Here is a 70,121-nt window from a genome sequence, read left to right as displayed (position 1 = left end):
GCAAAATGCCTGACAAATCTAAACTTTGCCCCTTTGAAGAGTGCATTCAACACCAAATCCAACTGGTCAACCCTGAGGATGACACATCCCACACATGACCACCAGGCAGGGAACCGTCTTCAGCGGTAGACAAGATGACCTAACTGATTTTCGTCTCATCTTTCCAACATTTCTGTCAGACTTTTTTTTCCCCTGAATGTCATCAGGCCTCTGGTGAAGATGAGGGGAATGATGATGGGGAAATAAACTCGCTAACAGCAAACGGCTTGCTTAATCTTCTCCACAAAGCTTACATGTTGCCACACAGACATCTAGTTGCAATTGTGCAACTGGCCAGGAAGCGGCGAGATGAGAAAAACGGGTTGCATTTTACCAAGGTAGCGTTTCTCAATCTTGGCAACTTGAAGACCGATGGACTTCAACTCCCAGAATTCCCCAGCCAGCATAGCTGGCTGGAGAATTCTGGGAGTTGAAGTCCACCGGTCCCTCAAGTTGCTAAGATTGATAAAACTGTATTAACGTATCATTAAGGCCGAGGTTAGCCAGTTAGGAGAGTAATACAAGTAGTCCTTTATTTGACAATTGAAAAGAAGGGAGATATGACCAGACCTCATACTTATGACCATCCTCATGGTCACATGATTGCAATTGGGGCACCTGGTAACAGACATGTAATTCATGACAGTTGCAGCATCCCGGAGTCACAAGATTGGCATTTGTGACCTTCCCCTCTACTTTCTGATCTGACGAGGTCAATGAGGAGAGGGAGCTTCGCTTTACAACTGCATGATTTGCTTAATGACCACAGCAGCACAAAATTGAACATAGTCACGGGATGAACAACGATTGGATCGTTTACTGACCAGGTTTCAGTCCCAATTGCGGTTGTAAGTTGAGGACTACGTGTAATGACTTCAACTTTGTACGCTACTGTCCAGCTGGATTCATGCAACATGTTGAGTTATTCTCTTCCTTGTCGCCTTCGAGAAGAACATAGGGCATAGACTAACGGAAGGATCCTTGGAGGTCATCTAGTCCAACCCCCTGCTTGAGCAGGAGACCCTATGCCATTCTGGACAAATGGCTGTCCAATCTCTTCTTGAAAACCTCCATTGATGGAGCACCCACAACTTCTGGTGGCAGGTTGTTCCACTGGTTAATTATCCTCACAGTCAGGAAATTTTTCCTTAGTTCCAGGTTGCTTCTCTCCTTGATTAGCTTCCGTCCGTTGCTTCTTGTCCTGCCTTCAGGGGCTTTGGAGAACAGGTTGACCCCATTTTCTTGTGGCAGCCCCTTAGATGTTGGAAGTTTGCTATCAGGTCACCTGTAATCCATCTCTTCATTTTACTAAAGGTAAAGGTTCCCCCGCACATGCGTGCTAGTCGTTTCTGACTCTAGGGGCCGGTGCTCATCTCCGTTTCAAAGCCGAAGAGCCAGCGCTTGTCCGAGGACGTCTCCGTGGTCATGTGGCCGGCATGACTAGACGCCAAAGGCGCACGGAACGCTGTTACCTTCCCACCGGAGTGGTCCCTATTTTTCTACTTGCATTTTTACGTGCTTTCGAACTGCTAGGTTGGCAGAAGCTGGGACGAGGAACAGGCGCTCACTTATGCGGCACTCGGGATTCGACCCGCCAAACTGCCGACCTTCTGATCGACAAACTCAGCGTCCTAACCCACACATATCTAATTCCCTCAGTTTAGCCTCCAGACCCCTTATCATATTTGTAGCTCTTCTCTGAACTCTTTCTAGGACCTCAGCCTCATTTTTGTGACAGGAATGGACCAAAGGGTGACCTCACCAGCGCAGTATAAAGCGATATCAGCACCACCTAGCCGTCTCTTTCCTCAGCCCGTGCTGAAGTAAAAGCCGAATGGGGAAAGCAATATACTTCTTAATTCCTTTGTGGATTTGTTAAATTTGTATGCTGCCTGTCTCTCTGTCCAAAGCGCATTAATCTAGAGAAGGGTTGTACGACAGAAAAAACATAAATAAATTCCATAATCTCTCCACAGCGAGAACGTCAGAGGCCTAGTTTGGCCCATCAAACCTACGTGTCCCCCTCGGTTCCCAACTACGCAACAGGTTATCTTTCCCTTCTCTCCTTCTGCTCACAAATCCAAGGCTCAGACCACATCAGCGCTGATCCAGAAGCTCTTTGGGGGAATCTCTGAGAAAACCCTGAGATACAAGCTGGCTGCTGCTACATTTCCAGTGGTCTCCTCATGAGGTGGAGTTGGGTGGCAGTCATGTTCGGATTCTGCCTTAGTCATTTTAGGTGGTGTAACTGCCCAAAACAACAGAAAAGGGAGAGGAAGTATTTGCGATCACTGTAGCATCCCCCACACTCCTTGGGTAACGGGTCTTCCTTCCTTCCCGTCCTCTGATTGACAAAAGCAGAAGGGCCAGTGACTTTATCAGATCAACATCAAGGAGTGCTAAACCACAAAGATCTCAGAAGGAGGAGGAGAAGTTCCTATTCCTTGTCCTGTGGACCTTACCTGGAGGACTCAGAATCCATGGAGCCTTTCCGAAGCCCTCGGGGATCTCAAGCAGCGTTTTTTCTCGCAGGTCAGTCCAAAAGAGTAAACATGGTTTATGACTTCTACAACCTCTTGGAGGCAAGCTGGCATTGCCTATTTTTAATTATTCTTTTTGTGTGTGGGGGGGTTTGCCTAAGGCCAGTCCATTGATTGAAGACAGTGCATCAGAATGATTTGGTATATCTTTGCACATGGCTAAATGGGGGGGTGGGGGGAAATATGGGAACGGTTTCTTAGAATCCTTGGATGGCAAATATTTAACGTTCTGAAAAAAGTTAGAGAAGGACAGACTCTCTTTTTAAATAAGTACCTCTCTGTTTTGCACACATATCCATCACTACTATCAGGATAATTTACATTATACAAGATGTAGGGGGGAAAAAGAGGAAGGAAACAGTGAGAAAAACAATTCAGACAAGAAGACAAAAGAAAGAGAAATCTAATGAGATCTGGTCTACAACACTACCGTCGCTTCTCGCCTCATTCTTTTCACTTCTTTCTTCCGTGTATATTGTCTTAGACTTCAATAGTGGCAAATATTTGTGGCTCCAGTGTAGGATGAGGGTGAAAGTTTGTTCTCCGAGCTTGTGAGTGGGTTTCCAAACTTCTCATTACCATCTTCAGCAGAGTTTAGGGGATGTCAGCGTTCTTCTGTTGTCTTAGTTGCACAATGCGCAAGGTACATATTTATACACTTAATCTACAAAATTTGGGTGCTCTTGCTCCTTTTACGTGCCAAGCCACAACCTCCCCTAGGCCGTGAAGTGTGATCTCTATGCCTATGCCAAGTATTAGTACAACTTTAGAAGGCCTTAGTAAGACCACACTTAGAATACTGCATTCAGATTTGGTCACCATATTATAAGAAAGATGCTGAGACTCTGGAAAGAGCGCAGAGAAGAGCAACAGAGAGGATTAGGGGGCTGGTGGCTAAAACATAGGAAGAATGGGAAATGGGTTTGTCTAGTGAAAAGAAGGACCAGGGGAGACATGATAGCAGTCTTTCAATATTTGAGGGGCTGCCACAAAGAAGAGGGGGATTCCACTTATTTTCCAAAGCATAAGAAAGCAGGACAAGAAGCAACGGATGGAAACTAATCAAGGAGAGAAGCAACCTGGAACTAAGGAGAAACTCCCTAACAGGGAGGACAATTAACCAGTGGAACAGCTTGCCTCTAGAAGTTGTGGCTGCTCCATCACTGGAGGCTTTTAAGAAGAGAATGGATAGCCACTTTTCTGAAGCATGGGATTGGACTAGAACAGAGATCCCCAATCCCTGGTCCATGGACCGGTACCGGGCCACAGCATGCCAGCAACCGGTCCACACAAACAAGCAAAGCTCCATCTGCCAGGATGCAAGCAGCACACGAAACCAATCCTTCTCCAGTCCATAGAAACACCTCTCTCCACGGAACTGGTCCCTGGTGCCCAAAAGGTTGGGGACCTCTGGACTAAAAGACCTCCAAGGTCCCTTGCAACTCTGTTATTCTGTTAGGCTCATCACCGTGAACTTTAAAATGCTGACCCTCTGCCCCTTTTTATGACTTTCCATCCAGGCTTTCCCATACTGTGTTTTAGAGAATGAAATAGAGGTTTTCAGAGACAGAAAGAGAGGTGGTTTTGGTTATTGGATTTTGTGTGTATGTGTGTGTGTGTGCCTTCAAGTCAGCGTTGGGTTCTGGTGACTATCTGGGGAACTGCCTACAGTTTTCTTAGCGCAGTTTTACAGAAGTGGTTTGCCACTGCCTTCTTCCTGAAGGTCGAGAGAAAGTGACTGGGCCAAGGCCACTTACTGGCTTTGTGTCTAAGCTGGGACTAGAACTCACCGTCTCCCAGCTTCTGCTCTGATACTTTGACCCCTACACCAAACTGCCTCTCCTTTTATCAAGAGGAGGAAATGGAGTAGAATTTGTTGCATACCCTGCTCATGATAGCACTGATCGGTTTTTCACATCCTCAATCAAGTCGATGCAAGTTAACTAGGATCACTAATCTGTAAGCTACATTGCAAGCCAACATCGTCTTCCCACATACCACCAACTAGGAGGTACATACAGTGAACATTCGAGATATCTACTACTACCTTGTTATGTACTATAAGAGAGGGGGAGAAATTTATTTATTTGATTTTTTTATCCTGCCTTTATTGTTTCATAAGTAACTCAAGGGGGTCAACATACCTAATTACTTCTTCCTCCTCCTATTTCTCCCACCATAAACCTGAGAGGTGGGTTGGGCTGAGAGAAAGGAACTGGCTGAAGGACACCCAGTTGGCTTTCATGCCTAAGGTGGGACTAGAACTCACGGTCTCCTGGTGATTGGCCCAAAGTCACCCAGCCAACCTAAGGTGGGACTAGAACTCACGGTCTCCTGGTGATTGGCCCAAAGACACCCAGCTGGTTTTCATGCCTAAGGCAGGACTAGAACTCACGGTCTCCTGGTGATTGGCCCAAAGTCACCCAGCCAACCTAAGGTGAGACTAGAACTCACCGTCTCCTGGTGATTGGCCCAAAGTAAACCAGCCGCTTTCATGCCTAAGGTGGGACTAGAACTCACTGTCTCCTGGCTTCTAGCTTAGTGCCTTGCTTTACCACTAGACAAACTGAAATGACAGACATATTTTTTGTTCGGGGAGTGGCTGGTTTATAGATAGAATAGAATAGAGCTGGGAGGGACCTTGGAGGTCTTCTAGTCCAGCCCCCTGCTTGAGCAGGAGAACCTATACCATTTCAGAGAAGTGACTGTCTAGTCTCTTCTTAAAAACCTCCAGTGATGGGGGCACCCATGATTTCTGGAGGCAAGCTGTTACACTGGTTAATTGTCCTCCACTCAGCTGAGATTCTAACTTGTTCTCTTGACTCAAGCAATGAAATGCAATCATGTGTCAAAATATGTCAAAACTCCAAGATTGAAGGGGAAGTCCAGTTGAATGGGCTGGACTGAACATAGAGAGCATCCATATATGGAGTCCCCTTCTCAGACACCATCCTTTGCGCAACGTTTTGACGGAGAACTACAGGGCGGGGCACGGTGTGCTAAGCATGAGCTGCAGACAAGATGCCACAAGGATGAAATAACTTTATTTTATTTTTTTCATCTCTTTGCAGGTTGCATCCTAAGCTGCTTCTTGCAGTTGGTGCCAGCTGAGGGAAATTTAACTGTGGTTTCTGTACCTGAATACCCTATTCAGGATCAAAGAGTCCTCCTGAATGTACAGAATGTCCGGGAGGGATTTGAACAATGCGAGTGGACACAACCCACTGGGAGAAAAATTATTTTTACCCCTGAAACAAAATTCACCTCACCTAATGCTTCCCAAATCGTACAGGTGTATCAGAATTGTTCCTTGAGCATCAAAAACCTGAGGTCGTTGGATAAAGGAAAGTACACGGTCAAAATGACCTTCCCTTCTACAAAGCAGCAAGATACAAACAGTCAAGAGTTCTATGTGGGCTCCGCTTTTGTGACTTTGTGTGGTAAGTTTTAAAAAGCCATCTTGCAGCCTGTGTTCACCCGGCAATGCCTCATCTGCAGTCTAAGCATTTAGAGGTTTACAAAATATATTATAAGATAACAGGCTTGCTAAGCTATGAGAGAACAACTCAAATGTAGAGTAGATTTTGTTGCTAGATGTTTAACAGACCTGGTTAAGCGTGCTTGCAAACACAGGGTTCAATGTGTTATTTAACAGGACACCTAAGAGGCAGGAATCTAGCAACAGGTAGTCCTCAAATTGCAACAATTTGTTTAATGACCGTTCAAAGTTACAACGGCAGTGAAAAAAAGGGACTTATGACCATTTTTCAGTCTTAGGACCATTGCAGCATCTCCATGGCCACATGATCAAAATTCAGACACTGGGCAACTGGCATGTAGTTCTGACGGTTGCAGCATCCCCGGGTCACATGATCCTCTTTTGCAATCTTCTGACAAGCAAAGTCGATGGGGAAGCCAGATTCACTTAACAACCAAGTTACTAGCTTAAGAACTGCAGTGATTCACTTCACAACTGTGGCAAGGAAGGTCGTAAAACTCACGTAACAAATGTCTCACTTAGCCACGGGCTCCACCAGGCTCAGCTATGGTTATAAGTCAAGGGCTGCCTGTAACAACCATCATAGGATAGGAAGTGGGGAAATCAAGATCTGTTGGGTGCACAGATGAGTCCTTGGGCTGTTTGGAAAGATGGTTGCCAGTTTATGAGTGCGTGCACAACGCAATTGTAGTGTCTTCCTTTGAAGAAATTGCAGGAATTCCCAGTGTTGCAAACAATAGCAATAGCCCTTAGCCTTATATACCACTTCACAGTGCTTTACAGCACTCTCTAAGCGGTTTAGAGAGTCAGCACGTTGCCCCCAACAATCTGGGTCCTCATTTTTACCGACCTCGGAAGGATGGAAGGCCAAGTCAACCTTGAGCCAGTCAAGATTGAACTCCAGGCTATGGGCAGAGTTTTCCTGCAATACTGTATTGGAAGGAAGGAAGGAAGGAAGGAAGGAAGGAAGGAAGGAAGGAAGGAAGGAAGGAAGGAAGGAAGGAAGGAAGGAAGGAAGGAAGGAAGGAAGGAAGGAAGGAAGGGCAATAGGTTGACTCAGCCTTCCATCCTTCCGAGGTAGGTAAAATGAGGACCCAGATTGTTGGGGGCAATAAGCTGACTTTGTAAAAATGCCGCTTGGGGGAGCCCGAAAGCCCTAATAAGCAGGCATATACATAGAATGAAGGCTATTGCTAAGCACATTGATTTGTGCTTCTTAGATTGTAAGCCGCCCTGAGTCTTCGGAGAAGGGCAGGATATAAATGGGATTTTTTTTTTAAAAAAAAGCACTTAGGCTTATATACTGCTTCACAGTGCTTTACAGCCCTCTCTAAGCGGTTTACAGAGTCAGCATATTTGCCCCCCCCCAAAACCTGGGTCCTCATTCGATCCACCTTGGAAGGATGGAAGGCTGAGTCCAACCTTGAGCTGGCCAGAATTGAACTGTTGGCTGTGGGCAGAGTTAACTTGCAATACTGCGTTCTAACCACTGTGCCGCCAGGTAAAAGTTAGAAACAAAAGCCTGTGTTTCTTTTTTTTCCCCTTTACTTTTCTTTTCTTTTCTTTTTTGCTCCTTCATGAGTTAATGCGTTGTTGTTCTGATCAACTTGGTTTGCAGATGAAAAGCAAATTCGTGTCAGGATCCAACCACCAAAGTTTTCTCCTGGCCAGAATGCCACCTTGATTACAGAGGGCATCCAAAACCAGGATGCCTACTGCCAGTGGAAACAAATAACCCAATCAGGAGAGAAAGATATCCCACCTATTAGGCAAGACTCCAAGAAACCCCAGACCCAACAACAGACGATGATAGAAGATGGTTGTTCCTTGCATCTGATCCAGTTAATCCCAGCTTATTCTGCCAACTTTTCCGTTTACGTTGACATTCCTTCAGACCAACACTCCGGCAAAGAGAAAGGAACCGGAGAGCAAACGACGTGCTATAAAAGCCAGATTCAGTTTCAAGTGGGATCTACTGATGGTGTGTATTGCTTTTTTCTGGTTGCTGAACCGAAGTGGAGATTTGAGTCCCAGGACAGTCACTGTGTGGTGTTAGAGATTTAGTTCTGAATGAAGCTTGGGGGCTGTTTCAGCCCCCCCAACTCAATGCTGCAGGAGTCAAAAGTAAATCTCTAACAAAATGGACGTACCAAGAGATGAGAATATTTGTAGCTCAGGGTTGAACTGTGGAGTCCCTGAACTCAGACAGGACCAAGATGGATGTCCAGGGCAGCAGTACAAAAAGTATACTCCCCACCAGTGTTGATGATGAAATAGGTAATGAAATGTCTGCAAGAAGACAAGCAAGCTCAGAGAGTACCAGGGCCCCACCGTTGGACTAGAAGACCTCCAACATCCCTATAATTCTGTGCTTCTGTATTTATCTATTGTTAGCCACCATCTCTCTCTCTCTCTCTCTCTCTCTCCCTTACTCTCCCAATCTCTCCCTTCGGCTGGTCCTCCTCCTCCTCCTCCTCCTCTTCTTCTTCTTCTTCTCTTTCTCCTCTTCCTCCTCCTCCGCCTCCTCCTTCTCCTCCTCCTCTTCTTCTTCTTCTCTTCCTCCTCTTCCTCCTCCTTCTCCTCCTCCTCCTCCTCCTTCCTCCTCCTCCTCCTCCTCCTCCTCCTTCCTCCTCCTTCTCCTCCTCCTCCTCCTTCCTCCTCCTCCTCTTCCTCACCACAAACCCCACTACTCTTTACCACTGTTGATGTTACCTAGTTGGGTAATGAAATGTCTGCAAGAAAAAGCTCAAAGAGTACCAAGGGCCTCACAGTCCTCCTCCTCCTCCTCCTCCTCCTCCTCCTCCTCCTCCTCCTCCTCCTCCTCCTGCAGGAAAACAACCAAACATCTGCTGGAAAACAACCAAACTCAGAGAGTATCAAGGCCTCCATGTTTCAACCCGGAGCTTAAAATATTCTCTTCCATCGGTGGTATGTTCCTCGCTTGAAGTTGGGCTGCCAACTCGGTTCTGTCCTGTGTCTCCTTAAAAACCTCCCATGATGGAGCACCCATCAGCAGGCAGAACTGGTTTGCAGAAATCCATCTGTGTTTCTTAGATAAAATTAGGTTGGTCAATATCCAAGTTCAATGACAGATGCAGACAAAATGCAGTTTTGCCGACAAACTAACCTAAAACGGATTCGTCTTTTCAGGATCAACTTCCGTGAAATATAGTGCTGGAATCACTTTGCTTGGATCCCTCACTTGGACCAGTAGTCTCTCCCTCTTGTCCCTGCTCTTTGGTAAGTAGGTCCACTCCTTGAGGTGGGGTGGGGGTGAGATGGGGTGAGGTGAAAGGCAGGAAACACGAATTCAATCAATCAGAATGGAGCTGGAAGGTGTTCTAGTCCTTCCTCCCTTCGTCCCTCCCTCCCTTCTCTTTTTGCTTTCCCTCATTCATTCTTTTTTCCTTTCTCTCCTTCCATCCTTCCTTCCTTCCTCCCTCCCCTTCCCCTCCTCCGCCCCTTCTTCCTTCCTTCCTTCCTTTTTCCCTCTCTCCTTCCTTCCTCCCTTCCCCTTTTCTCCTCCCTCCTTTCCTTCCTTCCTTTTTTGCTTTCCCTCATCCCTTCTTTTTTCCTTTCTCTCCTTCCTTCCTTCTTTCCCTTTTTCTTCTCCCTTCTTCCCTTTGTTTCCTCCCCCCTCCCTCCCTCCCTTCTTTCTAGGAAGTATCAGAGGAGGAATTTGAGTTTGTTCAAATTCTTTTGCTTTCTTTTAGAACAACAGTAAGAAATAGTCATTTTCAGCTTTTTCCGAGGCTAAAATGACCTGAAAAAAACTCGAAACGGAAGATGGGGGGGGGGACATGGACCGGTGAAATAGGAATTGCACTTTCTTATTCTTTTTCCATAGGCATGCTCTCACCATTTTCCCCCGAATACTGAATTTGGAAGAGTTCCTTCCTTTGTGAAAAGTAAGTGTGTGGGGTCTTGAAAGGGTTAGAATTGAGTTGATTTTACCCAGAAAGCAAAATTTGAGGAGTGTCTCTCGAACCGAGACAGAGATGAAAAACAACTTCATGTCCTTCAGAAGAAGTTCACATTCTAAGAATTTCTTCTCCGAGGGTGGAGTAGAGGTTAAGATATTGGATTAAGACCAGAGAGATCCAGCTTTCTCCCACAACTACGGAAGTTCGTTAGATGATTCTGGATTGTTCTCTCTTGGGGATAATAGGGTACAGTTCTGGGGGTCTCCAACTGAGCTAAGCCATTGACTTCCTTTTCTTGAAAGAGATCATCCTCTTAAAGTTATAATCATATTTCACAGGTAGCATCCAGATTGGTGAGGTGTCATCTCACCATCATCTCAAAAGTTGCCACGATTGAATGACGCTCCTTTACAAACATGCAGTTGTAAACGGGAGGATTGGTTGCAAAGTTACTTTTTCATTGCTCCTGTGATTGTGAACATTTGCTAAACAAGGCAGTCACTAAGTGAGGACTAACTACCTATGTTTCTAAGGTTACTAGGAGTTTGTGAGCTCAAGTCTTAATAAGCAGCTGATCAGATCCTGGAATAGCCGTCAAGTGGCAAATGTTTTTTTTCCTTTCCAACGTGCAAAAATGAAAAACTTTTGGAGCAAATAGCAACCTCTCAAAATCGTAAAGAAACAAGCCAGCGACACTTTAACAGAAGCTTCCTTTGCAGGCAACCACAGAAAATTATCTTTACATTCTGATGACTGCAAATCCATTTCCTTTTTTTCAGGCCAAAGAATTGTTGAAAAGTTACAACTGGGCTATTCTGATCTGCTGTTCATTAACGATCAATTATTGGCACTGGTGTTTAAAAAATAATAATAACACAGAGCTTTTGTTTTGGGGATAAGTATGTGGGACTTAATTTTGCACGAGTTAATTTGCCTTCCTATTTTTCGTGATGAAAAATAACCCCCGTTCTTATTAATTACAATACTCATTTTAATTGCAAACTCTTTTCAAATTTTTATCTTAATTTACCCATAATAAAATAGTCTTATTTCTTTTGTTCGGCTCAGGCTGAGATCGCTGTGCAATATTGTCTAATTAATATTTTGCTTTCTCCTCTAAATCTTTCTGCAGATATTTGCAGAGAAGGGACACACAAGTTATCCTGTGTCTGCGTGCGTAACACGGAACAGCTCTGTGCTTGGATATTAACCTTCATCTGATGCTGATTTATTTCAAAGCTCAACTTTTATCAGAATTGTATATTAACTTACTTTGTTTCTTTTTACATTCATAACTTTAAAGCTTGAGAATGTTGCAAGCCAACAAACCACTGAATGAATCTGGTGGTCGCTAGGAGACAGAAATGACTTGATGGCACATAATCAGAATATCGTAGAATTTTGCATTGGGGCTTTTTAGGAAGTCGATGCATCTTATCCAATTTGGAACACAACAGAAACATCTTTGGATGCCCTTTATGCATTCTAACATGGCTCAAAATAAAATGTGGTTTTTCACTTCAATTAAGCAATTGCCTATGAAGACTTTTTTTGGGTCTTTTAATGAACATTTCTTTATTGGACTGCATATGTTTTATTATAGGGGAGGGTACTTGAGAGGTTATTAAACTACAATCCCAGCAGCCTTTGCAACACAACTTACAACTGCTGGAAATTCAACTCCCCAACACCTCCTTGTTTTAACCCTTTTGCAAGCAGTCCTCGACTTACAACCGTTCATTTAGTGACCGTTCGAAGTTACAACAGCCCTGAAAAAAGGGACTTAGGACCATTTTTCACACTTAACGGCCATTGCAGCATCCCCATGGTCACGTGATCAAAATTCAGATGCTTGGCAAGCAACTCGTGTTTATGACGGTTGCAGCGTCCCTGGGATCACCTGATCCCTTTTTGCGACCTTCTGACGAGCAAAGTCAACGGGGAAGCCGGATTCACTTAACAACCATGTTATTAGCTTAACAACTGCAGTGGTTCACTGAACAGCTGTGGCCAGCAAGGTTGTAAAATGGAGCAACGCTCACTGAACAAATGTCTCACTTAGCGACAGAAGTTTTGAGCTCGACTGAGGTCGTAAGTCAAGGACTACCAGTGTTAGTCTTTTTCACAACATTTCTGACCCTGTCCGGAGAACGAGAAAGGGAGTAGCGTAAACACCCAACACGTGTTTTTTTTTCCCTTTCCAGTCAGCAGTCAGTTGATAATTTAAGATAATTTCTTAATAAGAGCCTTAGCACACATTGCAAGCGTTGGCTCACAAAACTGCCAGTCGCTTCACCAACTCTGGTGGTTAATAACCACGCCGCGCTTTGTGGTCACAAGAACATTTTGCAAGCTTTTCGCAAATGCCACAGCAGCAGTGCAAGAAAGGAATAGTTGGGTTTCAAGGCTGCAAGCCAACTATCCCGGTGCCTGAAAAAAGAGGTAGATGTTTAGTGAAAAAGAAGTGATGACTTTACGTCAATGCATGAATGTAATGGACAAGATAAAATTGAGACATATAATAATTTGGTGTAAACTGAATTAGAGCAATATTTTTTTCCCTTATCTCATGACTTTCAATCATTGCCATTGCCTTCTTCCTAAAGGCCGAGAGAAAGTGACTCGGCCAAGGCCACTCACTGGCTTTTGTGTCTAAGCTGGGACTAGAACTCACCGTCTCCCAGCTTCTGCTCTGATACTTTGACCCCTACACCAAACTGCCTCTCCTTTTATCAAGAGGAGGAAATGGAGTAGAATTTGTTGCATTCCCTGCTCATGATAGCACTGATCGGTTTTTCACATCCTCAGTCAAGTCAATGCAAGTTAACTAGGATCACTAATCTGTAAGCTACATTGCAAGCCAACATCGTCTTCCCACATACCACCAACTAGGAGGTACATACAGTGAACATTCGAGATATCTACTACTACCTTGTTATGTACTATAAGAGAGGGGGAGAAATTCATTTATTTGATTTTTTTATCCTGCCTTTATTGTTTCATAAGTAACTCAAGGGGGTCAACATACCTAATTACTTCTTCCTCCTCCTATTTCTCCCACCATAAACCTGAGAGGTGGGTTGGGCTGAGAGAAAGGAATTGGCTGAAGGACACCCAGTTGGCTTTGAGGCCTAAGGTGGGACTAGAACTCACGGTCTCCTGGTGATTGTCCCAAAGACACCCAGCTGGTTTTCATGCCTAAGGCAGGACTAGAACTCATCATCTCCTGGTGATTGGCCCAAAGTCACCCAGCCAACCTAAGGTGGGACTAGAACTCACAGTCTCCTGGCGATTGACCCAAAGTCACCCAGCCAACCTAAGGTGGTACTAGAACTCACGGTCTCCTGGCGATTGACCCAAAGTCACCCAGCCAACCTAAGGTGGTACTAGAACTCACGGTCTCCTGGTGATTGACAACCATTTGTCTGAAATGGTATAGAGTTTCCTGCTCCAGCAGGAGGCTGGACTAGAAGACCTCCAAGGTCCCTTCCACATATGTTATTTTATTTTTCTGCTGCCATGGTTTCTTTTTTGTGCTGGTCCTCAGCTGTGCCTTTAAGAACAGGTGACCTAGTTTCTTGATGGAGACAAAATAGTTTCCTCCCTTTTTCCAGGTTGAGAAAAAAAAACCTGCACCTACATAATTTCTGCCTGTTGACAACCTGTTCTTTAAAGGCACACATACATTCCATGCGTCTGAGAACGGGCAAGGCGCAGCATGCCTTTTAATTATGCGGCCCACACTGGACGAGTTCCAGTTTTGTGGACAAGCCCAGGAGAGCAAAGGGAGAGGAAGGGTTGCTTTGGGGAAGTTTTCTGACTGCAACCCACTAAAAAAAAATGCAGAAGCAAACGCTCTGGAGTGTGCAAACCGAATGTAGGGAAAGGTTCAATTTCAAATCAAGATTAAGAAGTCAGAATATGGCAGTTCGACCTGAAGGGAGGAAGAGTTAACAGAATAACAGAGTTGGAAGGGACCTTGGAGGTCTTCTAGTCCAACCCCCTGCTCGGGCAGAAAACCCTATACCAGGGGGTAGGCAACCTTGGCTCTTTTATGACTCGTGGACTTCAACTCCCAGAATTCCTGAGCCAGCCAATCTATTCTTAGAAACCTCCAATGTTGGAGCACCCACAACTTCTGGAGGGAAGTTGTTCCACTGATTAATTGTTCTCACTGTCGGGAAATGTCTCCTTGTCTCCTTGATTGATTTCCATCCGTTGCTTCTTGTCCTGCCTTCTGGTGCTTTAGCAAATAGATGGACCCCCTCTTCTTTGGGGCAGCCCCTCAAATACTGGAACACAGCTATCATGTCACCCCTAGTCCTCTTTTCCCATGCTTGAGTCATTCAATCAGCCAGCCAGCCATGTCCTCTTCTAAAGAACACCCTTTAATTCTCCCTCCCTCCCTCTCTCCTTCCCTTTTTATTTTCACATCAATCATTCCACCTTCAAAGAAGCCAGGCAGATGTGACTGCAGTGTATGGTCAAGAGGCAAGATGGAGACAACCAGGGTGCACCGTGAGGTATTCTCTCAAGTGAAATGCGAGGATCTCATCTTTTACCTAACTCGCAAACATCTTAGTTCTGCCCTGTGACCTTTTTACAGTGTGTTTTATTTTTTGACCCGGCTTGGAAATTTCCTAGCCTGGTCAGAATCTCTCTTATCCTTTCATCTTCTTTAGAAGGACGCTACAGGCAGTCAAGACAGGTGGCCCATTCTTACAAAAGAGTGGGCCTTTATTTCAAACCACACTCCCCCAAAAGTATAGAATGAAAATAAACCAGTTTCAAACGTGATAGGATTGTTAACAAGATGGTGTGTAGAGAAACAAGGAGAACATCAGACGGGAGATGTCTGCAGACGTACGATGGGATTAAATAGGAGATGGAAACCCAAAGTTGCTGAAGTCTTCAAGGGGATGTCCTCAACCACTTTCTGGCTGTCTTGCAGAAGCCAATCTTCTAGCCCCGTGGTGGCGAACCTATGGCACGGGTGCCACAGGTGGCACGCAGAGCCCTCTCTGTGGGCACGCGTGCCATCGCCCCATTCCTAGGCCTTCAGCTGGGTTTTATAAAACCTTTTCGCTTTAGGCCTCTGCCGCCATGTACCCCCCAAAAAAGGTTCAATTAATCAACTTCTCGCGGGGGGAAAAAAAAGTTCTCACAAAGTTGGAATTGATTGATTGAACTTTTTAGCCCCACCCAGTCTGCAGTTACCACTGCAGCCACGCCCACCCAATGGGCCACACCCACCCAATGGGCCACGCCCATCTGGCACCCGATGATACATAAGTGGGTTTTGGGTTGCAGTTTGGGCACTCGGTCTCTAAAAGGTTCACCACCACTGTTCTAGGCTGACCATCTGGTCTCAAAGCTGAGGTCAGCTGGTCATCTGGGCAAGATCCACATGCAGAGAGAGACACATCTAGAGAGAACATGGCTTTTTTTCTCTCTCTCTCTCTGCATGTGAATTATTTGGGGTCCTCAGAATTTTTAGAAGAATCGCATGGTCAAGTCCGTATTGAGTGACAGCCCTGGCTGTCCATTTCTTCTTCCATCCCTCTAGATCTTCTAAATCGTGGCCCACCTTTTGGGTGAACAATGATGGCCGACTGGCTGCCCAATTCTGTTTGACTCCATCCTATCAAGAGGCAGCCTTGGGTTCAATAAAATCCGGATGTAACAATAGGTTAAAGTTAGTTGCTGTATTCGCAGTCCAGCAGAGAAAGACTCTTGGATCCCATAAAGGTAGAAATATTTGGATTACAGTACTTTGTTTTCATGCTCGGACGGGTCATTATCCGAGGTGATCCCAGAATCAGGAAGCTCTCAACTATAGCATCACCTCTTGATTTCAGAATAAACCGACTCGTGTCGGTAGAGCAAATCCTAAAAAAGAGAGAGAACTACATCAATTAATAAAGTTGCACGCCGTCGGCATTGACAGAAATCACCACCAGTCAATTGCAAAGGGAAGCTTGGTTTGGAATAGCTGACATCCCGGGATGCTAACTTTTAACACCACCAAACATCCACATCGGCCTATCGCAGGTCCTTGGGAAGGCCCTGAGAGGTGGGTGAAAATGCCCAATCCAGTCTGAACATCTGACTGACTGCGCGACTAACCACACACACACACACACACACACACACACCACTGTCCAGTTTGAATACATAGCAGAAAGAGGAAGCTTAAGAGTTCACAAGTTTAATACTGTATGGAACAAAACACTGGTTGAATGTCCTGCTTCGGATACCACGAAGCCTCTTCCGAGAAGGTAATAAGGGAACACAATCAAACAACCACATCTGCCTATCCCAGATCCTTGGGAAGGACTCGGCAGGTAGACAAAAATCCAGTCTAAACATCTGGCTGACTATGCAACCATCAATACAGGTAAGACCTCAACTTACGATCAAAACTGAGCCCAAAATTTCTGTTGTTAAGCGAGACATTTCTTAAGAGAGTTTTGCCTCACTTTATGACCATTCTTACCTCAGCCGTTAAGTGAATCACTACAACTGATAAGTTAGTAACAGGGTTGTAAAGCGAATCTGGCCTCCCCATTAACTACGCTTGTCAGAAGATCACAAAAGGGGATCACATGACCCCCGGGACACTGCAACCGTCGTAAGTGTGAGTCAGTTGCCAAGCATCCGAATTTTGATCCCGTGGGCCTGAGGATGCTGTAACGGTGGTAAGTGTGAAAAACGGTCATAACCTAAGATGCTTTCTGCGGTGCCGTTGTAACTTTGAACGGTCATTAAATGAGCTGTCGTAAGTCGAGGACGACCTGTGATTTATCAGGATCTGTTGGAAGACTGGCTGAAAGATTTCTTACAAGATCTCAACCTTCGGCTCCTTTTCATGAGCCTTGGTGGAGCAGTGGGCTAATGCCTCCTTAAGTAACACCAGCTGCCTGCAATTAGTGCAGGTTCGCATCCCACCAGGCTCAAGGTTGACTCAGCCTTCCATCCTTTCGAGGTAGGTAAAATGAGGACCCAGATTGTTGGGAGCAATTAAGCTGACTTTGTAATAATGCCACTTGGGGTGTGTGTGAAAGCCCTAACAAGCAGGCATATACATAGAATGAAGGCTACTGCTAAGCTTGTAAGCCGCCCTGAGTCTTCGGAGAAGGGCGGGATATAAATGGAATTAAAATAAAAAAAAATAATAAAAAAATGTCAGTCTTGTGCTTCTTATAAATCAAGCCACATGAAACTTGTGCTCAGAATAATCAGCTGACTTGGAACTTACTGTATAGTTTGAGTCCAACGTGGGGCAGGTCCCTGGAAGAGGCTGAAAAGGAGAGATAAATATATAACCATGGGGGTGGGGGTGGGGGAAATCCCTGGAAAACCTGGAAAACCAAGAGTCCCTTTTAAAAAATAAACAAATAAACCCTTCGCTTTCCAGGCTTTGCACTTTGCATTTTAAAAAGAGATGTTCAAGAGTCATTAAGCCAAGCAGGGCAAAACAAAAAAAAAAGGAAAACAAAAAAAATCAACAATGGAATGCAATGGAAGCCCTGCCCATTTTTATGCAAATTGCCTAGGCACATTTTAAACAGGGGCGGAGCTTTGATGTCTCCCCCACCACCACCACCACCACCACCCCAGTTTGGTTTTTACAGGGGGAGGTTTTGCAAAGGCTGGCCTTTCTCAGTTAACCTCCTCTTGTTTCATGCGCTTTTTTTTTTTACAGTTTTATAGTGTTCTTTTTTTAAAAAAAAATTGATTTGTTTTATATGTATTTATTGGAGCTGTTTGTATGCCACCTAGATGGGCAGCTATACAAATATGAGATAGAAAAAGATAGAGATGAGGCATGGATGGATGGATGGATGGATAGATAGATAGATAGATAGATAGATAGATAGATAGATAGATAGATAGATAGATAGATAGATAGATAGATAGATACAGTGCTTTTTTGTAAAAGAAAAAGGTGCCGGAACTCCGTTCTGAGCGTTCTATGACAAAAAAAGCCCAGATAGATAGATAGATAGATAGATAGACAGACAGACAGACAGACAGACAGACAGACAGACAGACAGACAGACAGACAGATAGATAGATAGATAGATAGATAGACAGACAGACAGACAGACAGACAGACAGATAAGAGAGACAGACAGACAGACAGACAGACAGATAAGAGAGACAGACAGACAGACAGACAGACAGACAGATAAGAGAGACAGACAGACAGATAGATAGATAGACAGACAGACAGACAGACAGACAGATAAGAGAGACAAACAGACAAGAGAGACAGACAGACAGACAGAAAACAATCCTACTCCCACATAGAAAGAATGGGAAAGCAGAGGTAAATCCTAACCCATCCATGCCTACAGAACAGAGTTTCTCAACCCCGGCAACTTTAAGACTTGTGGACTTCAACTCCCAAGTCTAAAAGCTGCCCAGTGTGGAGACCTCTGCTCTAGAAAAGCAGAAGGTCTGGGTTGAACTGCAAATCAGAAGCTGCTCTTTGCCTGTGAGACATCTGTTCTTCCAACGGTGGTGGTGGTGGTGGTGGTGGTGGTGGTGGTAAGGGGTGGGGGGGAAATGGGACCTCAGTCTGTGAAATCTTATTTTGCAGGAAACATAGATGCCTCTTCTGAAGTCAAGACTCAAGAATCTGGCCCACGTTGGGCTCGGCCCGTCTGCTAAGCCCTCAACCTCCGTCCCTGCTCAATCTTGGAAGAAACCAAGGAGAAGACAGGTGGAAACTCACCGGAAGAGGGCCAGAGAGCGGGAATGGATCCCTTGGTGTTCCTTCCGGGGACTCAAACACCTCATAAATGGGTTCCTTGTCATCTGGAGAACAAAAGAGAAGGGTATCCGGTCATCACTAACCCACCTGGGGAGTTGTAATGGAATGGGGGAATGGCCTTAGGAAAGCAAGACCGTAGGATGCTACACACAGCCCTTCTTATTTATTGTTTTATTATTTTAATGGTACGGGCCGTCCTCAGCTTGCAACAACTCGCTTAGCGACCATTCAAAGTTACAACGCCACTGGAAAAAAAGGGACTCGTGACCATTTTTCACACTTAACGACCGTTGCAGCCCGGTCGAAATTCAGACGCTTGGGAACCGACTCACGCTTATGACGGTCGCAGTGTCCCGGAGGTCATGTGATCCCCTTTTGTGACCTTCTGACAAGCAAAGTCAACGGGGAAGCTGGATTCATTTAACGACCGTATGACTAAGTTGACAACTGCAGCAAGAAAGGTCATAAAAGGGAGGCAAAATTCACTCGACAAATGCCTCACTTAGCAACAAATATTTGGGGCTCAGCTCTGCTCGTAAGGCAACAACTACCCGTACTAGTTTGAAGGTTTGTAAGATTCCCGGAGTAGTCTCTGATGAGATGGGTGACACATAAATTGGAGGAATGAATGAATGAATGAATGAATGAATGAATGAATGAATGAATGAATGAATGAATGAATGCAGGTGGATTGACAAGTGCCAAATACCCCAAATACGATCACGTGAATGCAGGGGATGGGGCACCCATCAGAACTTTGAATCTGGGACAGAGTAGAACAGAACAGAACAGAACAGGGAATAGAATAGAATAGAATAGAATAGAATAGAATAGAATAGAATAGAATAGAATAGAATAGAATAGAATAGAATAGAATAGAATAGAATAGAATAGAATAGAATAGAATAGAATAGAATAGAATAGAATAGAATAGAATAGAATAATGAAATGAAGAATGGAATGGAATGGAATAGAATAGAATAGAATAGAATAACAGACTTGGAAGGGAGCTTGGAGATCTTCAACCCTCTGCCCAAGCAGGAAACCCTATACCATTTCAGACAAGTGATTGTCCTGTCTATTTTGAAAAACCCCAGTTGTCAGAATCCATTTATATCATATTCATAAATGGAATGTTTCAAACATTATTCCATGGATTCTGCCATCTCCCGAAGAGAAGAGAATAGATGTGTATTGAACCAGCAATAGGCATTTCAAAGGAAAGGAGAAGCCTTTTGAACTGGGGAAACAAAAGGGGGGGCTAGCATCTGGCTTGTGTCACGGAAGAGAGCAATAAACATGAAGGGTCCTTTTTCCCAGGAGAGGGATGATACGAGATAAAGGATGGGGGACTGACCAAATGGGGTTAAGGGGGGTTAAACCGGGAACTCTTTATAAGGGTTTACTTCGTGGAACTATATTAAGTCCTGTCTCGTTTCCTACAACCAAGCATGTCATAGTAAAGATTCTTTTTGGAATAGATTTGACTCCAAGAATTTTGTCTTCCTAAGACGTGGTTTGGGGTGGGTCCTGACACCAGTATTGGAGCACCCACAACTTCTGGTGGCAAGTTGTTCCTCTGGTTAATTGTTCTAACTGTCAGGAAATTTCTCCTTAGTTCTAGGTTGCTTCTCTCTCCTTGATTAGTCTCTCTCCTTTGCTTCTTGTTCTGCCTTTGGGTGCTTTGGTGAATAGCTTGACTGCCTCTTCTTTGGGGCAGCCCCTGAGATATTGGAACGCTGCTATCATGTCCCCCCTGGTCCTTCTCTTCATTAAACTAGACATCCCCAATTCCAGCCACCGTTTTAGCCTCCAGTCCCCTGATCATCTTTCTTGCTTAGTAACTTTTGGGGGGCAGGGGGTGAGGGGTCCATCATAACTTTGAATGGTCGCTAAGTGATCGGTCATAAGTCGAGAACTACCTGTAGCACACTCACCATGTTTCGATGAAGGAGACTTTTTTAGTCCTACATCCAATTTTCCTGCTGCCCTAAAAAAGAGAGAGAGAGAGAGAGAGAGATTGGGCTGGATGAGAATGAGGATCGGTCAACATTTCTAACCTTTGCACACTTGCCCCGATGTGCAGATATATGCTCATCGTTGGGTGTGTGTGTGAGAGAGTAGGGGTGTCTCCTTCCTTCCCGGAACCAAACCTAAGAGGCATAAATTTCCCAGCAACACTTGCTCAACTCCCCTATAGTTTCAAATTTCAACATCTAGAGAGACCTGATTAGGATTGCGGCAGAACTGGGAGGGGGAGGAATTTGGAAACTCTTACCCTGTGCTGGGTTCCGATTTCCGTAAAACAAACCGGTAAACCATAGCAGCTCCGAGGGCACCGCACAGCAAAATGCCAACCAGCACCCCGGCCACGATCCAGCCCAACTGTGAAGGCCCTTTGGGAACCTCCTTAATGGGTGAGGTCCCTGTGGTTGCTGTTGTCACCGTTGTTGCTGTTGTCACTGTTGTCGCCGTTGTCAGAGGTGGTGCTAGAATGGACATAAGGACAGAGGTTCAGGGCCAACCATTCCTGACCCCATAATAGCCAGGGAGGCCTTGAAGTTGTTTTAGAGGTGACTGTTGGGTCAACCGTCTTTCAATGGCTGGGACTCAACTAAAACTTCCTGGATGTTCAACAGCTTAGAGTTCGGTGAGGATTACGATTGCATCTGAGATTAGGGTTGTTCAACCTCAGCAATTTTAAGATGGGTGGACTTCAGCTCCCAGAATTCCCCAGCTAGGGTATTTTAAGATAGGTGGACTTCAACTCCCAGAATTCCCCAGCCAGCATATTTTAAGACAGGGGTCTTCAGACTTGGCCCTTTTATGACTTGTGGACTTCAACTCCCAGAATTCCTCAGCCAGCATGCTTGAGCCAATTCCCACATTCTGAGCCATCTTTAGGGATTTTCTTTTCTGTTCTTTTCAGGGCTTCACCCAGCTTATCAAATAGTGGCAATAATTTCTGTTACTAAGAGAATTGTTAAGTGAATTTTGCTCCGTTTTATAACCTTCCTGGCCACCGTTGTTAAGTGAATCACTGCAGTTATCAAGTTAGTAACACTGGCCAAAGGTGAACACATCACCCCCAGGATAACTGCCACCGTCATAAATACGAGTCGGCTTGCCAAAGGTCTGGATTTTGATCACGTGACCGTGGGGAGGCTGCCACGGCCGTAAGGGTGAAAAAAAAAATAGTCAGAAGCCTTTTCTTTTTGTTCAGCACCGTTGCCACTCCGAAGGGCCACTAAACAAAGTGTTGTAAGACGAGGACCCGTACTTACCGCTGCTAGCTAACTGAAGGTCGACAGAGGCGCTGAGGATTTCTTTGGGCCGCAGAAGGAGCACAACGTTGTATCGGCCAGCGTCACTGGGCTTGAGTCCAGTGATCTGCATGGATCCATTGTGGAAACCAACTTCTCTGTTGGTAAATTGAACCCCGTTGCGCTGCGGATTATAGTTTCCGGGAAAGAAGCTGAAGATCCTTGAAGACCCCTGAGAAGACCCTCCTCGGTACCAGTTGACCTCCTGGATGTCGCCTTGCACTCTTTCCACAGAGAAGGTGACACTCTGGCCTTCGGCCGGGGCCTCCGGGATGGACACAATGTTGATCGTTCTTGCCTGGACCAGAATAATCCATAGGGCCAGGAAACAGGCTGTGGGGAGGAGAGAGAAAGGGGAAGTTTGGCTTTTGTGCGTTATATTTCCCACCACACCTTCTAGTTGCAATCTCGTCTCGCTGAAAATGGCTCTCGACCAGAAGGGATCCTTCCCATTTCAGGCATGGAGAACTGGTGACTCTCTAAGTAAAGGTAAAGTTTTCCCCGCACATGCGTGCTAGTCGTTTCCAACTCTAGGGGCCGGTGCTCATCTCTGTTTCAAAGCCGAAGAGCCAGCGCTTGTCCGAGGACGTCTCCGTGGTCATGTGGCCGGCATGACTAGACGCCAAAGGCGCACGGAACGCTGTTACCTTCCCACCGTAGCGGTCCCTATTTTTCTACTTGCATTTTTACGTGCTTTCGAACTGCTGGGTTGGCAGAAGCTGGGACGCGTAACAGGCGCTCACTCTGTTACACGGCACCCGGGATTCGACCCGTCAAACTGCCGACCTTCTGATTGACAAGCTCAGCATCCTAACCCACTGAGCCACCGCGTCCCTTGGTGACTCTCTAGATACGCCTAAATTATAGCTGCCAATATCCCTCACCATTGGGCCTGATGGCTGGGGGATCTAGTAGCTCACTAATATGTGGTAGATCAAGCTTCCCCACCCCATTCTGCCTTCTTCTAAAACAGTGTTTCCCAAGCTCGGGAACTTGAAGGTGGGTGGACTTCAGTTCCCAGAATTCTCCAGCCAGCCATGCTGGCTGGAGAATTCTGGGAGCTGAAGTCCTCCCATCTTCAAGTTGACTATCATGCTGGCTGGGGAATTCTGGGAGTTCATTACACCCATCTTCAAGTTCCCAAGGTTGGGGAACACTGTTCTAAAACAACCAGCTTCTTTACCAGCCACTTAAAATGGAAAGAGCTGCCTGCAGAAATTGTGGGTGCTCCGTCACTGGAGGTTTTTAAGAAAAGCCCTTTGTTCGGAATTCTATAAGGTCTCCTGCAGAGGGCTAGACTAGAAGACCTCCAAGGTCCCTTCCAGCTCTGTTACTCTGCATTCTGGTGGTGACTATCTCTTTAATAAGAGAGCGCTTAGATACCTAGAAATAAACTGTCATGAAATAAACAAAATGCTTTCACTGATTAATAGGGAGGCATCCAGCTCCTGAATCTGAGTTGACTAACTCGCCAAAATTGTTGGAAGTCTCCAACAGCTGGTCAGTTCCACGTGACAAAAACCCAGCCAGTTTCATCGCAAGTCATGACCAGGCAAGTCCTCATTAAAATTTCCCATCCCTTCTTCCCAGATCTACCGCTTACCTCTCAAGGAAAGATGCTTATTGACAACCTCCTTCATTCTCTCCTTTGGCAAGCTGCTTGCTGGAGCACACAAATCTCCCAAAATATAGACGTCGAATCGTAGCTTGAAAAGGTGTGTGTGTGTGTGTGTGTGTGTGTGTGTGTGTGTGTGTGTCAGTCAAGCCCTCGAATTCCAGCTTTGTTCCATTCTATGGGGAGAATTCTTAGGGGCTCCCAAGACTACATCTGATCTTTCCGGAGTGCCACAATCCAGGCTGACGTTTCTTCCAAGTCCTGACCGTCCTCTTGAGAGTACAAAAAGCCTTCAAGGAGAGAATGTGAGAAGTGGCGTCAAACTCGGCCAAGCTTGACTCATTGGCTGCCAGGAATGTCCTGGAATATTAAGAGCCCATTTAGCCCCACCAAGAGGCCAGGTGACCGAGGGTCCCCTCCCGAACAGGGGGCAAAGTCCAGGCTGGCGAGAGATCTCCAACCTTAGGCGTGGATTCCAAGATCTTTCCCAACCTCAGAAAGCTCAGATTGCCCAAGGATCTGGTGATACAGTTCTACGGAGGAATAATGGAGTCTGTCATTTGTACCTCAGTAACTGTCTGGTTCGGAACAGCATCCAAACAGGATAGAAATACAGACTTCAGCTGATAGTTAGGGCTGCAGAAAACACAAGTGCAACTAGCCTGCCTTCCACTGAGGATTTGTACACTGCACGAACCAGAAGGAGGGCTGAGAAAATATATACACACCCTTCACATCCTGGATATAAACCGTTTCGACTTCTCCCTTCTGGACGCTGCTATAGGGGACTATATGCCAAAACAATTAGACACAAAGGTAGTTTTTTTTTTCTCCCGTGCCACCACTCTGCTGAACACCTAACTTCCACAGCAGTCTCTTAGGCCTAAAGATATTTACCCAGGTCGTAGAGCTGTATTGCTATTATCCTTGTCGTCTTCTCATCTTTCTTTTCTTTTCTTCTCATCTTTTCTCATCTTTCCTATAGCCTTCTCCTATTGATATCTATGGTCATCACTTGTTGTTGCATCTTATGAATAATGATTGCAGATATGAGCTATGATAGATGAACTATCACTTTGTTGTTTCTACGTACACTGAGAGCTTATGCACCAGAGATAAATTCCTTGTTTCTCCAATAACACTTGGCCAATAAAGAATTATCTATCTATCTATCTATCTATCTATCTATCTATCTATCTATCTATCTATCTATCTATCTATCTATCTATCTATCTATCTATCTATCTATCTACCTACCTACCTACCTACCTACCTACCTTATCTATCTATCTATCTATCTATCTATCTATCTATCTATCTATCTATCTATCTATCTATCTATCTATCTATCTATCATCTATCTATCTATCTATCTATCTATCTATCTATCTATCTATCTATCTATCTATCTATCTATCTATCTACCTACCTACCTACCTACCTACCTACCTTATCTATCTATCTATCTATCTATCTATCTATCTATCTATCTATCTATCTATCTATCTATCTATCTATCTTCAACTATTCTGGAATTCAGGATGCTGCTTATAAGCGTTATGTGCTCAGAGCTCAAAGCATTGCTAGGGACCCCACACACCCACTTTATGGTCTGTTTCTGTTGCTCCTCTGAGAGGAGGTTTTGAAGTATTTCTAGCAGGACTACCTGATTCTGTAATAGCTTTGTTCCCTTTGCCATCCGTCTGGTAAACTCGCAAGATTTGTCTTTCTCGCCATGGATATGTATACATAACCCGAACTAGACTGTTTTGTTTCGCTGTGTCACAGAATATATGTGGGCATATGTATTAGTCTGCATTTATTTTTGTCATATTTATGTAGTGTATATTGAAGGTGGTAACCCTTTTAGAGCTATATGCAATGAAATTTCATTTTAATGTATGCCAATTAGTGTATATTCAAAATGACAAAGTTTCTATTCTATTCTATTCTATTCTATTCTATTCTATTCTATTCTATTCTATTCTATTCTTTCCTATGCTATTCTATTCTATTATCTGTCTGTCTGTCTATCCATCGATCCATCGATCCATCTATATCTATCTATCTATCTATCTATCTATCTATCTATCTATCTATCTATCGATATAGATAGATAGATAGATAGATAGATAGATAGATAGATATAGATATAGATATAGATATAGATATAGATATAGATATAGATATAGATATAGATATAGATAGATATATAGATAGATATAGATATAGATATAGATATAGATATAGATATAGATATAGATATAGATATAGATATAGATATAGATATAGATATAGATATAGATATAGATATAGATATAGATATAGATATAGATATAGATAAGGGACGCGGTGGCTCAGTGGGTTAGGACGCTGAGCTTGTCGATCAGAAGGTCGGCAGTTTGGCGGGTCGAATCCCGAGTGCCGCGTAGCAGAGTGAGCGCCTGTTACTCGTCCCAGCTTCTGCCAACCTAGCAGTTCGAAAGCACGTAAAAATGCAAGTAGAAAAATAGGGACCACTACGGTGGGAAGGTAACAGCGTTCCGTGCGCCTTTGGCGTCCAGTCATGCCGGCCACATGACCATGGAGACGTCCTCGGACAAGCGCTGGCTCTTCGGCTTTGAAACGGAGATGAGCACCGGCCCCTAGAGTCGGAAACGACTAGCACGCATGTGCGGGGGAACCTTTACCTTTAGATATAGATATAGATATAGATATAGATATAGATATAGATATAGATATAGATATAGATATAGATATAGATATAGATATAGATATAGATATAGATATAGATATAGATATAGATATAGATATAGATATAGATATAGATATAGATATAGATATAGATATAGATATATCCATCCATCTATCTATATCTATCTTCACCAACCCCCTAGCATTCTTGAGAAGTCCATAATACTGGGAAAGGTGGAAAGGAAGAGAAGAGGATGGACAGCATCAAATGGATGGATTCATCAGCTATGGATAAAATACTGGAAGACCTGAAGACCAGGATGGAAAAGAGCTTCCTGGAGAAAACTTATCTAAAAGCTTGAGAACACATAATCCATCAGTCACCTAGCTCCAAAGTTCCTCTTTACTGTTGGGTCCCTGATACTCTCTGCACATGGTGGTTTTCTTGCAGAGGTTTCATTACCCAGTTAGGTAACGTCAGCGGTGCTAGGGAAAGTTGCAGAAACCCTAAAGGTGTCACCTAGTTGGGTAATGAAACGTCTGCAAGAAAACCACCAAGCTCAGAGAACACCAAGGACCCCACAGTTCAGCCCTGAGCTGCAGTTATTCTCTTCCGTCGGTTCCTCTTTACTTTCCAATGTCTAGACTCGCAGACAGTCTACTGTGCAACTCCAAATTTTCTCTATGTCTAATTTGGATAGGAATAAGGATAATTTGGGGAGGAGAATTTGGGGAGGAGAATTTGAGAGGAGAAAGGATGAAGGTGGCCCTCAACTGCTAATATCTAGGGAGGACTGTCCTTTGTTCTAACCCAGGGGCTCTCCAAACTTGGTAACTTCAAGATTTGTGGACTTGAACTCCCAGAATTCCCAGGGCCGGCAAATTCTGGGCGTCGAAGTTCACAAGTCTTCAAGTTGCCAAGTTTGGAGGCCCCCTGTTCTAAACACGCAACCACTCTCCTTGCCCCAGATCAGAATTCAAGATCTCTTAACTGGAGTTTCCTGCTTCCGAACGATGTAACGCTCAAATCAGGCTTCCAGGATCCCACAGAAACTTCCCATTCATTTCCAGTTCTACCCACTCTGCTCTACTCCCCTCCTGCTATGGAAAACGGCTCCGTTTTCTCACCTTCAGCAAAGGAACCGAGTCTCCAGGGAGTCCTCCATCTCGGGACCTACATCACTTGTTTTCCAACTTCATGGCTCCCCAGTCTCCTTCCTGCTTTACACCCACAAATTCCTGAGCCTCACCAGCTGAACCAGCTGGATTGCAGGATGACAGCAACAGGCGGAGCAGCCGCATTCATTTGGGTGTAGGAAGGAGTCTAAGGCTGCAGATATATTGACTGCACTTGCACAACATGCTTAAAGAACAGAATGAACTTCCCCAAGACTTTGGATCAGAAACCAGTTAAAGGAGGCTGGACTTTCAACAGAGTCAAAACATGCTGAGCCTCAGGGAAAAAACTTAACCTATTAATTGTAGCCCCATCCAGCTTTTGCAAGTCTATATTTAACAGAGTTGGAAGGGGCCTTAAGACTAGGTCTTCTAGTCTTCTAGTCCATCCTCCTGCTCAGGAAGGAGAATCTGTACCATCTCTTCTTAAAAACCTGCAGGGTTGGAGCACCCAACACTTCTGGAGGCAACTTCTGTTCCACTGGTTAATTGTGCTCACTGTCAGGAAGTTTCTCCTTAGTTCCAGGTGGCTTCTCTCCTTGATGAGTTTCCATCCGTTGCTTCTTGTCCTGCCTTCAGGGGCTTTAGAGAAGAGCTTCACACACACACACACACACACACACACACACACACACACACACCGCTTCTTTGTAGCAGCCCTTCCAATATTGGAAGGTTGCTATCATGTCATCCCTGGTCCTTCTTTTCATTAAATTAGGCCTACCCTAAACTAAAGTAATAAATAAATGAACGAAAAAATAAAAAGTACAATAAAATAAGTACAATAAAATAAGTACAATAAAATGACTTAATGAAACAAATAACTTAGTAAAATAAAATAAAATAATAAAATCAGTAAAATAATAAACTAGACATTTATCTATCTATCTATCTATCTATCTATCTATCTATCTATCATCTATCTATCATCTATCTATCCATCCATCTATCTATCTATCTATCTATCTATCTATCTATCTATCTATCTATCTATCTATCTATCTATCTATCTATCTATCATAGGGCCAAACAGAAGAACCCCTGACACTGACATCCCCTAAACTCTGCCGGGTAACGAAATGTTCGGAAACCAACCCACAAGCTCGGAAAACAAAGCTTCACCCTCATCCTACACCCAAGCTACAGATATTCGCCACTATTGCATACTTAATACTCCTTCCTCCTCCTATTTTTCCCCACAACAACAACCCTGTGAGGTGTGTTGGGCTGAGACAGAAGGACTGGCCCAAGGACACCTAATCAACTTTCACACCTAAGGCGGGACTAGGACTCACCTTCTCCTGGTGATTGGTCCAAAGTCACCCAGTGGCCTTTCTTGCCTAAAGCGGGACTAGAAGTCACAGCTTCCTGGTGATTGGCCCAGAGTCACCTAGCCGGCTTTCACGGCTAAGGCAGGACTAGAACTCATGGCCCCCCACTTTCTAACCTGGTGCTTTAACCACTAGGCCTATTTTCTGGGTTCACATCATGGGTCTCCCCACCAATTAAACCAAATGGCTGGAATTCACCCAACTTGCCTTACCCAAAAGCAAACCAACTTTTTTTAACCAAGATGAACCTTCACCCAACTTAGCCCTCTGAATCAACATGTCAGTTAGTCATTTTCTGACCTGGTTAGAAGAGACTGATCCTCTTGCCCCAGAATCGGCCATTCATCAGTGAAGCAAGGCCTCCTTATTTTGTGTTCCATTGACCTGGAATGTGATAGTCACAACTAGGTTTTTCTGTGCGGGAAAGTTGTGGGTTGAATGACTCATTAAGAAATTGCACATCGGTGGCGCAGGAGTTCTTTAAGAGCCCTTGAAAGCCATCGGGATTTTTTCATTTTGTTTTCATGCTCACGCATGCCAGAGGAGCTAAATCTTTCAGAAGTTATAAGGAGAGAGAAATGCCTTCTGCGCCTGCACAGAAGCACCCTTGCTCCTTCTCTCGGAATGGAGAGACTCCTGCTTTGATGTGTCTGTTTTTTAAACACAAGAACAAACTCTAGGTGCTTCTAAGGACAGTACTTATCAGCCGTCTTAATGGGTGGACTTCAATTCCCAGAATTCCCCACACACCATGCTGCCTGGGGAATTCTGGGAATTGAAGTCCACACGTCTTAAAGTTCCCAAGGTTAATAAATGCTGCTCTAGGACAGGGGTCTTCAAACGTGGCAACTTTTAAGACTTGTGGACTTCAACTCCCAGAATTCCTCAGCCAGCAGGCTGAGGAATTCTGGGAGTTGAAGTCCACAAGTCTTAAAAGTTGCCACGTTTGAAGACCCCTGCTCTAGGAGATCTATTCCTAAAAGATTAGCATCTTCAAGGGTTTTCGCAGATGCAGTCAAGCACTCAAACCCCGATTTTTAGTTTTGGAACCAAGATGTTGGGGTGGTTATGAAGGCATCCAATCAGGGGCTGAATGAGGAATGGACTTCATTATAACCTCAAAGGGATAAAATAGGTTGCACAAATCTAACAAAAAGCAATATATTGACCTTTTACCCTGGATGCTTTTTGTAATCCGAACAAATGGAGAACTGAGAGAGAGGGGTGGTGGCAACTCTTCTCCATGTGCTTTTAAACCCGGGGGGGGGGAGGGGCAAGCCAATATTTAACCCCAGTTCACAGAAGAAGGAAAGATTTAATGCAGGAAGGCATTTTCTGCCTTGCCCTCCCGCAAGAGGAGAACGCCGCTGCCAAGCCGTAGAAATAAAACCAGTTTAGCCAGGATGGGTAAACCAGTCGGGCTTGCTCAAGGCACGCATGAGCAATGCCGAGATAATGTATCCTTGTCACAGCATGCCAGGTGGGCCCGTGGTGATGGCGCAGAGGCCATCGTTGCCTCTCGTTGAATGAGGACATTGCAGAACAAAGAAATGTCTGGGGGTTTTATTTTATTTATTAAATTTCTACACCACCCATCTCACCGACGGTGGGCGGTTTATAACAAGGGTCACTAAACCATCATAGTCCACCCCACCTATAGGGGAGGTCTGTTCTAACCTGCCGTGCGCAAGATGGAGTGGACTACAGCGCCCATAATGGAAGCTATGGTCCCCTGCATTGGACAGGGGAAGCCAATTGTAGGAAAGGGTGTACAGGGAGAAATCTCTCTCTCTCTCTCTCCCTTGCTCCTCTTCCTCCTTTTTCTCTCTGTCTCTCTTTCTCCTCCTCCTCTTCCTCCTTTTTACTTCTTCTTTTCTCTCTCTCTTTCTTTCTCTCTTTCTTTCTTTCTCCTCCTCTTCTTTTTCTCTTTCTCTCCTCCTTTTCCTCTCTCTCCTCTTCCCCCTCTTCTTCTTCTTCTTTTCTCTCTCTCTGTCTCTTTCTCTTCCTCCTTCTCTCTTTCTCTCCTCCTTTTCATGCTTTCCATCCGTTGCTTCTTGTCCTGCCTTCAAGCGCTTTGGAGAATAGCTTGACTCCCTCTTCTTTGGAGCAGCCCCTGAGATACTGGAACGCTGCTATCATGTCCCCCCTCGTCCTTCGCTTCATTAAACTAAAGGTAAAGGTAAAGGTTCCCCCACACACGCGTGCTAGTCGTTTCCGACTCTAGGGGCCGGTGCTCATCTCCGTTTCAAAGCCGAAGAGCCAGCGCTTGTCCGAGGACGTCTCCGTGGTCACGTGGCCGGCATGACTAGACGCCAAAGGCGCACGGAACACTGTTACCTTCCCACCATAGTGGTCCCTATTTTTCTACTTGCATTTTTACGTGCTTTCGAACTGCTAGGTTGGCAGAAGCTGGGACGAGTAACAGGCGCTCACTCTGCTACGCGGCACTCGGGATTCGACCCGCCAAACTGCCGACCTTCTGATCGACAAGCTCAGCGTCCTAACCCACTGAGCCACCGCATCCCTTTTAATTTTATAGGTAGAACAGCCCAATTTAACACCTTTCCTTGCAGGGAGGGAAAACATCTGCCCAACTCCTGCCGATTCTACAATCTCTGCTGCCCTCTAGTGGCTGAAACTGCCATTTCTCCCAGAGAAATCTCCCCACATCATTATTATACGGTGGGACTGCATTCACAGAAAAAGACAACCTGGTTAGTTAGAAACCTTCAGGCTGCATTTTCACAACATGCCAAGGTCAGTTATTGTGAACGAGATTTGTTGTGGTCTACTGTGAGACCCTAGCCCACTGGGTTAGCTTGGACCTTCTATTTTTAATGCAAGTCTAGATGATGGGAGTGAAATTAGGAAAACAGGTTAATTCAAGAATCAGGTTAATACGCAGGTGTGAATGCAGCCAATGGCACTAAATCCAAGCCAAGGGTGGGTATCAACTGCCTTCACATAGCAGTGTAACATCGTGGAACTATTTTTAAAGTGTGTGTGTGTTTGTGTGTGTGTGTAACTTTTTCAGTTCTGGGTAAAGAACTTTGGTCAACCCTTCTAAAATTCTTGGCCCTGAATAGATTCCTACTTCTGCAAATAATTATATTCTATTTATTTAGTTCGTTGGAAACCTTAATACATTACCTTGCTTTGATACAATATTTATACAGTATTAATTGAAGCTTATTAACACTCCATAGTTTAGCTTAACTTTAGACCAATGTTCCCCAACTTTTGCACCTTGAAGAGGCATGGACTTCAACTCCCAGAGTTCCCCAGTCAGTCACTAATCAAGAACTCTGGGAGTTTACATCCATACATTTTCAAGCTGCCAAGGTTAAAACATACTTAAGACTACTGGAAATAAAAAAGAAAGATAAATATTGCATCAACATTGATTAAAATTTAAGATATCAGTCTTACTAAACATAAGATTATTTGACTTTTTCCCTTTAGAATTGAATATGACACTGGGGGAGGAGGAAAATCCCACTCTAGATTGCATTAAAGTATTTGTTGCTCCAAAGCAAGGTTTTGGCTGTCGACTCTGAAGAGATGTTCCTTCCCCCCTTGTCTTTAGCGTCACATGTTGAATGGCACACTTGCTTCATAGGCTTTGCTGGCTGGGTGGCTACTACATATAAGCCACCTGTTTGGGGAAGGGGCTTTCTCAGCAGGCATTTGGCAGCTCAGAATAATTGGGGGGGGGAGGAGAATCCTTCTTGCAAATTTCACTGTTCCGAGCTATTTTATATCAGCGAACATACAGGTGAATTTGGGTTGGGGTCCCGAGAACCGCATCGCAAGGGGCTTTTCCCAAGCCACGCATCCGTTTTGCCAAAAAGATATTTTAATGGTTGTGGGTGAAGGGAAGAAGCGAGAAGGCAACAGAGAGAAACTAAATGGCTGATCCCCTTTTTGGGAATCCCTCAAGGCTGTCGAAATGCAGCTTCTTGGTTCCTCTTCCAAAGATTAAGATGCCGAAATGGACAGAAGCAACTTCGAAGCATCTTTAGGCTGCAAAGGAAATAACAGCACGAATATTACTATTTCTTTAGATTTCCGTTTTGGTATCAATTCCCTCTCTTTTCTACCATTCCTTCCCTCCCTCCCTCCCTCCCTCCCTCCCTCCCTTCTCTTCCACTTTCCTTCCTTCCTTCCTTTCTTCATTCCTCCCTTTCTCGTTCCTCCCTTCCTATCTACCACTTGCATTTCCTTCCTTCCTTCCTTCCTTCCTTCCTTCCTTCCTTCCTTCCTTCCTCTACACAACTCCCTTTCATCTCTCAATTGGCCCCTACTAATAGTTTCCACCTCCTAACGCCACCCCCAATTTTCTCCAAAACATCAGTAGTCGCCATCCTTGGCACTTACAGGAAACTTGTAGATGTCCCACTGCAGTTATGGATTCACTTCCCCGGAATTCAAACATCAAAAGCGTGTAAGGTCCAGAATCAGAGGCCTGGACATTTTGGATCTTTAAAGAGCACAGTCTCCACAGATCTTCCCGTCCTGTGTAGGCAGGCCCTCTGATGACCTGATTAAGTTCCATTTTCAAGATCTGTCTGTTTCTGTTCACACCATTGCCTCGGAACCAGTCGCAATGGGTAGGAAATTGGGCACCTTCCACATGAAGGAAGACGGTCTGTCCAACTTGGGGGTTTGGTGGGAACTGGACCATGCGGAGGGCTTCAGATGGATGGAGGCTGGAGGCTAAGGCCAAAACTGGGCAGCAGGCAAGAAACAGGAGAAGGTCAGTTCTGATCCTATCGCTGCCAACAAAACACCATCATGGTCATCTCGGCCCTCAGAGTAGAAACCCAAATGGCAACGTCCTAGCTGGATGGCAACTTGATTAGGAGTGCTCAGGTTGGTAGCAGGTGCCCGTTTCTGAGCTCATCAGGGGGAGGGGGAGGAGGGGAAAGAGAGAGGAGGAGGAGGGGGGAAAGGAGAATTAGGGAGGAGGGGGGAATAAGGGAACAGAGGAAGAGGGGGAGGGGGGACAAGGGAAGAGGAAAAGGAGGAAGGAAAAAGGGAGGAAGAGGAGGAGGAGAATTAGGGAGAGGGGAATAAGGGAAGAGGAAGAGGAGGAAGGAAAAAGGGAGGAAGAGGAGGAAGGGGGAGAATAAGGGGGGAGGGAATAAAGGGAAGAAGAGGAAGAGGAAGCAACAAGGGAAGAGGAAAAGGAGGAAGGAAAAAGGGAGGGAGAGGAGGAGGAGAATTAGGGATGAGGGGAGAATAAGGGAAGAGGAGGAGGGAATAAGGGAGGAAGAGGAAGAGGAAGAAGGGAAGAAGGGAAGAGGAAAAAGAGGTTGGAATGAGGGAGGAGGAGGAGGGGGGAGAATAAGTGAAGAGGAAGAGGAGGGGGGATTTCGTTAAGTCTAAACTAGCCTAAGAGGAGCATAAAATTAAAATTTATTCACCCTCCTCAATCCAAACGGCAAGCACGCTCTTTTTCAAAGGTAAAGTATTTCACTTTTAACCCTCATATAATTAATGCAGTTTTACACCACACTGTGCTTGTGGCAGCCAGGCGATTGTGGCGGGAGGCGGGGAGAAATTGTTTAGGCTGCTCTTCTCCTCTTAACCACAGCTAGGCTGGCATTTTAATTTTTAAGCGACGTATTGCAAGCCATAGAATCGACAAACATCAGAACGTTTCATCGTCCTTAGAGGGAAAGCAGCAGGAATTAACGGGTTTCAGGGAGCGTTCCCCATCACTCTTTATCCTTCTGAGTGCCAGGAAGAGCGACCAAGCCACATGCAAGAGCATAAGGCAGACTGTTGGCTGAGCAGGGACAAAAATAGCCAGAGAAATGATTGAAGCCTGGGAAATGGAGAGGGCTGATTTACCACTCTGTCAGTCAACTAGGGACGCGGTGGCTCAGTGGGTTAGGACACTGAGCTTGTCGATCAGAAGGTCGGCAGTTTGGTGGGTCGAATCCCGAGTGCCACGTAACAGAGTGAGCGCCTGTTACTTGTCCCAGCTTCTGCCAACCTAGCAGTTCGAAAGCAAGTAAAAAGGCAAGTAGAAAAATAGGGACCGCTACGGTGGGACGGTAACAGCGTTCCGTGCGCCTTTGGCGTCTAGTCATGCCGGCCACATGACCACGGAGATGTCCTCGGACAAGCGCTGGCTCTTTGGCTTTGAAACGGAGATGAGCACCAGCCCCTAGAGTCAGAAACGACTAGCACGCATGTGCAGGGGAACCTTTACCTTTACCTTTACAGTCAACCAGAGGGCTGGTTTATCACCAACTTACCAGCTACAATCAACGACTTAATAACCAGCTATCAACACCCCAATTAACAACTAAACGCCATATACGACCAGGCACCATATAAATACTATGCGTAGAATAGCCCGGTGTGCGCATTCTGGAGAGAGAGAAGTTCCCGAAGGATGGGCTGTAGCACGAGTCCCAAAGCTTGGAAGAATAAACCGACTCAGATTGGATCCTGCAACGTTATCCTTGGGACATGTATAGGTGCCTTCCTTCGCACAGCCGTGATGCCACGTGTCGAGGGGAATGGATGGGAAGTGACTCACCTCAAGTCAGCCGCTTCAAAGCAGGCTTCCCCAACCTGGTGCCCATAAGCCGTGACAAATTTAACCCCCCCCCAAACCTCCACCCAAGATGTAATTGGGGGCTCCAGCCTGCTTGAATCTTCTGCGTGGTCAATTGCTCTGTGGGCTTTCCTCCCTCCCAACATCTCCACTCACCTGCCAGGATTAGACTGCTCCAGCGCATGATGGGATGGGTAGCAGGTGCTGGAGACAAGAGTTTCCGAGATAGATGAGCTTTTGTTTGGGGTGGAAAATGGGCTTTTTAGCCTTATATAGTCTTCCACACACTTATCAAGGGTGGGAATTTCCAGGTAAGTCCTGCCAGTTGCGGGAAAGGGAGGTAGGAGAATACCGGAATCAAAGATTGGGCAAGAGATAGCCATTTCTCAACTCTTTTGGGAAACGTCTAACTTTTGGGCACGGAAATTTAAGCATGGCCAGATGGGCAGCATTGCCCCGAAGGGTTCATCGAGAGCTTGTTTTGGTTGCAATTCCCATGACCCACAGGTCAAGGGAATCAGGGTTTGGCAATTGCTGCACGATCCACGGTCTGCTGAATCTTTTTTAGTGACTTGGTGTTGGGTGCCAATCCAGGACAGCCTCTCAAAAGGGGTAACTTTTCTAGCCTCTGTGACAGAAGAGCTTCTTGTTGACATTTTTTTTTTGGGGGGGGGGGGCTTCCTTTTATTTCTGATCTTGTTCTGGCACTCCTTCCCTCCCTCAGCCCCCAATTCATTTCCGGGTTTTTCCCTGTTTCTTTGCTTTGTGTGCTTCACATTGCTTAGTCAATATTGACATTTTGTTCTGTTCTCTCCATTACATAAAAAAAAAGAATTAGCAATGTCATTACATAAACCTATGGCGTGACCATGTTCTGGCACACCTACAGCCACCTCTTCCGCTAAGGAAGTCCTCGGCTTACGGCCACAATTGAGCCCAACATTTCTGTCGCTAAGCGAGACCGTTGTTAAGTGAGCCTTGCTCTGGTTTACGACCTTCCTTTTCACCGCTGTCAAGGGAATCGCTGGATTTGTTCAGTGAGTAACAGGGCTTGTTAAGGGAATCTGCCTTCCCCATGGACTTCGCTTATCCGAAGGTCGCAAAAGGGGACCGCATGGATGCTGCGACCGTCATAAGTGTTAGGCATATGGTGTTAGCCTACAATGTTGGGTTGAAAATATATTAACCATAATGCTATGTCTTTAAGTTGTTAATTGGCCAAAGGGTGTGTAAGTGTTCTCACGGCCATAAGAGGAAGCTAGGAACGTAGCTTCTTTCTCTCTCTGAATTCACTGCTCTCTACTATTACTGTTTTTGCTCTGCTGTTGGTTTACTACTGTTGTAAACCTGAACTGTGTATTGACCTCTGGACTGGTAAGAAGACTTTGTATTGTGTATGACCTGGACTGTTTATTTTTGACTGTGCGTTTTTTGTTCTTACACCACCTCAAAGTAAACTACTTTTTGCTTTTACAACTCAGTGTACTCTTGCGTGACTCTTGCTGCTCTCAGCACCCTTCCTTGTCTGTGCAACTCTTTGGTAGCACAAGGAGACCTCTGCACAACAAATTCCTTAACAATAAGTACGAGCCAGTTGCCAAGCATTGGGATTTTGATCACCTGATTATGGGGATGCTGTAAGGGTCGTCAGTGTGAAAGACGGTCCTAAATCCCTTCTTCAGCACCGTTGTAACTTTGAATGGCCACTAAATCACAGTCTGGTTTAGAAGTATCACTGCTTCAGACAGGAAGGCGGTGCAGAGAGTGGTGAGGATGGCAGAAAAGATCATTGGCAGTTCCCTCCCTCCCATCCAGGACATAGCATATGTCAGGAAGTTCCTCCTTAATTCCAGGTTGCTTCTCTCCTTGATTAGTTTCCATTCGCTGTTACCTGTCCTGCCTTCTGATGCTTTGGGACATAGGTTGACTCCCCCTCCTCTTCGTGGCAGCCCCTCAAATACTGGAATACTGCTACCATGTCCCCCCTACTCCTTCTTTTCTCTAGACTAGCCAAACCCAAATCCTGCAGCTCTTCCTTCATTTGTTTTAGTCTCCAGGCCTTCAATCGTCTTAGTTGCTCCTCTGAACTTTTTCCTTTATGCTGGAGAATCACGTCCCTGTTTATCAACGGAGAAGACTAAGACAATGCCCAGATTTTCCACTGGATGGGGACACCCCTTCCCCGCTGCTCAGGAAGATGATGTCACGCAGCGAACCAAGCGGCCTCTTTTCTCTCCTTTTGCTTTTCTAGATCTATTAGTTGCTAAAGGGTTAAGGGGAAATGAAGAGGGCCGTCTCTCTCTTTCTCTCTGGCGGGAACAAACAAGCGACTTTATTGTTTTCTGCCTATAATACAAGAATCTCCTCCAGACTGGCAGTTTTCACCCGGGAAAGACCAGATAAGGCTCTAGCGGTCCCCAACCTTTGTGGCAGAGGGGGAGAGGGGATGATGAGTCTGTGTGAGCTGTGGGGGAGCGCCTGCACGAAGCCTTGCTTGAGCGGGGTCCGCAAGATTGTCTGGGACACTACACATCCTCTCCACGACCTGTTTTCCTTCTTACCTTCTGGCAGGAGGGGGCTGCGTGGTATCCGAAGCAGAACACCCAGATTCAGACACGGCTTTGTGCCATACAGTATTAACCTTGTGAACGCTAAAGCTTCCTCCTTCCGTTATGTATTCAAGATGGACAGCTGAGGACTGCCCCCGACCTCCGTTCATTCCGCCGGGACCTGAAGACCTGGCTCTTCGAGCTCTCTGGCCCAGGCTGAGAATTAATCTTAATTTTAACTGGGGTTTTATTTATGCAGGGACAAATATAATTTTTTTTAATTTGTTTTTAACTTTTGTATCTTGGTTTTTTAATCACCCTGTAAACCACCCTGAGTCTTTCGGGAAAGGGCGGTATATAAATGTAATAAAATAAATAAATAAATAAATAAATATTTTTATACGTGACTTATATGTAAGGGTGTAGAGGTCTACACATACGTTGTATATAGTATGTTTTAAATGTGCGTTATGCATGTGTACACTTTGAGACCCAGCGACTAAATTTCATTTTTAACGTGTGCCGTTGTGCCCACAGGGGGAAAAAAATGACAATAAAGGTTATCTAATCTAAATGAACGGTTGTAAGTTGAAATCTAGCTGTATTTACTCCTTGGGGGGAAAAAACCAAACCCTGTTTGCCCTTCTTATGAGTGGACACAGATACATAGGTTTATAAAAAGGGAAATATTTAAAACTAGCTTGGAAGTGTTGATAGGAAAGGGAAAATTAACTTTGCAGGTTTTCAGGGCGAAGCTGTTGCGCAAACGGTCATCGGTCTCCTTTTTCAGGGCCGTTGTCGTTTCCAACGGTCACTGAACGGACTCTCGAAAGCCACCTTTATAGCATGGCTAGTCTGCAGCTGCAGAAATGCAGATAGGCCATGCAATCTGTTCATTCTCTTCCTCTTCCTCTTTTTCTTTAAGAACAGCAGGAAAAAACAAGAGAACTGAGCTTGTCGATCAGAAGGTCGGCAGTTTGGCGGGACGAATCCCGAGTGCCGCGTAACAGAGTGAGCGCCTGTTACGCGTCCCAGCTTCTGCCAACCTAGCAGTTCGAAAGCACGTAAAAATGCAAGTAGAAAAATAGGAACCACTACGGTGGGAAGGTAACAGCGTTCCGTGCGCCTTTGGCGTCTAGTCATGCCAGCCACATGACCACGGAGACGTCCTCGGACAAGCGCTGGCTCTTCGGCTTTGAAACGGAGATGAGCACCGGCCCCTAGAGTTGGAAACGACTAGCACGCATGTGCGGGGGAAACGTTACCTTTTAAAGATGACTATGTAGCAGAAGTAATCCCCGCATTTAAGCTGGGTTGAAGATCCCCAAATCTGGTACAAATTTGCCAACCTCATTTCCTTTTTTTCCTTTTTTTTCCTTTTCTTTTCTTTCTTTCTTTCTTCTTTTTTACAAATCTATACCCAGATTGTTGGGGGCAATTAAGCTGACTTTGCAATAATGCTGCTTGGGGGTGTGTGTGAAAGCCCTAATAAGCAGGCATATACATAGAATGAAGGCTACTGCTAAGCTTGTAAGCCACCCTGAGTCTTCGGAGAAAGGCGAGATATAAGTGGAATTAAAATTTAAAAAAAAAACCATTTGGCAACTTCGTTTAATAATTCTCCCCTTCCGGTTAAGAAGTTCAACGTGTTACTGTTTGTTTACTGGCCGTTCAACATGAGGTTGGCACTGAATGAAGAGACTTGAAGTTCTGACACCTGAAGTTCTGACTGTTGCAACATCTCTGCGGTCACGGGGTCAACATTTGGAGGCTTGGCAGCATGCCCACCTTACAAGCCCCAAGAGCACTGCTCATTCATCCACATCCTGGGTCTTCTTTTGGCCTCACCAGTCCAGGCCCACTTTAGAACAGAGGGCAGGGGTCTCTAAACTTGGCAACTTTTAAGACTTGGGGACTTCAACTCCCAGAATTCCTCAGCCAGCTAGCCAGCCATGCTGGCTGGACAATTCTGGCAGTTGAAGTCCACATACCTTATTTTATTCCTAGAATAACCCAATTTCTTGCTGTGGGGATAAACATCTGCCCAACTGCTGGAGATTCTACAATCTCTGCTGCCATCTACTGGCTGGGACAGCAATCTCCACCCAGGAAATCTCTCCATATTCTAAGCTAAGCTAAGGGTAGCATTCACACAGCAGATAACCAGGTTAGTTGGAAACCTTCAGGCTGCATTTTAACAACATGCCAAGGGCAATTACTTTGAACACGTGTGATTGTAGCGGGGTGTCTTTTCTCAGGGGAGAAAATTCAAGGAGTCGCCTTATAAGGGAGAGAGAGACAGGGAGGGAGGGAGGGAGGAAGGAAGGGAGGAAGGGAGGAAGGGAGGAAGGGAGGAAGGGAGGAAGGGAGGAAGGGAGGAAGGAAGGAAGGAAGGAAGGAAGGAAGGAAGGAAGGAAGGAAGGAAGGAAGGAAGGAAGGAAGGAAGGAGAGGAAATGGAGTGAGAAAAGAAGGGAGGGAGGGAGGGGGAAAAGGAGGAAGGAAGGGAAAATAACAATGTTTATTTTTTTGCAGGTCAGAATAATGTAACAGCCCAGAACAGGGTCCTCAAAAGAAAGAAAATAACCACTTTTGAATAGAATTAATGTACCTTGGAGGGTCATTTTTTTTAGCATCGTAAATGATTAATATTTATATGTTACAAATATGTAAGGGTGTAGGCCTTTACATTGTTGTATATGGTATGTTTAAATGTGAGTTATGTGTACCCTTGAAGAGCCAGCAACTAAATTTCATTTTTAATGTCTCCCATTGTGCCCTCAGTAAACAATGACAATAAAGGTTATCTAATCTAATCTAATCTAATCTAATCTAATCTAATCTAATCTAATCTAATCGAAGCTTATTCACTCAGTCCAAAAAACTGCAGACAACCATTTCCAAAGATCTCTTCGGGATCTATCTTTGCTGATGGGCGATGGATCTAGCATTTGACAGGGATCATCCCCTTGTTAATCTTTTCCCCCCCGTCTGGGTTTCTTTTTTTTCTTTTTTCTTTTAACAAAAATTGGACAGGCAAGCTAGTTCCTACCCCACACCACATAACCCCACATTATTCTCGCTTTCCAATTGCTTTCTGGCATGGGTTGTGGAAGTGCGAAACGGGACTTTCCAGGCATCAAAACTTCTGGGAAATTTGATCTTTCCAGCAGGAGGGGGAGGAGGGGGAGGAGGAGGAGGAGGAGGAGGAGGAGGAGGAGGAGGAGGAGGAGGAGGAGGAGGAGGAAGAGGAGGAAGAGGCACGAGGAAAAAATTGCAGGTTCTACTCTCCTTGTTAGAGAGAGAGAAAAAAGACCAGGCAAGTGAGAATAATCTAACCCAGGGGTCTTCAAACTTGGCCCTTTTATGACTTGTGGACTTCAACTCCCAGAATTCCTCAGCCAGCAAATTCTGGGAGTTGAAGTCCACAAGTCATAAAAGGGCCAAGTTTGAAGACCCCTGATCTAACCATCTCTTAGTGACTGCTCTCTACCTTCCGCCTTACAAGGGGAGAAAATAACGAAAATTTTTTTTAAAAGAAAACGGGAAGTTTAAGAATTGCTGGGGTTGAATTCTGTTGGGATGTCCAGCTGCAATCACAGGATCCCCCGTTCTTAATGCAGGTAGTCCTCGACTTACAACAGTTCATTTAGCGACCGTTCAGGAAAAAAAAGTGAGCTATGAGCGTTTTCCACACTTATGACCGTTGCGGCATCCCCAGGGTCACCTGATCCAAATGCAGTCAGCTTGGCGACTCATATTTATGACGGCTGCATTGTCCGAGGGTCACGTGATCCTCTTTTATGACCTCAAAGTCAACGGGGGGGGGGGGGGAGCCAGATTCATGTAACTAACTTAACAACTGCAGCGATTCACTTAACAGCTGCGGCAAAAAAACAAAAAGTAGTCGCAAAATGGGGCAAAACTCACTTAACAAATGTCTCCCTTGGCAATGGAAATTTTGGGCTCAGTTGCGGTCATAAATCGAGGACGACCTGGCACAAGAAAAACTGTTGAAAATGGATCGTTAGAATGCAGGAATCTGCAGGAATTACATATAAGAGAAACATCACTTCTTCCTCTGGAGTTAACCACATTTCCTAGTTACCACGATGGAAAGACAGCCCGCTTATCTGCCGAGGACACCTCTTTACATAGAATCCTCACCTGCAGGGAGTCCTCAACATACGACAATCGTGACCGGAATTTCCACCAATAAGCAAGACGGTTGTTAAGTGAATCACGTCCCATTTTACGGCCTTTTCCCCATGATTGTTAAGTGAATCACGCAGTCCTCGCCTTAAAACCTCAACTGAATTCGAAGTTTCTGTTGTTAAACGAGCCAGTTGTTATGTGAGCCATTTCCCCATTTTTACGACCTTTTATGCCACCCTTGGCAAGCAACTCATTGCAGGGCAGTCCTTAAGCAAACACTGGCTTCCCCCATTGATTTTGTCATTGGAAGCTGGCTGGGAAGGTCTCGCACGCGGTGATCACGTGACCCTGGGATGCTGCAATTGTCATAAACGCGCGGCAGTTCCCAAGCACTCGAATTCTGACCACGTGACCAGGGGGTGCTGCCACGGTCGCTAAGTGTGAAAAGTGGCCCAAAGCCACTTTTTTCAGTGCCGTTGTAATAATGGTCACTATGAACGGTGGTTAGGTTGAGGACTACCTATACGGGATCAAACCCAGGGCACACAGCTAAGTCCAGCTAGCCAGGGGTCTTTTATGACTTGTGGACTTCAACTCCCAGAATTCCTGAGCCAGCCACGCTGAGGGGAAAGGGAGAGGTTTCCAAGCTGAGCCAGGCTGGCTCAGGAATTCTGGGAGTTGAAGTCCACGAGTCATGAGGGGGCCATAGTTCCCCCATGCTGGCTCAGGAATTCTGGGAGTTGAAGTCCACGAGTCATGAGGGGGCCATAGTTCCCCCATGCTGGCTCAGGAATTCTGGGAGTTGAAGTCCACAAGTCATGAGGGAGCCATAGTTCCCCCATGCTGGCTCAGGAATTCTGGGAGTTGAAGTTCATGAGTCATAAAAGAGCCAAGGTTGCCTACCCCTGAGCTAACCGTTCTTCTTTTCTCACATGATGTCCTGGCCATCAATTGTTAGCTGACCGGTTGATGATGGAAGCCAGTCAGACTGAGAAGGTGGCTGGTTGCTGAAAGGGACCACAAGACCGTTGCAAGCGTTTTGTTGCGACAGACCATCCTGTTCCACCACGCTCCCTTCTGACTTCCATCCTGCTCCCCTTATTCAGCTCTCTGCGTAAGCTGCCAGATGAGTCACGGCCTCAGTTTCCCACAGCCCGAGCTGGGAAGAGACCAGACCCCTGAGTCACTTGCCAGTTCCCAATTGCAAGGAGAAACACACAATCATTGCGGCAGGACGTCGGTGAGCAAAACCCCCACCAGCTACAAGTTCAAGCAGGATCCCCGGCTGGGGAAGGCGATGAAAAGTCCATGGAGAAAGAGAAGGGGATTCAAAGACCCAGCAACTCACGCTGCTTCCCTAAAACCAGGATTTGCATGAGGGCCTCCGAAAAAGGAGTACGCAATCTAGCCCCCCCCCTCCCTCCCATGGATGCAGGGAAGTGATATCAGCCAGTGATGACCACATGTTTGGAACACCCAAGAAATAAATAGATCTTGGTTTGGTTAGAATAGAAATAGAATATCTTTATTGCCATTGTGTAACTCACGACAAAATCAAGTGCCGTCCAAAGTGCACACTACACCCAAGTAAAAAACCACAAATAACAACATACGCTATTATATACACACACATCCTCCACATTCTATTCACCATTGGCGCTGCCCCTAATATGGCACTTCAACATTGCACTATACTGTGGAATTTAATATGGTTACAGCTCTGGGATTAAAAAAAAACTATTTTTCAGCCTATTTGCCTTTGTTTATATTGTCCTGTACTTATTTGTGTAAGCGCCAATGTTGTGTACTCATCACGGTAATTCTGGTGACCTTTGATTTCCCGAAGGCTCAAAGCTTTGGAACTAATTGGGGTGGAGTTGAAAAAGTTGGGAATACTGATAGAAAAAAAGATACTCAACATTAAGAAAACCAAGATCATGGCATCCGGCCCTCTCAATTCCTGGCAAATAGATAGGGAAGAAATGGAGGTAGTGACAGATTTTATTTTCCTGGGCTCCAAGATCACTGCAGATGGGGACTGTAGCCAAGAAATTAAAAGACGCTTGCTCCTGGGGAGGAAAGCCATGGCAAATCTAGACAGCACACTAAAAAGCAGAGACATCACCCTGTCAACAAAAGTGTGTATAGTCAAGGCTATGGTCTTCCCAGTTGCAATGTATGGCAGTGAAAGCTGGATAAGAAAGGCTGAGCGCCAAAGAATTGAAGCCTTTGAACTCTGGTGCTGGAGAAGACGCCTGCAAGTTCCTTGGACTGCAAGGCGATCAAACCGGTCAGTCCTAGAGGAGATCAACCCTGACTGCTCTTTAGAAGGCCAGATCCTGAAGCTAAAACTCAAATACTTTGGCCACCTCATGAGAAGGAAGGACTCACTGGAGAAGAGCCTAATGCTGGGAAAGGTTGAGGGCAAGAGAAGAAGGGGACGACAGAGAAGGAGGTGGCTGGATGGAGTCCCTGAAGCAGTAGGAGTAGGGACTCCAAAAGATGGTAGAGGACAGGAAGGCCTGGAGGAATGTCGTCCCAGGGGTCACGAGGAGTCAGACACAACTTCGCAACTAGCAACAGCTCAGGGTTGAACTGTTGGGTCTTTGGTGGTCTCTGAGCTTGGTGGTTTTCTCTGTAGCCCCTACAAACAGGATTGAAATCCCAGGACGCCCCCACCCACATCCATGGACGCTTGCTCTTCCTCAGCCACCAGGGGGCGCAATTCTCAAAGCGCCTCCCCTTGAATCCGGTTCTGGGGGGAATCCCGCTCTCCGCGCCCCGCCCTCCCAACCGCCAGCCCTACGTCATTTGCGCACCCGTTTGCAGCATCGCGCTCCTCCTCCCCTGCCCCCTCCCCCGGAAAGAACCGGACGGTCTGGCATCCGCTTGCGAGGTCCTTCCCCACCCACCCACCCCCCCGCCAGGTTATGGGGAAGGGAAAAGAGCAGATTCCCACGTGTTCTCCCCGCGGCAGGTCGCTTGCTGCGGTCTCCGGGGGGGGGGGAGCTGCGAAAGGGGAGAGAATGAAGGAAGGAACGAAGGAAGGAACGAATAAATAAACGGCGTTGAAAAAGTTTCTCTCTCTCTCTCTCCACCCCCTCCCCAAAGTTGGCAGCAGCGTGCAACTTCCACGTCGCAAGCCGCGAGTTGCCAAAGTGCAAACGTGCTGGGCGGTTGGACTGAACCCAGCGCACCCACCCACCCACCCACGCACCGACCCTCGCCCAGGCAAGCACACCCGTTCACACCCTCCGGCCCTTATCTCCGAAGGACGCGATCGCCCCGTCCCGGGACTGTGAACTGCCTTCCGGGAACAGGCCGACTCTCAACAGGTGGAGCTCGCCCGCAGCTCCCAGGTCGAGCAGCAAGAGCTTTCCCCCCCCCCCCATCCCCACCCCTTTTTTTTTGCAAGCTGCTTCGGGCCCGGCTTGCTGCAAAGGGCGAGCGGGGCCAGCCTAGTGTCCCGGGAAGCGGGAGGGCGTTCAACGGGGACAAAAGTCCACCAGGCAGAAACCACCCCCCCTTCCTCCCCCTCTGCCCTACCTGGAGCTGGCAGGGCTCCCGGCACACCTGGCAGCCTTGAGCCATGCGCCCCGGGCGGCCGGGCCGGGGCTTCCCTCGGCGCTGGAAGCCGCGGGAAGGGCCGAGGCAGGCGGCCAGGAGGAGGAGGGACTGGAGGCGGAACTCCCCCGGGGAAGGGAGGCCGGTAAGAGCCGCTCCGTGAAAGTCCCTCTATTCAGCTGAGCGATCGGGGAAGTCCCGGCTTCCTTCCTCCACCGCCGAGGCTGGGCGAAGCGGCTGTCACCGCCGACGCCGCCGGGGATCGGCTCGTGGGCGCCCAGGGAGCCCCCAGCCCGGCCCACCGACCCTCCTGCGGCGGGGGGGGAGCTTCTGCACAGCCCGCCCCCCCCCTTCTTCCCACACCACCCCCCCTCGTCCGCCCGAGAGAGCGAGCAAAAGGATGACTTGGCAAAGGCAGAGGCGAGACGCTCGGGAGGCGTTGGACGGGTGACTCCCTTCGCAGGAATCCGGGCGAGGAATCCAGTGAGGTTGGGGGGGGGAAAGCTTGGAAGAGACACTCGGCCCCCCCACCACCACCACCCTCCAGCTGTCGATCCGGGACCCTCCGGAGAGGGGCTGCCCGCTGGGCTCCCCAGGAAAGGCGCATGGCACGCCGCTAGCTCTCTGCAGGGTCCGCTGGGGAAGGGGCTGGGGCTGGGGGGAGGGCGACCGCATGGCTCCTCGGAGGGGGCCACCTGGCACATCAGCACCCCTCCCCGGGGAAGTTGGACACCGACCCGCGATGCTGGCAGAAAGAAGACGCTGTCCCGTCCTTCTTCTTTTTCCCATCAGCTGAAACCAACCTTGCGCGGCTCTGCTTTGCTGGAAGTGGGCAGACTTTGGGGGGAGCTCCGGAGGTGGGCAAGGCAAAGCGAGGTTGGCCTTGCAAAGATGGGGGGCTGAGGTGGCTGCTTGCCCTCCCTCCCTACCCCCCTCCCTCCCCCAGCATCTAGATAGGAGGAGGGACCTCTATTCAAAAGCTTGAAGGAACCTGGGACAGGTGGACTTTGTGGCTCATCCAGGAAGGATGGCCGGGGAGTTTCCCATGGACCTGCGCACCTGGCGGAAGCAGGGGAGCCAAGACAAGCACCCCCCCTCTCATGGAGACCCTCCTCTGACTCCCTCTGGCCAGCAGATGCCTGGCTGCATTTCTTCAGCAGCGCTGCCGGAACCCGCCGCCAGAGACGCCTCTATGGGTCAGGCTGAGCCCCAACCCAGGACTCTTGATGCGGCGGCAGCGGCAGCAGCATCCCCCAAAGCTGGGCTGCAGGAAGACAAGAAGCCGGAGATGTATTTGCCTCTGAGAAAGCGCCGCTATGCCGTGGAGGGGGCAAACGGGGACACGCCGGGACCTCTGGCTGGCAAGGTCTGCAAGAGGGAGAGTGGGCAGGAGGGAAGTGGGTCCTGGCAACCCCACTCCAATGGCTACCACCCTTGTTACGTCTCCATGCCCTACCCCAGGGTACCGGTGTCCTATTATCCAGGTAAGGACCCAGCTCCAGAAAACCTTCCTTTCTTCCTTTCCTGGTTCCCATGATGTTTATACCCCACTGCCAGCTTCCTTCTCACCACCCTTGTTACGTCTCCATGCCCTACCCCAGGGTACCGGTGTCCTATTATCCAGGTAAGGACCCAGCTCCAGAAAACCTTCCTTTCTTCCTTTCCTGGTTCCCATGATGTTTATACCCCACTGCCAGCTTCCTTCTCACCACCCTTGTTACGTCTCCATGCCCTACCCCAGGGTACCGGTGTCCTATTATCCAGGTAAGGACCCAGCTCCAGAAAACCTTCCTTTCTTCCTTTCCTGGTTCCCATGATGTTTATACCCCACTGCCAGCTTCCTTCTCACCACCCTTGTTACGTCTCCATGCCCTACCCCAGGGTACCGGTGTCCTATTATCCAGGTAAGGACCCAGCTCCAGAAAACCTTCCTTTCTTCCTTTCCTGGTTCCCATGATGTTTATACCCCACTGCCAGCTTCCTTCTCACTAGCCGTGTGTTTCCTCCCCCCTCCCCGCCCCAATGTTTTAGGGCAAATTCTCCTTTTTTTTCCCCCCTGGTACCCCTTACAAACAGTGGACCACAAGCCCAATCTGTGTATTTCGTTCAATCTGTTATAGCCGCCCACTCCAAGGGACTGGGGGGGGGAGGCTATAATAACTACTACTAAACTAAAACAATTCAACAGATCAACCACAGCCCAAACTCTAAAGAACTATTAAAGAGACAGACACCCACCCACCCCAATCTATGCACCAAGGTTTCTCTTAGTTCTTTCTTTCTTAACCTGGAGTGAGGGTTTAGTAAGTCAATGAGCGGAGGTGGTCTCCTTTAGTTGTAGCCCCCCCCCAATATCTCCTCTATGAGGTACGCTGGAAGGGGGGAAGAGGGGGAGGGAGGGAGAAAGAGAGCGAGAGACAGAAAGGAGAGAGGCTGATGGGGAGAGAGAGGGAGAGAAAGGGGAGAGAGGGAGAGGGGGAAAGGGGGAGGGACAGAGGGGGAGGGAGGGAGAAAGGGGGGAGAGGTGGGGGAGAGAGAGGGAGAGGGGGAGAGAGAAAGAGGGAAAGGGGGAGAGGGAGGGAGAAAGGGGACGGAGGGAGGGAGAAGGGGAAGGGACAGAGGGAGATGGGGAGATAGGGAGGGAGGGAGAAAGAGGGAGAGGGAGGGAGGGAAAGGGGGAAAGAGGGAGGGAGAGGGAGGGAGGGGGAAAGGGGGAGGGAGAAAGGGAGAAAGGGGGGAGAGGTGGGGGAGAGAAAGAGGGAAAGGGAGGGAGAAAGGGGACAGATGGAGGGAGGGGGAAGGGACAGAGGGAGATGTGGAGACTGGGAGACGGGGAGGGAGGGATAAAGAAGGAGAGAGGTGTGGGAGAGAGGGAAAGGGGGAAAGAGGGAGGGAGAAAGCAGAGAGAGAAGGAAAGAGAGAGGTGGGGGAGAGAGGGAGAGAGACAAAGAGATTGGTAGAGATTGCCCTGTGAAAATGGTTTTTTTTCATGCATTTCTCGTGAGAGGATGCTATTGACCAACCAGCAGTTCACAATGGTGCCTCTGGCGTCTCCTGAACCCACAGCAATTCCTCAGTCTTCCTGGGAGGGAGGGGAGAGGGGCAGGTGGTCTCAGTGGGGTGGCTTGTAAGATCTGCGGGACCACAAGCAAGTGCTTCCCCAGATGAGATGACATCAAGAAAAGCCTCTGGCAGTCTAGGCTGAACTCCATTCTCATTGCCGCTTTGTGACGGCTCGATCTCTCCAGATAGTCTTCGCTTAACGGCTGCCGTTGAGACCGGCAGCTCGGCGGCCAAGGGACGAGGTCGTAAAGTGAAACGTCCCACGACCACTCCCAATTTGTGACATCCGTTCGGCGGGGGCGATTAAGCGAATCACCTGCAGTTCTTAAGCGGGATGTGATCAGAAACTTGCAACTTCCCGCTGGCTTCCCAAATGACTTTGCTCGTCTTTGCTCGCCAGCTGTGAAGGTTGCAAACGGGGATGCCATAACTGCAGAGATGCTGAGACACCCGTAAGTTCAAGGACTGGTCATAAAGTGACTTTTCTCAGCACTGACAGAAGAGAATATTTGTAGCTGAGGGTTGAACTGTGGAGTCATTAACGCTCTCTGAGCTTGGTTGTTTTCGTATAGACGTTTCATTACCTTACTAGGTAATGTCACCAGTCCTAGGAGGGGGTGGGGTTTGCTCTCTGTTTATATATAAGTGGCTTGTTTTGTCAGTGTTTGGGGGGGGCTGTTCTTGGTGGTTCCTTGATTAGGCTGCTTTCACACTGTTATAAGTTCAAACAGTCCTAAAACAAGGCAGTTGTTAACCAAGGGATCCCCGTATTTTATCCAGGTATATAGGCAGGAAGATAGTAAAGATGTGTTTTTCCCCCGTTCTGCATTACATTGAATATGCCCAACATGAACACCCCAGGTTGGTTCAAGAGTTCAGAAACCCAAGGGAAATTTGAAGTAGGAACTTGAGGAAGGACATCAGTTTTGAAACCCATTGGACAGTTAAACCAAATCCACGTGCCGCTTGGAGGCCTTTCCTCCTCTCTTTGAATGCTGGTTCCCTGCAGGCACAAATCCTGGGCTTATTTCCCAAGCTAAACCAAGAGGGGCCTTGACCAGGTGAGAAGCTGGCTTCATCTCTGGGTTGAAGGAAATCAAAGATGACCTTAGAAACCTGGCTGCGAGTTCTAGTGCAGCCTTAGGCATGAAACCTAACTGGGTGACTTTGGCCCAATCACCAGGACGTGGCGAATTCTAGTCCCACCTGGGGCATGAAAGCCAGCTGGGTGACTTTCAACCAATCACCAGGAGACTGTGAGTTATAGTCCCGCCTTAGGGACTAAGGCTGACTGGGTGACTTTGGGCCATTCACCAAGAGACTGTGAGTTCTAGTCCCGCCTTAGGGACTAAGGCTGGCTGGGTGACTTTGGGCCATTCACCAGGAGACTGTGAGTTCTAGTCCTGCCTTAGGCATGAAAGCCAGCTGGGTGACTTTCAACCAATCACCAGGAGACTGTGAGTTATAGTCCCGCCTTAGGGACTAAGGCTGACTGGGTGACTTTGGGCCATTCACCAAGAGACTGTGAGTTCTAGTCCCGCCTTAGGGACTAAGGCTGGCTGGGTGACTTTGGGCCATTCACCAGGAGACTGTGAGTTCTAGTCCTGCCTTAGGCATGAAAGCCAGCTGGGTGATTTTGGGCCAATCACAAGGACATGGTGAGTTCTAGTTCCGCCTTAGGTATGAACGTCGACAGGGTGACTTTGGGCCAATTATCAGAGAAGCTGAGTTCTTTGGGCCAATTACCAGGTGACGGTGAATTCTAGTGCCACATTAGACATGAAAGCTGGTTGGGTGACTTTGGGCCAATAATCAGGAGACAGTGAATTCTAGTCCTGCCTTAGGCACGAAAGCCGACTGGGTGACTTTGAGCCAGTCCCCTTCTCTCAGCCCAACCCACCTCACAGGGTTGTTGTTATGGAAAAATAGGAGAAGGAAGGTGCATTGGTTATGTGATTTATAACAATAATAAAGGCAGGATGGAAGTAAATAAACAAACTTTGCTTCTCCTTGCCATTTCTCTCCTGTCGAATCCTCAGGTCTGACCAGGCCCTTTTTGAACCCAGAGCTGCCTCCACTTTTACAACCTTTGACCACACAGTCATTGTTGGGAATCCTGCCTTCTTACTCCTTGATGCCCCCGCCAGAAGCCCAGCTGGCTTTGGATATTGCCACGGCAACGCAGCAAGATGAGGATGGAGACACGTAAGAGGAAAATTTCTTTGCATGGGGAAATCCAGAAGGAACTGGGAAGCAAAGAGAATAGCCCTTGGCTTTAAGACTTGAAAAACCAAATTTTGTCATGGAACAGAGGAGAGCTATGGGCAATTTGTACAGGAGGACATGATCGCTCTAGTTAGGGTTATTATTATGTCCAGAATATATCTTTCTGAAAAGATTCATGGCCTTATGGGCAAAATTCTGGAGAGAAATTAAATTGTAATTGTGCTTTTAGCTGGGTCAATGTTCTCGACTTACCGCTATTTGTTTAGCGACTCTCCTAAGTTATAACGGCACTGAAAAAGCGACATATGATCAGTCCTCGCACCTATGACCACCACAGCATCCCCAGGGTCAAGCGATCAACATTTCAGCGCTTGGCAACTGTCATATATTTATGACGGTTGCACTGTCCCGGGGTCAGGTGACCGCCATTTGCAACCTTCTCATCCGGTGCCCAACAGGCCAATGAAGGAAGCCGGATTTGCTTAATGACCATGTGATTCCCTTAGTCACTGTTCAGATTTGCTTAACAGTCGTGGCAAAAAAAGGTCATAAAAACTGGGTGCAACTCCCTTAATAAACATCTGGCAAATTTTGCTTCCCAGTTGTAGTCGTAAGTCGAGGACTGCCTGTAATTGGGGTCCGGGGTGAGGGTGATATGGACCCCATCTTTCTGACTATTTGCACCTTCAATATCTTCAATACAGGGAGTTCTCGACTTACCGCCCCAACTGAGCCCCAAATTTCTGCTGTTAAGTGAGTTTTGTCCCATTTTGCGATCTTTCTTGCCGTTAAGTCGTTAAGTGAATCACTGCAGTTAAGTTAGTAACCCGGTTGTTACATGAATCTGGCTTCCCCCCCTCTCCCCCCCCCTGCCCCTTTGACTTCGCTGGTCAGAAGTTTACAAAGTTTACACGTGACTCCCTGACATCGCAACCGTCATAAATGTGAGCCGGTTGCCAAGTGTCCGAATTTTGACCACAGGACTGTGGGGATGCTTGCAATGGTCCTGTGAAAAATGGCCATCAGTCGCTTTTTTCAATGCCGTAGCAACAATTTATTTAGTGGCTGCTCAAAGTTAGAACAGCATTGGGAAAAGGGGGCTTGTGACCATTTTTCACACTTATGACCGTTGCGTAGCCTCCCCAGGGTCATGTGATCAAAATTCAGACACTTGGCAACTGACTCACATTTATGATGGTCGCAGTGTCCCAGGGGTCACCTGATCCCCTTTTGTGACCTTCTGACCAGCCAAGTCAATGGGAGAAGGCTGATTCACGTGACAACCTTGTGACTTCACAACTGTGGCAAGAAAAGTCGTGAAATGAGTCAAAACTCACTTAACCCATGTTTCATTTAGCAACAGCTAAACAGCTCAGTTTCGGTCATAAGGCGAGGACTACCTGGTATCTCCTGCCCCTACCTACAGGTTGAGTGGGCTGTTGTTGGAAACAGCACCGGTTCAGTAAGTTTCAGGTTGTGCCCAACAAGCCAGCTCTGGTCTATTTACAAATAAATAACCTGCAGTTACATCCTCTCTTCATTTCCTGTTCTGGGCCAAAAGCCACAAAGCCGGGAGATATTTTTTTTTAGTTTTTAGTTTTTTTAAAAATGCTTCTGCTATTGTCACCCTAAGAACAGTTCCTGCTGCTCTTGAATCAAAGCAAGCTTAAGCTGGAAGGGGAATCCCCCATTTCTGCTGCAGCTGAATCTCTCTCCCTTACACACTCACAGACTCCCAAACACACACACGCACACCAACTGTTCCTCCCTAGCTGGCTGCTGACTTTTTTTTTCCCCCCTTCTCCCTGCTACGTAACCCTTGGCAACTTTGCTCCTTTTACAGGAATGGGGCAAAGGGTGTTGGCTGGCCCTGCAGGCAGGGTGGGAGATCTTCTCTTGTCAACACACACACACACACACACAGAGAGAGAGAGACACACCCTTTTCCTTCTCCTCCTCCTCCTCCTGCCCTGCAGAACTGCAGAGGAAAACCTGGCTGCGAGGAAAGGTCATCGGCCGTGGGAGCAGAATCCCAGTGCCCTCTTTTGGGATGAGAGGGGTGGGCTTGGGGGGTGGGGTGGGGATGCTGGCTTGGCTTGGCTTGACTTGGCTGCTCCAGTGAGGAAGCTGGGTGCCGTGGCGAGGCCGGAAGCAAAGGTCACAGCCGAGCCGGTGGTTCTTACTGGAAGTCTCTGCCGGGACTGCTGTGAATGGGGCTCTGAAAGACAGTTTCGCTTTATTGTAAACGGAGTGCCGGAGAGCTTTTGTGAAATCACACGGTGTGGCGTGACCTTGGGAGAGAGCGAGAGCGCTGTCCCACGCCGGAAGTGCGGTTGGGGCCCCAAGAGCAGCAAAGCACATTTCAAAAGGAGGGGGAGTCCTCTCGACCCATTTCAGCTCCTCCTTTGCAAAAGGGGGTGACTTATGACAAGCGGTCTCAGCCCGCAGGAACCCCAGGACTGTGTTTTTCAACCTCAGCAGCTTTAAGGTATGTGGACTTCGACTCCCAGAATTCCCCAGCCAGCAAATCCACGTGTTTTCAAAGTGGCGGCTAGGGAATTCTGGGAGTTGAGGTCCACGCATCTTAGAGCATGGTGATTGGGGAATTCTGGCCGTTGAAGTCCACGCGCTTTAAAGATGGCGGCTAAAAAATTCTGGGAGTTGAACCCCACACATCTTAAAGCATGGTGGCTAGGTAATTCTGGGAGTTGAAGTCCACACCTCTGCCTTCCTGTCTTTCTAACCCAGGGGTAGGCAGCCTTGGCTTTTTTATTTTTATTTATTTTTATTTTATTTTAATCCCATTTATATCCCGCCCTTCTCCGAAGACTCAGGGCGGCTTACAATCTAAAGCACAAACCAATGTGCTTAGCAATAGCCTTTATTCTATGTATATGCCTGCTTATTAGGGTTTTCGCACCCCCTCCAAGCGGCATTATTACAAAGTCAGCTTATTGCCCCCAACAATCTGGGTCCTCAGTCATGCTGAGGGGAAAGAGGTTTCCAAGCTGAGCCATGCTGGCTCAGGAATTCTGGGAGTTGAAGTCCACGAGTCATAAAAGAGCCAAGGTTGCCTACCCCTGGCCTAGGCCTAGGCCACTTTATGACTGGTGGACTTCAACTCCCAGAATTCCTGAGCCAGCCACGCTGAGGGGAAAGGGAGAGGTTTCCAAGCTGAGCCAGGCTGGCTCAGGAATTCTGGGAGTTGAAGTCCACGAGTCCTAAAAGAGCCGAGGTTGCCTAACCCTGGTCTAACCCTAACCCTATCAACCCTATCTTATCACCCCCACTAACACTAACAGGGCAAGCCACTAGTATATAAACAGCGCAAACCCCACTCCTTTCTAGCCCTGATGATGTTACCTAGTTGGTTGGCAAGACGTCTGCAAGAAAACCATCCGGCTCAGAGAGCATCCAGGACCCCACTGTTTGGGGAAGGTCTAAAGAGCTGGGGAAGGTTACTGAAGATGTCTTTTGCTCTCTTGCAGGCCACTCCACATTGCTGTAGCCCAGGGCAACCTGCTGGCTACTCAGCATTTAGTGACCCTCTTCCAACACGGACAGCGGGACCTAGATATTTTCAACAACCTGCGGCAGGTTAGTGGACGCCAGAAGAGAACCACTGTATAGGATGCTCCTTCTAAAAAGGGATGGGTTGGGCTGGTGTGGCTGCAGGTGGCCAACAAGGAGGCTGTTTTTCTAATCTGAGCTTCAAAATTCAGGGGATTTGGGGGCAGCTTTTATCTTACGCTAAGCTAAGATAGTGCTGTCCTAAGACACTGGCTCTTTGTCCCTCGGTGGGATGTGATATTTTGAACGTGCATGGAAAACACTGTTGCATATGCCGTAACCCTGACCTGCAGTCTTCCTCCTGGTGTAGGGAAGGAAGGCTTCCTCAAAGTACATGACCCAAAGAGAAGGCACTGATTTAAAAAACAAACAAACAAGTTTCTAGCCCTTAAGCCCGAGAAGATAGGCTTGAATGCACAGAAGCAGAGAGGCAGCTCAAGGAGGTTTTCCGTTGTGGGGTGCGGCTTTGGCATACCGCTTATTTCCTGGTGCCCCACCCTTCCAGGAAAAGTTGCATCCTAGTTTGTAGGTAAATTGGAGCCAGTGGGCCGAACTGCTGCAATCAATACACAGAGGGTAGGAGTCTGCTTCCTCACAAGCGGGATGGTGTTTTCCAAAAACGGAACAAGCGCAGGGAAGAAGCTGGGAAGTTGTTGGGGCAGGTAGAGGCAAGACTGGAGGAAGCTCGTCAGAGGGGGATCCATTTACTCTCCTACCATCGGGTAGGAGATATCGGAGTTTAGCCAGCCGCACCAACAGGCTGAAAAACAGCTTTTATCCGTGGGCTGTTAGGCTTTTGAATGAGAAATAACTTTTGTGAATTTTATGCAGAATTGACTTGGGAGGCCGGTGTGTGGTGTAGTTGGTTCACATGGTGTAGTAAGATGGAGGGTTTGTTGTCACTGTGTGTTGCGGGGTGGGAGCACAAAGGGAGGCTCAGCTAATCTCAACGTACACAGAGTTGTACTTTGACAATAAAGGTTCATTCATTCTGGAAATACGGAGGAATTTCCTGCAAATGAGAATATTAAGCAGCCAAACAGCTTATCTCGCAAGTTGTGGGTGATCCATCACTGGAGGTTTTCAAGAAAATTTTTTTTTGCTCAGGATGGTATACAGGTAGTAGTCCTTGACTTTATAACAGTTTGTTTAGTGACCATTCAATGGCACTGGGAAAAAGTGACTTATGGCCGTTTTTCACACTTGCAACCATTGCAGTATCTCCATAGTCACGTGACCAAAATTCAGACACTTGTTAACCCGACTTGCACCTGTGAACGTTGCAAAGTCTTGGGGTTACCTGGTCCCCCTTTTGTGACCTTCTGACAAGCAAAGTCAATGGAGAAGCTGATTCTCTTAACAGCCGGATTACTTACTGAACAACTGCAGTGAACTTAATGGTGGCAAGAAAAGCTGTAGAATGGGACAAAACTCATGTAACAATTGTCTCACTTAGCAACCAGAGGCTCCGTTGTGGTTGTAAGTTGAGGACTACCTGTAATTAGGCAGGGGTTGGAATGGAAGTTCCCTTCCAGCCCTATAATTCAGTGTTTCTAGACTGAGAGAGGGAAAACAGCTCTACAAATGTGATAGTTGATATTGTCAAACCAGAAGCTGAGTAGGAATTAGGATTTCAACAGCAGGAAAGAGGCTGTCCTAGAGCAGATAGACTTGACTTAGTTGACCCTTCCCTGGAGCCTTGACTGCCTCATTGCAGCCGCCATCTTGATTTAGTTGACCCTTCCCTGGAGCTTTAATTGCCTCATTGCGGCCGCCATCTTGATTTGTTTGACCCACCCCTGGAGCTTTGACTGCCCCATTGCGGCCGCCGTCTTGATTTACTTGACCCTTTCCTGGAGCTTTGAGTGCACCCTTGCAATCCTCTTCTTGACTTTTTTGACCTGACAGAGAGCACAGATGTTGGCTTAGTTCCTGGCAACCATTTGGGCTTTGCACACACACACACACACCCTCCTCTCTCCACCCATGGGACTTTCCCTCGAATCTGCTGGTGGCAAAGCCCAGAGTCACTTCCTCAAACTATTGCTCAAGAGAGCTTGCTTCATGGTCAGCAAAGCCAGATTATAAGTACTGAACCAGCAATGAGACAGGAGGAAATTGGGGTCAGAGCCTGTGGGTTTGTTCTGACGTCTACAGTTTGAACATAGAATAACAGAGTTGGAAGGGACCTTGGAGGTCGTCTAGTCCAACCCCCTGCTCAAGCAAGAAATTCTGTACTATTCCTTTATACATTATACCAGTGGCTCACAACCTTTTCTTGCCACGGACTCCTTATAAATACCATTTTTGTCCACGGATTCCCAAGATTTAAATTATTAATTTTAACTAATAAACACACACACACACACACACACACACACACACACAGAACTGACAGAACCACTGCTTTATACCATAATAGCTATGTTCCAATATCTAAGGGGATGCCCCAAAGAAGAGGGGGGGTCACCCTCTTCTCCAAAGCACCTGAAGGCAGAACAAGAAGCCATGGATGGACACTAATCAAGGAGAGAAGCAACCTGGAATTAAGGTGAAATTTCCTGACAATTAGAACAATTAATCAATGGAACGACTTTCCTCCAGAAGTTGTGAGTGCTCCATCACTGAAGGTTTTTAAGAAGAGGCTGGACAACCATTTGTCTGAAATGATATAGAGTTTCCTGCCTGAGCAGGGGGTTGGACTAGAAGACCTCCAAGGTCCCTTACAATACCGTTATTCTTTCTGTTCTGTTCCGGACAAATGGCTGTCCAGTCTCTTCTTCAAAGCCTCCAGTGTTGGAGAACGCATCCACTGAGGCAAGAGCGGCTGAAGATGCAATTAAGAGGAGAAAAATGTGAAAAAGAGAACATTGAGAGGTAATACAAGGAGCTCTCAAGTTCTGACTGTAATTAGGCCCAACAATTACGGACATAAATGGCTTGGGTCCGGGTTATCTGAGGGAACACCTGCTGCCGGCATCAAGCTCCCTTCGTCCCGTGCGCTCCCACAGGGAGGGCCTTCTCAGGATACCGCCGGTTAAGGAATGCCGGCGGGTTATTCCTAGGGGAAGAGCGTTCTCTGTGAGCGCGCCTGCCCTCTGGAATGATTTACCCGTGGAACTTAGGACCGCCCCCGATCTGCGTTCATTTCGCCGGGACCTGAAAACCTGGTTTTTCGATCTATCAGGCCTGGACGGAAGGGTTTTTAGCTTTTTAAATATTGTTTTAATTGGGCTTAATTAATTTAATGTATTTTAATTTTATATTATCTTTTATATTGTATTTTATGCTGCCCTGTAAACCCCCCTGAGTCCTTCGGGAATAGGGCGGTATAGAAATTTAAATAAATAAATAAATAAATAAATAAATAAATAAATAAATAAATAAATAAATAAATAAATAAATCCTGAAGGTCATTAAGCAGCTCATCATATAACCGGACCCAATTTTAGGACCTTTTTTGTGGCAGTTGCTAAGTGAACATGACAAAGCAAATGATGCCATCATTAAGTGAATCCATTCTTCGCTATGGGTCAATTTTTCCCCAGAAACCAGAAATAAATGCCAGTTTCCAGCAGAAATGTCATAACTCATGGTCCTGCTACAAATAACTATAGATATGCTTTGGTTACTGAGTCCCCAAAATGTGGTCACATGATTGTGGGGGAGGGGCAGACGTCAGAACTTTAGAACCAGGCCATAAATAGCTTTCGAGGGATCTGCCATAACTTTGAACAGTCACTAAGTGAATGGCCATAAATCAAGGACTACTCATCAAAGCATCATTGGGTATGGAATACGTGTGGATTTTGTTGTTGTTAGTTGCGAAGTCGTGTCCGACCCATCGCGACCCTATGGACAACGTTCCTCCAGGCTTTCCTGTCCTCTGCCATCTTCTGGAGTCCATTTAAGCTCATGCCTACTGCTTCAGTGACTCCATCCAGCCACCTCATTCTCTGTGTGGATAGGCAGTAGTAAAAGAAGCCCAGGGATCAAAGTATGAAAGATGATAGGATCTGCTCAAAACTACAAATGAAGGATCAGCCAGGGACTTTTGTGAAGGTGTTTGATAAGCCTGGGGCTACCACGGCAGACTTCAGGAATAGTCTTCAATAGTCTATAGTCGGAGTACAGAAGCTCTTGAGTAAGGCACATAAATAGATCTTCTGTATGATGATCTCTCTTTCACCTGGTCCTCCAACTTTCCCACTGGTGTCCCCATTGTCTCTGTATCTGAGTCCATTCGACTTGATCGTCGTGATCTTCGTTTTCCTTCCATGGGTCTTCTCAAAATGTGCTCAAAGCAGGATCATTTGATCATTTGAGTTTTCTGTGCGAACTTTGAGTCGACTTCTTTTGATAATCCATTGGTTTGTTTTCTTGGCCACCCATGGGGAAGTCCTCTCCAACACCAAAGGTCAAAGGCCGACTCATCCTTTGCTTGCTTCTTTGAAGCTCAACTTTCACTTTGTTAGGGTATCGTAGGGAATACCATGGCGTGCACAGTTCTGATCTTTGGAGGTATAGACCGGTGTTCCTCAACCTTTACAACTTTAAGATATGTGGACTTCAACTCCCAGAATTCCTCAATTAGCCAGGGAGAAGCAGAAAAATTGACACGGTTTTGCTAGCCTGTTTTGCTACTCCTCCCTCTTACTTTAAGAGAATAGCCAGTCAGGAATGACTCCTAAAAGACCCACGACTTCTGGCTTTGGAAATGAACTACCTTAGTCCTCATTTACCAGCCTTCAGCCACTGTTCTGACGGTGAGGAAAAAAAATAACTCTGCAACCATTTCACGCATTTACAACCTTCCCGGGTCTTGTCAAGCAAAAGAAAGCTGAAGTCAGGTCAGAAAATCATGATGTTGCACTTGGCGGTGGCTTCATTTAATGACCGACTGGCTCATTGTCCTCGCTAAGCGAGGACTACCTGTGTTTGGTTAACATCTGTATAGGTTTTTATCTGCTGTGTTGTTGTTGTTTTTACAATGAATGATGTTAATGGTTGTTTCAATGTTTTTATGTTGTGAGCCGCCCAAGGTCGCTGGATACGAGATGGAGGGCAAAGAAACTTCATTGATTTAATTGATTTAATAAGTTTCACTTATTTTCAGTAAATGAATGAATGAATGACTGAACGAATGCATGCATGCAGGAATGAATGAATGAAATGTTTGCAAAGGCAAGCTGTGCCTTTCCAACAGAAGTCTGCCTGCATTTCCTGCACACCAGTGATCACTGGGAAAAGGCGAAAAGGCAGCCTTGCTGCCTCTTTGGGCTGCCCCTGTCCCATGTGGGTCCCATCCACCACCACCACCCCGCCATCACTTCCTTCTCTGTTTCTTATAAACCATGCTTTGGACCCTGTTCTCCCCCCTGCCCCGCCCTTTCTGAGAAAGCCCTGGCTAAATGAATGCAAGCAGGTGCTGGCGATGCGGTTTCATCACGGGAACTCAGCTGGTTTCCTCCGAATTCGGTGAGTAAGAGCTGTTGAAATGAAACTGGGGTGCCGGGCAATGGCGCTTCCGTGGTTCCAGGGAAGAGCACCGTAGACAGTGGTCTTTTCCTTGTGGGCATCTCAGTGGCGGGGGCCATTGCCCAGAAATGACCCCGCAACTCAGCCAGCTTTCTCCACCCCGCCAAGCGTGGTAGAGATGCTGTTCACGAAAGCGCAGGTCCCTGCAGCGGAAACCTTGAACCCGGCATGTTCAATTTAGGGGTTGGCTTTAAGTTCGGATTCGGAATCGGACTGGGATTTTTCGTCATGTCGTTTGTGTGGCCGCCCCTCTGAACCAGTGACTCTGGGTGGCGAACCATTCTTTTAAAAAAAGAATGCAGCTTTTATTTTCCTTTCTTGCACTTTTTCCCTGTTTTAAATTTCTTTCTTTCCTTTTTTTACTTCCTTACCTTTTGTTAGTTTGCATTACTTTTTTATCTTTTTTAATCTAAAACTTTTAATAAAAATCCTAGACAGGTCTGTGCATATCAGGGCACGTCTACTGTTGTGTTTGTGTGTGTGTGTGTGTGTGTGTGTGTGTGTGTTTGTTTGTTTGTAAATAAACCCATTACAGGAAAATCCCAGGAGACTTAACTGCATAAAATTTAGCTGCTGTTAAGGCACCAGGCTAGAAAGTGAGAGACTGTGAGTTCTAGTTCTGCCTTAGGCATGAACGCTGGATGGGTGACTTTGTGCCAATCAGATAGAGAAACTGAGTTTTAGGCTCCCTTAGGCATGGAAGGTGACTGGGTGATTTTGGGCCAATCACCAGGAGACGGTGAGTTCTAGTCCAGCCTTAGGTATGAACGTCGACAGGGTGACTTTGGGCCAATTATCAGAGAAGCTGAGTTCTTTGGGCCAATTACCAGGAGACAGTGAATTCTAGTCCCACGTTAGACATAAAAGCTGATTGGGTGACTTTGGGCCAATAATCAGGAGAGAGTGAATTCTAGTCCTGCCTTAGGCATGAAAGCCAGCTGGGTGACTTTGGGCACCAGTTCCTTTCTCTCAGCCCAACAACCCACCTGACAGGATTGTTGTTCTGGGGGGAAACAGAAGGGAGGAGATTGGCTTGGATATGTTCACCCCCTTGGGTTAATTTTAGAAATAATAACGGTGGGCTATAAGTAAATGATAATAAGTAAACTCTCCATGTATTCCCTGGCAGTGATCAGCCCCTTTTCTTTCCCCAATTCCAGACCCCGTTACACTTGGCCGTCATCATAGCTCAGCCTTACCTGGTGAAGCTTTTGCTGTCCCAGGGAGCATCACCCATGGTGCTGGACCGGAATGGACAAACTGCTCTGCATCTGGCCTGTGAGCATGGCAGCCTCCGTTGCCTGCGGGAGTTGTTGGAGGGAAGTCTCACCGGACTGGATCTGGAGGCCCGGAACTTCGAGGGTGAGGCCTGATGGGTTAATAGGATGCAATGGGATCAACAAAGAGGATTAGAGGTCTGGAGGCTGAAACATACGAGGAGCGGTTGCTGGAATTGGGTATGTCTAGTTTAATGTCGATCAGAAGGTCGGCAGTTTGGCGGGTCGAATCCCGAGTGCCGCGTAGCAGAGTGAGCTCCTGTTACTCGTCCCAGCTTCTGCCAACCTAGCAGTTCGAAAGCACGTAAAAAGGCAAGTAGAAAAATAGGGACCACTATGGTGGGAAGGTAACAGCATTCCGTGCGCCTTTGGTGTCTAGTCATGCTGGCCACATGACCACGGAGACGTCCTCAGACAACCGCTGGCTCTTCGGCTTTGAAACGGCTTTGAAATGGTTGCAGTGTCCCGCCGGGTTATGTGATCCCCTTTTTGCGTCCTTCTGACAAACAAAGTCAATGGGGAAGCCAGCTTCACTTAACAGCCACATCACTAAGTGAACAACGGCAGCGGTTCACTTAACAACTGTGGCAAGAAAGGTGGTAAAGTGGAGTCAAACTCACGTAAGAAATGTCACACTTAGCAACAGAAATTTTGGCCTTATTTGTGGTCGTACGTCGAAAACTACCTCTAGTTGGAGTCATTGACAAAATGACAAGTGGACAAGAACTGCTTTTGTTTTAAAAAACAAACATCCCTATTGTGTTCCCCATCCCTTTTTTGTCTTTAACTAGGTTTTACCCCGCTGCATTTAGCGGTTGGATCCTCTAACTCTGACATGGTTCTTGCTTTGCTGGATCATGGAGCAGATGTAGATGCTGTGGTAAGCACGGAGTTCAAGAGGGTATTGTCAAGCGTGCAGGAAATCAGGAGATTCAGGAAGTTCAATGAGTATAAAGATTTATTGCAAGCTTAAGCTCTCTATAAGAACCTGGCCAACTGACCGTTAAGGGGAAATGAGCGGGAGATAAGAAAGACATTCAAGGTGGGCTGAATTTAGATCTCTTGTGAGCTTGCAGAGACTTAGATCTAATGATGTATTTGACACACGCCCCCTCCCTCAGGCTCAGCCTGGGTCATCTCCTACAGATATTTTGAGTATTGTTCATTCTGATGGTATAGGAAGGAGGAAATGAACTGGAGAACCTTGCACGAAAACTCCACTGATCTCTGCAGTTGATTACAGCTATGAATAATTAAGGATGAAATGTAGAGACCTCTTGGCAAACCGCAAAAATTACACGATATTTTGCTTGTATTGTTTTAGTGAAACTCAGGAGGCTTAAATGAAACTCGGGAGGTGTTCTGATTAATGGGAAAGTTTGTTTTACGAAAGTAAACAAAAAAGAGTTTTAAATGAATAAGCAGAAGAAGAGTTCCTTTTTCATTCCGAGAGAGGGTTGTGGAATAGGATGTTACAATTTCAAACAACTGAACTGTGCAGGACTGTAATTTTAAAAGGGAATGTTTGAGAAATCGGAGGAAATGTCTTAAGGAGGAAAACAGACAAGAAAAGGCCCATGGTAGAGTTGAATGGCTATATTTTGGTGTGATACCATCTTTTAATAATTTTTTATGAGGGGGATTAATGAATAAAATTAAATCTTTTCCCTTCAAGTTTAGCTCTTCATTTTTATTATGTTTGCCTATCTGCAAACATGCACTTTTCCCTAGTGTACAAGACTGGGAGTTTGCTGTACAAGAGAACTGAATTGGAATATAGCAAATTATTATTTTTTCCATGAGAAGTTAAGAGGCCCCAATATGTTTACCTGTTTCAGAGCTATTAGTTTCCAACAGTGTTCACCGCGGTCTCTATGGGAATTCAGACTTCAGAGCTTTGGGTAATTTTTATGAGGGGTTAATGAATTTGAAATAAATTGCTAGTGTACGAGATGAGGAATTTGCTGTACAACAGAATTGCATTGGAATATCGCAAATTATTATTTGTTTCCATGAGACCTTAAGAGGCCCTAATCCATTACCTGTTTCAGAGTTACTGGTTTCCAACAGTGTTCCCCACTGTTTGTATGGGAATTCAGACTTCAGAGCATCAGTACTAATGTTTACTACTGTTTTTTAAAGAGTGAATAGAGAAAAGGGAAAGAATCATGGTCTCTGAATTGTAAATTTCATTAATGTTCCCAACATAATGCCAATAATGGTGCCCATTTTCACCAACTCTGATTGACTCCTGTTTTTTAGGACATAAAGAGTGGCAGATCTCCACTACTTCATGCTGTGGAGAACAATAATTTGGATATGGTGGAGTTGCTACTACAGGTAAGGATGGTTTGCCTTCTTGAGAAAATCCCCTTTCGCCTCAAACCTTTTTGAAAAAAACCCCCAAAACTCCAAAAATGCATTGACAGCAATTGTTCGATTCCTATAAACAATAATTTAGCACAAGCTATATGGAAAGATTAGAGACGCAGTGGCTCAGTGGGTTAGGACGCTGAGCTTGTCGATCAGAAGGTCGGCAGTTTGGCAGGTCGAATCCCGAGTGCCGCGTAGCAGAGTGAGCTCCTGTTACTCGTCCCAGCTTCTGCCAACCTAGCAGTTCGAAAGCACGTAAAAATGCAAGTAAAAAAATAGGGACCACTACGGTGGGAAGGTAATAGCCTTTCGTGCGCCTTTGGCGTCTAGTCATGCTGGCCACATGACCACGGAGACGTCCTCGGACAAGCGCTGGCTCTTCGGCTTTGAAACGGAGATGAGCACTGGCCCCTAGAGTTGGAAACGACTAGCACGCATGTGCGGGGGAGCCTTTACCTTACCTTTATATGGAAAGATTAAGCTAAAGCAAGCAAAGCCGTGTTTGTCAAACCTGGCCACTTTAAGCTGTGGGGACTGCAGCTGGGGAATTCTACAAGTTGAAGTCCACTCAGCGTAAAGTGGTCAGACCTGAGAAAATACTGACCCACTTCTCCAAACCATACTTTGTTTTATCATCTGGGTCAATGAATATACCACAACTCAGTAACCATGACTTTAAATGCTGCTTGTTTGTAATAAACCATTGTTAACATAACAAGGTTTTCAGTTTCTAGCGTGACAAAGCCACAGCGTGGCAGAAAAGTCGTAAACCCATCTTCCTGCATAAATAGGGGCATTGTAAACCAATCAAGCCTAGAATTCTAAGGACTGGCAAATACAACATTTATCCCCGAGCAAATATTTTCCACCCCATAAGGAACAGTCTTAGCTTTTCATTTCCTCAAATGTTCTGAAAGCTTTCCATCCTTAAAATGTGCGTCTGTGTGTGTGTGTCTTGTACCCATTTTACAGCACGGTGCCAATGTAAACGCCCAATCCTACGGGGGCAATACAGCGCTCCACACAGCCAGCGGAAGGGGTCTGTTGGACATGGTGAGGCTTCTGGTGAGAAACGGGGCAGACGGAGGCCTGAAAAATTACCACAACGACACTGCCTTGATGGTAGCAAGGAACAAAAGGGTGAGATGACACTACCGAGCGAATTTGCCTATGTCTGATTAAGAACAACAGTGCAAGTAGTCCTCAACTTACAACGGTTCCTTTAGTGACTGCTCAAAGTTACGACCGCACTGAAAAAAAGGGGGACTTACGACGATTGTTCACACTTACAACTGAGCAGCAGCCCCGCGGTCACGTGCCCCAAAGTCAGACGCTCGGCGACTGACTCGTATTTAGGACGGTTGCAGTGTCCCATGGGGGGGGGGGTGTGTCACGCGATCCTCTTTTGTGACCTCATAATCCACCGGGAGTCCAGATTCACTTAACAACCACTTCAAGAAAGGTCGTAAAATGGGGTAAAACCCGCTTAACAAATGTCTCACTTAGCAATAGAAATTTGGGGTTCCGTTGTGGCTGTATGTTGAGGTCTCCCTGTACCCTGAACGGGATAATGGGGCCAATTTTGTAGGGGCTGGGAGCAGACGAGGGACCCCCTTCAATGAATTAGAGGTGGTCGTTCACTTACCATGGTACAGCGACCGTTTGAAAGTACGACTCCCTGAAAAAAAGTGAGCTGTAATAGTTTTTCACACTTAACGACCGTTGCAGCATCCCCATGGTCATGTGATCAAAATTTGACCGTTATACTGTCCCAGGGTCCTGGGATCCGCCATCTGTAACCTTCCCAGCTGGCTTTTGACAAGCCAGATCAATGGGGAAAGCTAGATGTGCTTAGTGACCATATGGTTCATTTAACAACTGCAGTGATTTGCCTTACAGCCATGGCAAAAATGGTCAGAAAGTGAGGAAAACTCATTTAACAACAGACATTTGGAGTTCATAAGTTGAGGACTACCTATACTTACAAGCTTTGAAGTCTAAATAAGGGGGTCCACAGTTGATTTTTCAGTGTATATACGTCATGATTACAGACGGAACATATATTTTTTTAAAAAAAAATTCCATTTATATCCCGCCCTTCTCCGAAGACTCAGGGCGGCTTACAAGCTTAGCAGTAGCCTTCATTCTATGTATATGCACCACGAGAACTGGCGGCACATAAAAAGTATTTTATCAATTAATACATTTTCAGGCCAGGTTAGTAAGAGGAAGAAAAGAAAATTAATTCACAATGCTGGTGTGTTCAACGGTCCACGTGCTCCAGGGGGAATATTTAGCCTAAGGGAAATATTATCCCAGAAATGTGGACAAGGACTGCGAGAGAGACACAAAGACACACACTTTCTCTGTGTGACAAAGGACAGGAACAGAACACACACTGTTCACAAGGGCAGGCGCGTCATTCAGGTCCAACTGGTTAAACCGTTTCCTCAAAGTTAACAGGGTGAGACAAGAGGTGCATCTTTGGTGTAAATGCAGTGGGGCTAGTGTAGGTGATTTCCCCCACGGATCGTCTCCTGGATTCGTTACAGGTAGTCCTTGACTTACGACCACAGGGGAGCCCAGATTTTCCACCGCTAAGCGAGACATGAAGTTTTGCCCCATTTTACCACTTTTCTCGCCACAGCTGTTCAGCGAAAGAGGGTTGTTAAATGAGTCACCCAGTTGTTAAGTGCATCTGGCTTCCCCCATTGACTTTGCTCATCAGGAGGTTGCCCAAGGGATCACGTGACCCCAGGGGACTCTGCAAACCGTCATAAATACGAGTCAGTTGGCAAGCGTCTGGATTTTGATCACGTGACCACGGGGATGCTGCAACGGTCGTAAGCGTGAAACGTGGTCATGTCACTTTGTTCAGTGCCACCTGCCCTATCGAACGGTCACGAAGTGAACTATTGTAAGTTGAGGACTACCTTTAGTAGTAGTAGTAGTAGTAGTAGTAGTAGTAGTAGTAGTAATATTTATGCAGTGTCTATTGGAGGTGGTTACCCTTTGAAAGCTGTATGCCACGAAATCTCCTTTTAATGTATGCTGATTAATGTACATTTAAAGTGACAATAAAGTTATTGTTCTAAAAAAAAAAGGTATAAAGTTTTTATTCATCTCCTCATCTTTCTACTCTCCAGGTGATTGATATCCTGAGGGGAAAGGCCGCCCGGCCTATTCCGCACCCCGACAGCAGCCATGATGGATCGTCCCCCACAATCAGCGCTGCTAGCTCTCCTGGCGTTCGGACCCACCCCCGTGAGTAAGCCCCCCTCCCCCCCAATTAGGCCTCCTGGATTTTCTGCCAGGCTTGATTCAAAAGCGGGTGGGAATGGAAGACAGCCCTGGACGCGGTCGAGTTGGAAATATAGGAAGTTCTCAACTTACAACATTTCATTTAGTGACCATTCACAAAAGTCCTCGTGCTTACAACCATCCCAGTCATGTGATCAAAATTCGGGTGCTTTTGCAACCGGCATGTATTTATGACAGTTGCTACATCCTGGGGTCATTTCTGACTTTCCCAGCCAGCTTCCAACAAGCCAAATTATGAAGCTGGATTCATGTAATGGTGGCATGATTCACTTAAGCGCTAAGGCAAAAAAAAAAATCTCACAATTGGACATAACTCGCTTAATAATCACCTTGCTTAGCCACAAGATTCTAGTCCCAATTGAGGTTATAAGTAGAGGAAACACACACCCACACACCCTGTATATTGAACCCTTAGAATTTAGGAACAAAAAAAAAGGTTTTGCTTTCCTCCTGAATCAATCCAGCAGTTCCATGGGTAGGAACAGCTATGAGATCCTGTTGTCAAGAAGAAACGTGGGCCACGTTGATGTTCCTCAAAATAAGGAACGCTATGCATTGTGTAGCTCCATAATTAATTCCCATTTAGTGCATGGTAAATCCTTCTTCCACCTCAGAGGTGCCCAAACCTGGCAACTTTAGGACCTGTGGACTTCAACTCCCAGAATTCCCCAGCAAGTCTTCCCAAGGGAATTCTGGGAGTTGAAATCCACAAGTCTTCACAAAGGAATTTGAGGGAAGTCCACAAGTTTTCAGAAGAGAATTCTAGGAGTTGGAAGTCCACAAGTCTCAAAGTCACCCTGCTTGACCTCAACTGTAAAACTGTAATCTGTGTCGATTTAATCAATAGATTGCCCTACTAACCGTGCTTTTATCTCCCTTCAGACGGGCTACATGCCTCGCCGGATTCCTGCTCCACCATTCCCAGCCCTGATCAGACCCCAAAGCCTCACAGGGCCAGCCATTCTCCCAACACAGCCGCTCTGAGGCCAGAAAGCATTATCGTGACGAATGGACCTTTGACCTCTGCCCCGTTGCGGGGCGTGGAATTGGAGAGAAGGTCCCACTCATCCACCCTAGAGCAGCCGATGGGCTTTTCGAGGTCCTCCAAGGATCTCCTCCGTGAGAACATGACTGATCCTGCCTTCCACCCTGTACCCCTGTACCCCTTTTCTTCTTCCAGCCCTCATGTCTCCTCCCATCCTCTCCAGTTGCTTCCAAGGGGCCTGAACCATCCGGTCATATCCATGCCCCCGAGGCCCCTGGCCAATCAGATGCCCATGAGGTATCCAGGGACGGACCAGTCCCAGAGGCTGCTGGATTCGGAAGGCCCGGCGGTTCTTGGCTGTGAAGGGCAGTGGCTGCACAGCAGTGACCATGGCCCTGGTGGCAGCTGACGAGAGGAAGTCCAGGGACCGTCAGCTGCTTCATGGGACAGGAAGATTTCCCAAGGACCATTTCACAAGACAGCAAGAATGACTCAAGGCGTTGCTGCCGTGGGCTTCCCGCCTTCATGTCGGCTGAGGACTTAAAACCATCTTCCTTTTCAAATTGACATGTAGCAGAGCTCAGCAAGCCAGAGATGTCCCTTCAGACATCAAAAAAAAACCCAACAACAACGGTGGTTTTCTTGATCCAGCAACAGCTCCCTCTTTGTCAATCTCTTTGCATGTACCTCACACCACTGTGGGGTTGGACCAATTTTGGGATGAGCGTTCAGGGCACGCACGATGGCTCAGCGGTTAAAGGCGCTGAGTTTTATCAGCTGGAAAGCTGACGGGTTCGAGACCCGGGCACTGCAGCACGGGTGAGCTCCCGTTCCTGGCTCCAGCTGCTGCCCACCAAGCAGTTCGAAAGCATGCAAATGTGAGTAGATAAATGGGTAAGAAACGGAGGTGAGCACCACGCCCTAGAGCCGGGCACGACTGGATAGGAAAACTTTACCTTTTGTTCAGGGATCAGGTTTTAGCACAAGGAAGCGGAGCTGTGAAACACAAAATCTAAAGCCATTCCACTCCTCACAGCTGAGGGCCAGACTTTGGACGGAATGTCGGAAGCATCGCTCGAGTGGGGCAAATCGACTTTGTTCTTTGTATTTAATAGGCATTAATTTAACTGAATGAAGTTAGCAAGGTCACTCACTCCAGGTATATTTAAGCCTTGTGGTGTGTAATTGTATTAGGCATTGCAATACGATGATGGCACCTTGTGTGGGGTTTCTGGGGACCGTTTACAAGTTGAGTTGCGTGCAGGGACAAATGCAGATGGAGTAGAAGAGAGTTGGTAGCCGTGAGGCTCTCCCCAAGGCGCCCCAAATTGCACACGTGTGTACAGGTTGTCCTCAACTGACGATCACAATTGAGACCAACGTTTCTGCTGTTAAGTGAGACATGTCCCATTTTGACGACCTTTTCTGCCACCGCTGTGAAGCAAATCACTGCAGTGGTTAAGTCAGTAACCCGGTTGTTAAGTGAATCTGGCTTCCCCATGGACTTTGCTCGCCAAAAGGTCACCAGAGGGGATCAACTGACCCCCGGGGACACTGAAACCATTTCAGTTTCCCAGTGAATTGAATTTTGATCACGTGACTTTGAGGATGCTGCAAAGGTTGTAACTGAAAAATGCTCATAAGTCACATTTTTTCAGTGCTGTTGTAACTTTGAACGGTCGCTCAACCAACCGTTGTAAGTCGAGGACTATCTGTATTTAACACACATAGTCTTTGGGTGGGTGGGGGGGAAATCAAATGCGAATTCTTCATCCCATCTTCAACTGGGGCGTCTTGGTGGACAAGGAAAGCGAGTGTGATCAAGCAGGAAATGAGGCACGCCCAGAGTAAAAATCCTATTTTCCTTAGATCTCTTTATTTTAGTTTTCCCCTCCCCCGACCTTGATTCCTTTTCACCAGCATTGATCTTATCCGCTCTCAACATTATTTAAATTGAAAGTGACCGGCAGTAGCTACAGAAAAGGGGGGGCTCACGAAAGAAAGACCCTAGA

The 70,121-nt window shown here is 46.7% G+C and overlaps 3 protein-coding genes and 1 long non-coding RNA gene across 7 annotated transcripts; 2 read left to right on the top strand and 2 right to left on the bottom strand.

Annotated features, from left to right (window-relative positions):
- The first annotated feature begins 2,365 nt into the window (after window positions 1-2,365).
- Window positions 2,366-11,525, top strand: LOC308672099 (uncharacterized protein). The gene is made up of 6 exons (XM_081334715.1): window positions 2,366-2,571; window positions 5,651-6,019; window positions 7,697-8,059; window positions 9,229-9,318; window positions 9,926-9,986; window positions 11,134-11,525. The coding sequence occupies exons 1-5, from the start codon at window positions 2,520-2,522 to the stop codon at window positions 9,955-9,957; spliced, it is 906 nt and encodes a 301-aa protein (XP_081190841.1). The 5' UTR covers window positions 2,366-2,519; the 3' UTR covers window positions 9,958-9,986; window positions 11,134-11,525.
- A 3,074-nt stretch (window positions 11,526-14,599) lies between these two features.
- On the bottom strand, window positions 14,600-24,345 carry LOC308672101 (cell adhesion molecule CEACAM19-like). Of its 4 annotated transcripts, none has more exons than XM_081334719.1 (7): window positions 23,707-24,345; window positions 22,065-22,436; window positions 21,059-21,269; window positions 20,718-20,770; window positions 18,742-18,824; window positions 17,260-17,301; window positions 14,600-15,890 (listed from the first exon to the last, which is right to left on the bottom strand). In XM_081334719.1, exons 1-7 carry the CDS (start codon window positions 23,741-23,743, stop codon window positions 15,843-15,845), a joined length of 846 nt encoding a protein of 281 aa, XP_081190845.1. In that variant the 5' UTR covers window positions 23,744-24,345; the 3' UTR covers window positions 14,600-15,842. The 4 variants fall into 4 exon arrangements, with proteins under 4 accessions (XP_081190845.1, XP_081190846.1, XP_081190844.1 ...); XM_081334718.1 differs by lacking the exon at window positions 14,600-15,890 and having other exon boundaries at window positions 17,020-17,301; window positions 23,707-24,008; window positions 24,285-24,315; XM_081334720.1 differs by lacking the exon at window positions 18,742-18,824.
- Window positions 24,346-32,129: 7,784 nt separating this feature from the next.
- Window positions 32,130-46,283, bottom strand: LOC308672104. Its single transcript, XR_014027344.1, has 3 exons — window positions 45,739-46,283; window positions 33,297-33,647; window positions 32,130-32,942 (listed from the first exon to the last, which is right to left on the bottom strand). It is a non-coding gene; the product is annotated as an uncharacterized lncRNA (long non-coding RNA).
- A 139-nt stretch (window positions 46,284-46,422) lies between these two features.
- BCL3 (BCL3 transcription coactivator) lies at window positions 46,423-69,785 on the top strand. Its single transcript, XM_081335401.1, has 9 exons — window positions 46,423-47,240; window positions 50,859-51,024; window positions 54,534-54,642; window positions 61,314-61,515; window positions 62,222-62,310; window positions 63,693-63,770; window positions 64,776-64,943; window positions 66,950-67,067; window positions 68,007-69,785. The coding sequence occupies exons 1-9, from the start codon at window positions 46,784-46,786 to the stop codon at window positions 68,516-68,518; spliced, it is 1,899 nt and encodes a 632-aa protein (XP_081191527.1). The 5' UTR covers window positions 46,423-46,783; the 3' UTR covers window positions 68,519-69,785.
- The last annotated feature ends 336 nt before the right edge of the window (window positions 69,786-70,121 follow it).

The sequence above is a fragment of the Vipera berus genome, assembly GCF_964194415.1.
Source record: "Vipera berus genome assembly, chromosome: 9".
Lineage (NCBI taxonomy): Eukaryota > Metazoa > Chordata > Lepidosauria > Squamata > Viperidae > Vipera > Vipera berus.
Note: the sequence above shows the minus strand (reverse complement) of the source record. Positions and strands in the feature narration are given on the sequence as shown.

Excerpts from the sequence above, each read along its gene's own strand:
- LOC308672099 (XM_081334715.1), top strand. The coding sequence starts at position 2,520 with ATGGAGCCTTTCCGAAGCCCTCGGGGATCTCAAGCAGCGTTTTTTCTC. Across the intron at positions 2,572-5,650 it reads AGCAGCGTTTTTTCTCGCAG|GTTGCATCCTAAGCTGCTTC; the intron begins GTCAGTCCAAAA and ends ATCTCTTTGCAG. Across the intron at positions 8,060-9,228 it reads TCAAGTGGGATCTACTGATG|GATCAACTTCCGTGAAATAT; the intron begins GTGTGTATTGCT and ends TCGTCTTTTCAG.
- BCL3 (XM_081335401.1), top strand. The coding sequence starts at position 46,784 with ATGGCCGGGGAGTTTCCCATGGACCTGCGCACCTGGCGGAAGCAGGGG. Across the intron at positions 51,025-54,533 it reads CAAGATGAGGATGGAGACAC|GCCACTCCACATTGCTGTAG; the intron begins GTAAGAGGAAAA and ends GCTCTCTTGCAG. Across the intron at positions 63,771-64,775 it reads TGGTGGAGTTGCTACTACAG|CACGGTGCCAATGTAAACGC; the intron begins GTAAGGATGGTT and ends CCCATTTTACAG.
- LOC308672101 (XM_081334717.1), bottom strand. The coding sequence starts at position 23,743 with ATGAAGGAGGTTGTCAATAAGCATCTTTCCTTGAGAG. Across the intron at positions 21,270-22,064 it reads CCTTCAGTTAGCTAGCAGCG|CACCACCTCTGACAACGGCG; the intron begins GTAAGTACGGGT and ends TGTCCATTCTAG. Across the intron at positions 18,825-20,717 it reads GTCTCCTTCATCGAAACATG|ATGACAAGGAACCCATTTAT; the intron begins GTGAGTGTGCTA and ends TTTGTTCTCCAG.